The 51,007-nt window shown below is 36.4% G+C and overlaps 4 protein-coding genes across 4 annotated transcripts; 2 read left to right on the forward strand and 2 right to left on the reverse strand.

Moving 5' to 3' along the window:
- Positions 1-2,652: 2,652 nt before the first annotated feature.
- On the reverse strand, positions 2,653-7,433 carry LOC104440514 (receptor like protein 21-like). Its single transcript, XM_039314990.1, has 3 exons — positions 7,053-7,433; positions 3,005-3,136; positions 2,653-2,934 (listed from the first exon to the last, which is right to left on the reverse strand). The coding sequence occupies exons 1-3, from the start codon at positions 7,399-7,401 to the stop codon at positions 2,747-2,749; spliced, it is 669 nt and encodes a 222-aa protein (XP_039170924.1). The 5' UTR covers positions 7,402-7,433; the 3' UTR covers positions 2,653-2,746.
- Positions 7,434-14,313: 6,880 nt separating this feature from the next.
- LOC120294898 lies at positions 14,314-15,159 on the forward strand. Its single transcript, XM_039315821.1, has 3 exons — positions 14,314-14,381; positions 14,623-14,797; positions 14,954-15,159. The coding sequence occupies exons 1-3, from the start codon at positions 14,314-14,316 to the stop codon at positions 15,089-15,091; spliced, it is 381 nt and encodes a 126-aa protein (XP_039171755.1). The 3' UTR covers positions 15,092-15,159.
- A 1,083-nt stretch (positions 15,160-16,242) lies between these two features.
- Positions 16,243-17,337, forward strand: LOC104451103 (heptahelical transmembrane protein 1). Its single transcript, XM_018875309.2, has 2 exons — positions 16,243-16,306; positions 16,399-17,337. The coding sequence occupies exon 2, from the start codon at positions 16,444-16,446 to the stop codon at positions 17,080-17,082; it is 639 nt and encodes a 212-aa protein (XP_018730854.1). The 5' UTR covers positions 16,243-16,306; positions 16,399-16,443; the 3' UTR covers positions 17,083-17,337.
- Positions 17,338-24,287: 6,950 nt separating this feature from the next.
- Positions 24,288-47,567, reverse strand: LOC104451104 (receptor-like protein 15). Its single transcript, XM_039315822.1, has 5 exons — positions 47,135-47,567; positions 44,184-44,315; positions 44,036-44,113; positions 37,727-39,620; positions 24,288-24,837 (listed from the first exon to the last, which is right to left on the reverse strand). Exons 1-5 carry the CDS (start codon positions 47,565-47,567, stop codon positions 24,288-24,290), a joined length of 3,087 nt encoding a protein of 1,028 aa, XP_039171756.1.
- Between the last annotated feature and the right edge of the window lie 3,440 nt (positions 47,568-51,007).

The raw sequence follows: 51,007 nt of genomic DNA on the forward strand, positions 1-51,007 counted from the left end.
AGCAAGCATGTCATTTGTTAAATGCAAGAACCTCATAATTGTAACATTGACACAGGGGGTATATTTGGCCCAAGGTTGTTATCTGATAGGTCTAAAAGCTTGAGACAATGTAAGTTGCAGAAACTCAACGGTAAAGGACCTCTAAATAAATTACTCGATAGCTTAAGCATTTCCAAGAATTCAATATCTCCAATCCAATGAGGAAGTGTTCCCGATAGGGAATTATTGCTTACATCCAAAACTTGCAAGGAGCTATTTAATATGCTAGATGATATGTCCCCTATGAAACGATTATTATCCAAATACAAATATCTCAAGCTTGTCAAGTTAGAACCCCTCGGTAGCATATTGCCTTGCAAATTGTTGCTTGATAGTTTCAATAGAACAAGTGACGTACAATTTTTAGCCAATGGCTCTGGTATTTCTCCTATGAAGCCATTATTCGACAAGTCCAATGTATGCAGGTGATTCATATTGCCCATGGAGTAAGGGATTCTACCTTTCAATAAGTTCTTTGACAAGTTCAAATAAATTAAATTTGGGAGGATGGAACCAATCTAGGATGGGAGCTCTCCTTCAATAATATTAGTAGACACATCTAACTGTAGCATGCTGTCAAGATTCAAATTGGAAGGCAACTGAAAAGTACCTGACAAGTTGTTGCCCATGAGTTCGAATCGTTCTAGATATACATTATTCTCCAATAGCCAATTTGGGAAATTTCCATTCATTCCATTATGGTTGAGTTGAAGAAGTATCAAATCATGTTGTTCTTTCAGAAAGCTAGGAATTATGACATTTGCGTCTTTGTTGAGCACACAATTTGATAAAGTAAACACCTTCAGTTGAAATGAAGGAAACCAAGTGGACTCTTCTGTATTTACTTCCAGATGGTTACGATTGTTGAGGAGGTGGAATACCTCAAGGTTGGAATTATTGGCTAGGGAAGCAAGCGAAAGTGAGCCTTCAAAGGCATTTCCAGAGAACACAATATATTCAAGTGACTTGAGATTATAGAGGAGAGATGAAGGAATGGCCCCACTGAAATTATTATTTGCCGCATCAAGCACACGGAGTGAGGTCATATTGCACAAGCATGAAGGAAGAGGACCCCATAATCCATTACTATTGATATCCAACTCTTCAAGGTACTTTAATCCACACAGGCCTGTTGAAGTGGACACTGCAACTATGAGTATAATCCCTATATTGTACTTCATATGATGGTTTGTGCCGAGAATGGAGGTTAGAAAGAGTAGTCTAGTATCCAAAAGTACAAACAGAAAAAATAGGTAAGATAGAGCTTTGGAAAGGAGTCGCATCACCACAATGCTTAATTTCCACTATTCTTTACATTACATTAATTACTTCAAAGTTCGACAAATTTTTAATTGGATTGTAAGCAAACTCTAAAGTTGATATTATTCCTAGATTTATGGGGTAATTGTATGGGCAAATTCTAAACCTTTGCTCGATTTTCATCATAGTTTCTGAATTTTTTTTTCCCAATTTAATCATGTACTTTTCAAAGACAGTGCCCGCCAAGTCAGCAGTGGAGGCCACCAAACATCATTTGGACTCGCGAGTCACTTGTTTCCCTCTTTCTTTTTTCATTTTTCCATTTTCGTTTCTTCTTCTTCTTCTTCCTTGCACTTCCGTGTCCTCCACAGCAACTCGCCACCGCAACCTGCGGTCCTCCACCACCATTCGCACCATCGTCCCAACTCGCTATCCATCACCGTCACCTTGGTGCCTATCCAACCCACTCCCCTCCTCCTCAAATCTAATGCATGGCGCCCTCTAATTTGAGGCCACACTTCAAATCTGAGGTCATTTGGGCTCAAACCGAAAGTCGTCTGGTGGTGGTAATGGTGACCGAGTTTCGTGATGTGATGACGGGTCTGAGCGCCGTGGAGGGCTGGGGTAGTAATGGACACCGGCGCTGAAGATGCCGAGTTTTTTTTTTTTTTTTAATAAGTCCGTATGAGTTTTTGATATTATAATTATTTATTCTACTCTATATATTGTTTACCTTAATGGTAAAAAAGAAAATTCTCAGATAAATTAATTTATCCATAATAAGATGTGCTTTCTTTGTTTGGTTTTTTGCATCTTAGTTTACTGATATAAATTTTCAGTTTCTCATATAATTTTCGCCGCCTAGTTGAATTTATTAACACTGGCAATCCCTGAAGTTTAACCACCATTGTGGTTTAATGTGTAAAATGTAAGTATTTTTTGGATTTTGATTCCCCATTAACTTTTGCGTTTAATTTTGTTATGATTCCTGTACAATATTTGAACTCCTCTGATATATTGTTATTTCGGACTCCTTTTTTTTTTTTTTTAAATCTTCAAAGCAATAACTCCTTGCATATGTTATGTTATCACAGTACTCTTTAGATTGGCCGGTAAAAAAGTTTCACAAAAATAAAAGCACGGGGCCCTAAACTTCAATCTTCAAAGGTCATGGATTTAATTGAGAAATGATCGACCTTTTAAGAATCACCGATATCGTGATCCCACAATTAAGACATTGAGCATGACCTACGTTTACTTATGGCTTCCAGGGACATTAAACTGAATCCTTCCAACTTCAAGCATGAGTCAAACAACTATATGATGTCAATTACCTAAATACAAGTCGTTGGCGCTAAGTTATTTGAAGCAAATGTGCGGTCAAAATATGATCTCTGGAGAACGCCTAATATATAATGCAGTCATGCCTTCTATGTTCAAGAAAATCTTATCTTATTTTTAACAAGGTGATAGATGAAAGCATTTTCGCAGGAGTACCTTCCAGAAACTTCGAAGATGCGTTCAATCCACATTGATTGATGTACAAGGCCTTGAGAGATGTTATCCTCATAATGTCCGTGAGGGCGTCATTGGCCAAATTGTTCTTTCCAAGATCCAATACCTCCAAATTCACACCTGTAATTGACAAAAGATTCTCAAAATCAAACTTTATGTATCATGGCATGGTCTTCTATTCTACATGTACCTTTAGGCTGATTGGAAGACAATTGTTGAGCCTCTGTTGAAGTTTTCTTGTACAATGAGGGGACTCGTTCCAGATTATTGAAAGATAGATCAAGTCGATTCAATTTCTTCAAGTGCAGCGTTCCATTTAAATCTGATCATAGAAAAATCCATGCATACCTGATAGTTAATAAATTATCTACCAATATCAAATGTCTATCTATCTTCCATTTATCTAGAATAACTATATGCTCATGGTGAAGAAAATTGATTTCTTTGCAGAAACCAGTTGATCCGACATATCTGAGCATCAACAAAGTCTCCGTCACATGCATTTGTAAACCAAGTTCATAAACGGGTAACTTATAGCTTCAACAATGTCTATCAGATGTAGTTAGCTTGCAAAGCTGAGAAAATGTTCCCTCGTTTGCTCCCATGTGACATATGACTTTACTTTTATGACTGCCTCATGGCAAGATACATGACATAATTTTGCCATCTGACCTGTATTAGACCAACGAGCATTAATTTATTGAGCTGTCATCTCTGAACTTCTATCTCTTATTAATTTTAAATTACAAAACATGAATAAAGAGAAAAGAATTTTCAGAATATATTCTTGAAGATATAGTTTATTTTGCAACGGGAATGTTCCATTACGTGCTCACCATATGACATGTGATTCTATCTCCATATGACCAGATACAATGCCTCGTTTTTTCTATGTGGCTCACGTCGATTAATAAGTATCATTTCAATCATTTGTCATTTCATATATATTCTTGAAGATATAGTTTATTTTGCCATTCCCAAAAAGTCAAAATCTTATTACATTAAAAGTCAAAAAATGCATGAAGAGAAATTATCATGTTCCTCAAATATAGAAACAATTCTTCCAACAAATAAATACATTGCATTTGAAACTGAACAAAATACAACAAACTAGTGATAAATTTTATTTGTGATGAGCCATCGAAGATAAAAAGTATAATTTTTTTATTTAAGCCAATGCAATTTTGTTAATTAGTTTCTTACTTTCAGTTAGAAGGAAATTAAACAAAATATAAAATCCTATCTTTTCAAAGATTACAATGAAACTTTTAAACTTGCAATGCGTCTTTTAAAATTATAAATCGTTAAAAATCATGACTTCTTTAGAATGTGGCAAATTTGCATTAAATTTAGAATTGAAAGCAATAACTCGAACGATATACTTATATATTCATTTAGTTTGACTAATTTGAAAGATGGAAGCTTTTGGTATATGTTGTACGGCCTAAATGGCCTGGATTTGTTTAAACTAACCAAAATGTCATTGTCTCGATAAGTCTCGGTCAAGCCACGAATGCCAAAATCAGTCGAAGTTTTCCTCTTGGACCTGACCTCTCTCTTTTCTCTCTCTCTCTCTCAACAAATGTTGTAACTGCTGGATTTGATAAGATACAAATTCAATCTCTCATAGGTGTAAGATGTAGTATTGCTTTGCCTTATTTCTGGTGGAGGAGATTGTAACCAAAATAATTAGTTCTTGGTCAATCCGTCAATGCCAAAATCAGACAAATTTTTCCTCTGAGACCACTCTCTGTCCCGCTTGTCGCTTTTCTTCTTCAGGCATTGCTTCTTGTTCCATCATTTGACTATCGAAATCATTAATGCTTCACTTAGTATTTTGGAGATAGAGGTTACAAAATTTGAGAAGAAAAGTTGATTAAAATTCACAGTTTGCCTTTTCTTCCATCTCACATAAATTTTATACTAAAATTTTCCGCTAAAATTTTATTTCATCCCATTTTCCTATTTCATCCCATTTTCCTCACTGTCCAATTAAAGCCTCAAGTAAAATGGGATTTTGGTTCATTAAAGGGTTCCCAGCTTTTTAGGCTGTGGAAATAGGCCTTTCCCTTCAGTATATATATTAATTTAGCTTTTTGAGTGTATAAAAGTAAAGATAGGCATTTTATCTGCACTCCTTTCTTCTACACAATTTTAACTTTCTGGCGTTAACAAAATCAGAGCTGAAATTAGCAAGATTCTTAGAGCAGAGAGTGAGGAGTTTTGAAACAATAGTTTGGAACTCTCAAGCCAAAGGATTGAGGAAATTACAAAGGATAGAGTTTGAAACGACTGAGCTGAGTCACCTAATGCACAGGGCAACGTCTTGTGGAACATTATGTGAGCATAGACTTAACAAGACTCACATATAAAAAGGAAAATATATATAGGATCCTTCGTTTACATATTAAAAAACGAAAAAAGTAAATAGAAGAAAAAAGATATGACAGAAAAGGAAAAAACAAAAAACAAATCAGAAAAATATGTAGAACGATATTGTTTCACGAGAGTTGTACATGTCAAATTACAGGTCTTGTCATACAAGAAGACTTGCGCAATTTCTAGCTGCAATTGGCAGAAAGGACTATTCAAATTCATGCAAAGGTTTAGAATTACTTTAGCAAAATTGGAAATTTTATAACTGAATTGGCATATGTAATTTAGGACTAAATGAATAATTTTCCAGACTCAAGAGAGGAGGAAAATAGAAAGAGGACACAAAAAAGAAACAGAAAAATAATGAAAAGCAAAAGGAAAAGAAAATGGGAAATCAATTTGGACTGTCAAATGGTTTTTGTGTTGAGGTATTAAACTTTCAAGACAGAAAACTTACAATTATCCTGAATATAGAGGATCTCAATAATATACTGAGAGCGTTTGAATGACTTGAATATCATCTTTATTTTTTATCATATCACTTAATCTGGAATCTCTTGCTAATCTTCTTGAAGGTGCACGTAGGTCTCATCGATTGAATCACGTATCGATGAGTCATCTAATTTCTTTTTCCATTTATGTCTGTTAGCCTTCCAATGCGTTATTTGCCCAACATTAAATGTGACTTTCCGAGTCTACATAAACGAAAGGTTGACCTGAGAAGCACTAAGTTTTCTGGTTTTCTTTCATGTCTGGATGCATAGGTGGAGTGGCTTGGGTTTTGGAACCATTTGCCTTCTCCTACTAAGAACAGGTCCATGCATCCAGAAAAATATAGATGATTGGAAGACGTAACCATAAAAGAAAATAAGAAATTCAAATAATTTCAAGAGAAAAGAAGAAAATAAGTCATAATATTGTTTGGATACTAGAAAAAGGAATGATCAAGAGAGAAAAGGAATGATGCATTATCACTTTATTGTACCTTTATGTATATATAATTTATGTAATTATATCAGAAATACATTAAAGGTAAATATGGGAAAGGAAAAAACTATTGTTTGATAAAAGTATTAGTCCCCTCAATCCCTCCAAATCCCTTTATATGAGGGATTTAAAAGACACATAGCTACACATAATTTTTCCTGATATGGTTTAATCTTTTCTTTTTCCGGTCCATTTCTTTCCTCTATCCAACCATTACACTACCTTTAAGACCTTTCTCTTCCCTCTAAAGTAATCCCATTTAACAATCTACTTTTCGTGATTTTTAATTTCAATCTTTTTTCATGTTTTGTAAACCTTATAGCTCTTGCAATTTGACTTTCATTTATCATAAAACACTCAAAACCTTTTCAAAAATGTGAATATTGATATGTAGAATGATAAACTTGATTTTCTTTTTCTCATTTTGAATCTTGAGAGGAAGCCACAAATAAAAACATTACGTAGATTTTGGTCCACTTCCAAACAAGTGCAAAATTGTTGGGGTGAAAATTAAAACAAGTCTACCTTTTATGATATAAACAAAAAGTTGGAATTTGGTAAATCATTGCTCATTAAGCCGGTTCTACTTTTGCTCTTTGTACTTATCATTGTCATGGAAATGAATCTTGTAATTAACTTATGATATGTGCAATTAACTACTTTAAGAATCACATCATTTGTGCAATCATGTGTTTGTCATTAATTCACTTTTACAGTTTATAGCATCATAGAATGACATTTTTTCATTGTTCAAAATTGTAAACGATAACTTAGAAACATAATTGAAAAAAAGAAAAAAGAAACAAAGAACACACAGAGAGAGAGAGAGAGAGAGAGAGAGAGAGAGAGAGAGAGAGAGAGAGAGAGAGAGACACCTGAGAGACAATTATTCCTCAAATCCAACACTTGAAGTTCCTCCAGAGGTAGGAATAGAGACGCATCAATAACCCAAGGGCCGTATTCTCGCAATTCAAAATCGCGTATATAGCTCAGAACTAGTTGAGTTACTCGTGAAGTGGTGTTATCGCACTCGATGCCTTCCCAGCTGCAATAGTCACCATCGTCGTCTCCCCAAGACGGAAGAGAAGACCCGTTTGGGTGGTTGAAGGTGGCCTTAATCTTGAGGAGTGCATTCCTCTCTTCTTCCAAGCACCCCATGCTCCTTCCATTCCCTATCAATACCAACAACACCCAAGTCCACAAGCACAATAAAAAATACTTCATGTTTGTGTGGGGTTTTGTGCATTATCAATTTCTTCTACCTCACAATGTGCAAACTTATGAGGGTCATCTACTTAATTTATATGAGCAGAGTCTTCCCTTTTAGTGATTATTACGGTAGGGCCAACTCCACGGAACAATCATGGGAAAACTCAGAGTCTATTGGGACCAATTCCACGGAACCCGTGATTTTCGCTACTAACTTGACCTAGAAGTTCTCCAAAAGAGAAAAGGTCAAGATTATAAAATGATAAAAAAAAAAATTACTATTAGCAAATCAACAAAAAAATGTGCCCAGGAATTACTTTGCAAAAAGAGAGGGAAATAAGTAAGGTTTGACATTGTTAATTTTTAAAGCAAGTGTTGTTTTGCCAAGAAATATCAAATAAAGTGATATTTGTTTGGACTCATTGACGGAAAAATAGGCTAATTTTGATCAAATCGATAAAGTGATCATGAAAATATAGTCAACATTTAGTATATCTTATAACAGTCTGTAAAAAAAATACAGGCTTAAGTTCGTGCAACACACGGATACTTTCCTAGCATTAAATAAAAATATTTTTAACCGTCTACCAAGGCATAAGCAAAACGATTGGGTTGTTTAAGGTGGATTAGTAGGGCATTCCTCTCTAGTCTCTCTTTCAGACCACCCTGTCAGCTTCCACTTCCTTCCAATAACGACATCATTGAAAGTCCCCACGCACATGGATAGTCCAATGAAGGACCCTTCAAATTCCGAACAGCTCACAAATTCCGTGGGTTTAGCAATTAGTCAATATGTAATTATATTAAATTGACTCTGGACCAATGAAGACAGGGGATCCAAGGAGATCTGATAGTCCAAATTTACTTTAGTATATATAATATGTTCATGGTATACTTGTTCGTGGCCCGTACGTTCTATGTTTCTGCTAGGGACCTTTTTGACTTAAACATTCGACAGATCTTATCATCTCTTATTGTCATTAAAGCTTGCCGTGGCCTAGAAGTATTCCACGGAAAAGCATGCGAACAATTTGAATTTTGTTGAGAATTAAGGACATGAAAAAAATGATAGAGAAGAAAGCAAGCACCACAGTTGATTCAATCCCCGTGAAACAAAACCAGTCAAGTTCTTAACGAAAATTGAATGTTGAATAATAACCGTGGACGTCGGAACGTGAGTGCAAATTTATTCAATTTATTGTGAGGTTATCGAATCACATGCGCTTAATAGATGTGACTTGTAATATGTAGACTCGTCATACCTATTGGTGGGTCATGTGGGTCTATTATTGAATTTAGGATTAATACACGAAAAAACCCTTCCAAATTGGTACACTAGTGACAAGTTTATCCAAAACTATTCTTTTGACCACCAAAATCCCCAAACTGGTACACTTGTGATAAATTTACCCCGACTGACCATAAAAAAAAATCATAAACTGGTACACTTATGACAAATTTATCCCAAACTAATTTATTTGATCGCAAAAAATCCTAAACTAGTAAATTTGTGACAAATATACTCTCCGATTAATACCACAAAAAATTACAAAAATTGTAAACTATGACAAATTGAGAGTAAAATCCCAAATTGGTACACCCGTTAATTTTCATGTGTCATTTAACATAATAATTTCACAGTAAAATTTAACAAAAGCTAATAGAGGGTAAATTTGTTACAAATATACCGGTTTGGGGTAAATTTGTCAAAGGTATATCAGTTTGGAGTTTTTGATGGTAAAAAAAATAGTTTATGGTGAATTTGTCACAGGTGTACCAGTTTGGAGTTTTTTAAGGTATTAATCCTTGAATTTATTGATATGTTTAACGAAACTAACCACAACCAAACTGAAAAGTGTTGCACCCCTTGAAATGGATGCTTGGGTCTGTTATTGCTAATTGTATGTGTTGAATAATACGAAACTACATAACCATATATGCTGACCAATAAAATCTAAAAAAGTGAAATCTTTTTATATTGAAGATATATAAACATGTTCTTATGTTGTTTAAAAAGTTTGCAATGTATATTTTATATATAAATTCCCTTATTCATCTGAAAAAAGGATTGCCATATATAAAGTCTGCTATATCTATAACTGATATGTATAATATTATCTAATATATCCATATTTTATGCAATATCTAATATATCCATATAAACAAGGGTTTTTGTGCATTATATGGTGAGGGAGATTTTGCAATAAGTGTGTGTCGCTAAAGTATTTTAAATTTATTATTTATTTTTTTTGTCATTATTGTTATTATTATCATTATAATTTTTACAGAAAATGTGAGTTTTTGAAATTAATGTAGGTTATCAAGTCTAATCATTTCTCACCTTATCAATTGCACCTTTCATTCTAATCACAATTCCTAGATCTAGGTGTGTCATGACGTTCGGTAGTCAAATAAAGATTCTTTCATCTTTAATAAGCATTAGGTTAACGACTGGCCATTAAATTGTTAAAGATGTCAAATTCCAGGCCGTCATTTTATGTTTGCCTATGACGTTTAATGTCCTCATGAGCTGCACGATATGGTGGCTTTCTCCCTAAGGACTTGATCATTTTGCATGGGCATTTCTCTGGACGTTCACATGGAGTCTCAATTAGTGTCAACTCTATAGCTCAAGGAGATAATTGGAGCAGGCTGCAAAATACAAGCAGATTCCTTGCGGTGATTTTTGTTAAATAATGATTCATAAGTAAAATCAACCTTCCGAATCATTACCACTTGAATAGTTATTTCGGGAGTTTGTCAACATTGCTTGGGCCACATCATTATAGTGTAACCCATTACATGTTAGTATAATTACTGGATATATAAAAATTACCAATTAAAGATTTTGCATAATTTTATCAATTTTTCTCAACCAAATATAATGAAATGGAACAAATAAATCAATAACGCAAAATATCCAAACCTGTGAGTCAATAAGTTGAACTTATTAGTTGGATTGAATATATAATGTTCTAATTTTTTTCACCAAACCTATATTCTGTCAAATGTTTAAATGCCTGCTTCATCATGTAGGGACTCATTTATAATTTGAGCAAGTCATATTGGTCACTTGTAATAAAAGCTGTGAATTGCTTTGCTTTTTGGATAGTGATGTCCAAATATAGCTTGAACCAGATTTTTCCCAAGTCGGCTTGATTGCCTGCGATAAAAGCTGGAAAATGCTTTATCTTTTTGACAGGGATGTCCACTAGAGAAAGTTTGTGGCAAGATCTTGAGTAAATTTAGTTTTTTATATGAGAATGATGGAAAGGAAAGTCGCACAGTAACTCAATTTCTCTTTCCATCTTAATCTAATCTTAGATGAGATTTTGCTAACCACCTACGAAATGCTGAACTAATTTCTTCTTTTTTTCTCATAAAGCACTTGGCCATTATTCCGAAAGGTGGTCAACGCAAGGGAGGCCGGACCCTTGTCCCTACGCAGAATTGAAAAACGGATTGGATTTTCTAAGAGGTGGAGTAACTTTATCTGGTAATGTTAACTACTAGATCAAAATGCTCTAGTCATTTGAGAAAATTCATTCAAAACACTATAAAATAACTAACACACACACACACACACACACATATATATATATATATTGAATTTTCATAATATAGTAATTCGTCCATTAAAGTCACTGAAGTGGAAAGATAGATATGATGGAAGTTCTTTTTCCTTCCACTTTTTGTAAATCCACATCTAATTTCCTTCAAAATCTAAATTTGTTTGTATATAAAGTGGTCGATGTTAATGACTTTTCATTGTGAAGAATATGTAACTTTCACATATCTTTATGTTAACTCTCCATTGACCCTTACTATCCTCTCAACTTCCTTCGTGATTCTGTTTGGATTTTGATCAGCCTCTTCTCTCAACTCATTCTCTCTCATTTGCGCAAACATGAAAATGATCCCAAGAATGAACGGAGCTTCTCCTCACAAAGACATCAGATGGGATAGGTGTAAATGCTGGTGTCATACTCTTGTGCGTGTCTCTAATACGAAGCTTCGAAACTTGACATCTTTCATTGTATTATTGCTATTTCATTTTTCACATTTGTGCCCTGCAGGACCTATATATATAGGTTGATCATACTATGGCCTTCACTAGAGCTGTAAATATTTAATATATTAACGTGCATCGTCTTGATATATAGGGCTCTGTTATTTCCCAAAAAATCACCAATTTAAAACATTAATCTAAAAAATAATAATTTGCATCACTTACAAAATAAATAAATAAGTAACATTTTTATGATAACAAAAATGATTAGGCAATAATTGTCATTAATAATGAAGATATCTTCCATTGCCAAAAGTTTAAACAATACAAGTAATTATTTCTAGATAAATATTTACAAGTCATTATTTTTCTGTGAAACAAACACACTAGTGAGATTTAAAATTCAACCTCTTTCATTTTTGTCGTCACTGGCCCTATTAGTTTCATATTCTCATTCTCATTATGGCCATTGAGGACCTTTAACCTTTACATGGGGTCAAACCCACTACCGGCTAGGTGCAGGTAAAATTAATGCTCTGTTAATATCATTGTATATTTGTTAATATCAATAGGTTAACTAATTCTCTAGAGATCAATAAGAATAGTATATTGTACGAACTGCGTATCCAGTTATATCATTTATTTGTCTTTTTACGCGCTAGAATTTCATCCGAGGCGTTTTGAGGGTATATTGGAAATTTTACTGACAATAGATTTAAAATTTATTATGTATAGACTTATGCACAAACTTTCTGTTCATGAATGATTTGACAACTAAATGAGTAGCTTAGGATTGTTTTATATAAGTGACTACTTGTAAAGAGAAAGATAGAAATCAAAGTGACTTTAGGATTATTTTATTCATAAAACCAACCATCACGTTGTTTTATTAGTACGAGATATATAATAGTCTAATAGAACTAGGGAATAATTAATAAAATTTCATAAGAAGTCATAACGAATCACCAAAATTTGGAAAAGAAACTATAAGAGAAGAGGACAAAGAAAGGCAGCACTCAAAGAAAATATAGAGGCATAGGTACATATTTGTTGAATGTATAAGTGCCTATGAATATATGATTCTATTAACCTCTAGAACAAGACAAGCGTGAGCTAAATCCTAATATAAGCATGTAATTACTCCAATCCAGGGATGGAAATTTCCTAACTAAAATGATAACAATGAGAAACTAATTAAGATGAAATACAAAAAATCATGAAACTAATGCATACATGTAAAAGGGTTCCGACTGCTCCCCGTCAAATCCGAACCAATCGTGACTCGGCGCCATCAAGCCCAAACCAACCGGGTTCCAATATCTGAGAAAACAAACCGAACGGTCTCCTCAAGGACTGATTCACCCATTATTAGATATTAAACAATGCAACCCCCATTAAACACTTAAGGCGTTTTGACAAGTACACACGAACAAGTGTGCATGCCCGTCAACTAATGGCAAAATCAAGCATAAATGAGACCAAAACTCATTGCGAATCACGCGATGCGCAGCCAACTAATTCTGGACAATAACTAGGTATGATCATTCTCGCACTAACAAGACGCAATAATTGACATCCAATGGCCTCAATTCACTTTTAGCGACAAATCTTCAGTTTATAGATTCATGAATAACATCAAATGGTAATCGCGCTGAAAATCGTAACGATCTTCCACTTGCCGACATGCACAAGTCTTTCTATCTCTCTCTGGATGCTTTATGTCAAAGTTAGTTGAACCATTTTCAAGATGTTCTAGATTGCTCTTTGCAAGATTGTCAAAATTTAAGGCGTACAAATGTCAAAGAACATAGGCTGGAAAAATCTCTTCAAATGTCAAAAAGCATAGGCTGACCAAACCCAATACAAGACACTTCACGTTTATTTGTGTTTCCACCAAAAAATGGCCAACTTTTAGTTATTATCAAGGTAGACTTAATCGATGAGAGCAGAATTTGGTCATTTATGAATAAAATCATTGGCAACTTGAAGAGAAACAGCAGCGCGTTAGTAAAGTTATTGACGACACAGAGCATTAAGTTATCGATTAGAATCTCAAAGTTGATCAACGAAGTCATCAATATCAATAGCAAGCAATTGATAAGAGGATAACCTTAGGTTGATTATTTTCCACTATTTTAGGATCGTTGTAACTTTTCATAAGCGGTATCAAGTTATTTCTTTTTCAAGTATCCATTTGTAACCTCCATTCGATAACAGTTTGCAACATCTGTTTGTGATTTCCCTTTGTAATCTTCGTCGATAACCATCTATTTGTAATCTTTGTCGATAACCGTCTATTGTGGGCTTTAAATAGCCATATCGTACTCTTCGGAGACCCTCCACACAAATCAAACAAATTTACTATCTTTCCGTATCTTTACTTTCTTGCATTGTAATTCTACTTTCTAGACTCACATTGTCAATTTAATTCCAACATATTTCTTAGCTGTAGCTTTCAGATTCACGTCATACGTATCTTTATTCTGAGTATTGTGTCATCGATTAAATTCTAGCATAGTATATATGTTTATGTTCTTAGGTTGTATCATCAATTAAATTTCGGCATAGTTTGTGTAGTCCTGTTCTAGTCAAAGTTAGAGTTGGTGCAAAACATTGTCTCCTTCAATTTGAAAATCTAAAAATGACTTTCAGTGAAAGATATTTTGTCGCAAGAAAAATTCCAACGAAACAATATGGTAACTTTCATAGGTAGTACTAGCTTTTTAGGTAATTCACATCCATTATAAATGTTTATAAGTCAAACATACCCAATAGAAGACACTTCATGTTTATATGGTGTTTTTTTTGTTAGTCTCTGCTTCACCTACTGCAAACTTTCGAGGTTTATATACTTCATTTATACATGCAGTCTTTCCTTTCGAGTGATTGTCTCGATTTGCCAATTCCATGACACAATCATGGGCAAACTCAAGTCTGTTGGGGCCAATTCAACGGAAGACGTGATTGCCACCGTCGACTTTGCTCAGTCTTCTCTAAAGAGAAATATGAAAATGATAAAATGAATACTATAAAATCATTAAAAAATGATTATTTGCAAATAAACAACAAAAAATCAGTGATTTCACCTAAATTGTAAAAGCAAATCTTTTCCCAGGTATCACTTTGTAAGATAAATAATTAAAACTCGATGTTGTTAATTTTTGGCCACCATCGATTCTCATCGACACTTCTACTTTTCATGCCACTCGCACTGCTTGAACATCAAGTTGCTGCGGAGGGACGACGTCGGCATCACGGTACGCGCTGGCATCGTTCCGGAAGCTGCCGGAGGACGTGAAGGACAGCGAGTTCATCCTCGGCCACTACCTGCGCCAGCTGGCCGCTTGCCAAGGCCGCCTTCAGCTTGTTCCGTTAGCACAACGAGACGCTCTACGTCTGGACGTATGGATGAATGATGCTTTTTAGTTGTAGTTGTTCTTTCATGCAAGGCCATCTTTGTTCATATTTTCTTCTTGAGTTCATTTTATCCTCTTTTTTTTTTTTTTTTTGGGTGATTTGTGGTGATCTCTTTTGCGTCCTGTGTGTGATGGTGAGCAGGCATTTGATTGGGTTTCTGGTGTTTCTGATATTGACGGTGGCCAATTTTGTGGACGTGCCTCAGGTGGCGGATCTTCTCGGCCTCTTCTCAAGGTGTGTTTTGTGTCATTCAATCCTATACTTGCGTGGACATTTTAGTGAGTCTCGGTAATATTGAATCAAACACATAACTTCTGTAGGAGTGGGATTCATAGCTATACATATATAATGAGGAATTTGCCAGTAGCAGCCCGATCTGTGTTGATTGTCATAGCTCAATTTCACTGTCTCGAGTGTAATCTGACATGAGGCTTGTTGGTGCAAGTTATAACTCACTAGAGAGCTTGCTCAATTGCTCCTTTGGCAAGGATGTTTTGAAATACCCTGTTTTCATCAAATCCTCCATAACCAGCTTAAAATTGTCGAATTTCAGTCACAATCAGCTAGATTTTAACTGCCGGTTTATTAGCAGAATGGCATCTTTAATCTGTACAAGTCAATTTAGTATGGTCATATTCGTGGCTTGCTACCATAATGAGCAACCCGGCCATTTTCATAAGCCGACCATTCTTGCAACTGGCAATTGAAATTGCCATTAACCTTCATTTTCTTCTGGTGCTGTATTGAAATTGCAGGTGCCATAGATAAATAACTCAAGTTTGTGAAATTAAGTGCAGGCACATTAAATTAAACTCAGAAAGTTGGTTTCATAGAAATATACAAGGGTCGTGCTCGCCATGTTCATTGCTGTTAAATTTCAGGAGTAGTCGCCTGACAGTCGAGACAGTCTTTGTTCAAACAGCAAGTGCCAAATTAAGATGGATGGCAATGGTCACCTGTGATTTGTTACCATGAAGGATCAAAGTATTAGTAGAAATTTCCGTTCCTTTCAAACAGAAATTAAAGATCCAATCCATTGGAAAATCTCTTCTCTGCTCCTGGTAATACAACTGGATTCAGTTCACTCTCAATGGATAATCATTTTCCACAGTGTGTGTCAAGAAAAAGTTCACACGTGGTGCAGCTCATAATACACTATTGCAGAATGCTTTGAAAGTTGATTGCTGCTAAGATTTTCTGAACCAAATCATAGTGGTACATAGCTTTTATAGTAAAGAGGAGTACACTGGTTGTCAAATTGAATTTGAAAGTATCGGCTTGAGCAAGCTAGGTAGTTATTCAGTTAGTGCTCTGCCCATTCACTTTCACCATTTTGGCCTGCTCTCCCTCCGGCAGACAGGATTGAACCATTTTCTATAAATTGTGATCTGAAGATTGGACTCCAACAAGTATTTCCATAGATTATGCAATGGCTTCATATGTAAATCCACTCGTGCAGGAACTAATATATCTTACTCAAAGGAATTGCTTTTGGTAAGTGGGGTGCCAATGGTGTTTCATTCTGAATTATGAAAAGAATACTCTCTTTTGAAGTATCAGATGCATCTAACACAAATAGTTTTCAGGGCACAAATTCTTTGGTGAACTTGAATCAGATAACAGAAGAAGAAATGAAGGTTGGTTCACTCCAAGCGGCGGTGACACAGTGGCCATTCTTCATCTTCTTAGGCGGATCCATGTTCTGCCTCCTCCCGAGCAGCATTTGCCACCTTTTCTCATGCCACTCACACTGCTTGAACATCCAGCTGCTGCGGATAGACTATGTGGGTATCACGGTCATGATCATCACCTCATTTTCCCCCCCAATCTACTACATTTTCCAGTGCGAGCCCCATTGGCAACTGATCTACCTTGGTGGAATAACGGCGATGGGGATGTTCACTGTCATGACACTGCTAACCCCTTCTCTTTCTTCTGGGAAATTCTGGGCATTTCGAGCAATGCTCTTCTCGTCCATGGCGTTTTTCGGTATCATACCTGCAATCCATGGCTGCATTGTGAATTGGAGCAATCCCCAACGCTCCATCACGCTTGCTTATGAGTTGGCCATGGCGCTATCTTACATTACAGGAACTTTGTTTTATGTTAGCAGGATTCCTGAGAGGCTAAAACCGGGTTGGTTCGACCTTGCTGGTCACAGCCATCAGATATTTCACGTCTTTGTGATCATGGGTGCCTTGGCTCATTATGGCGCTACTCTGTTGCTCTTACCGTGGCGAGATAGAGTTGGGTGCAATGGAACTGTGTAACGATACTAGAATTTGTCAAAATTCAATTCATTTCGATTGAAGAGAGTGTGAGCTATTATTTGCTGGGGGTTCGTGATATTACGTTGTTACTGTGTGTACACCCCAAAGCAAGAAGCCTCAAGGAGAGTTGGCGCTCCATGACAGAGGAGATGCCTCCATTTATAAAGAAGTGGAATGCTCATTGTATTTGTTATATACTTCTCATTATCCGTGGATAATTTGATTTTACAATGTGATCATATGCGGGTAATAATCTTTTCTAGTTTCATGTTATTTTGAGTTGTTTGCAAGATTGGTGCTCCATAATTTTATTTCTTCTACTATTACTTGTCCTTTTCGCTGAAGAGTACTGCTACACTGCTGCTGCCGCCACCACCATGATAATAGTTTTTAACCGGTGTATCATCCTCTGTACAAAAGAAAAAAAGCTAGAGCAGGAGGATGGTGAATTATTTTGTACTTTGTGTGGTGACTGTTAAGAAGATAAATTATGAACCAATACAACATATATAAGTACTAAGAGTCTGCCTAACAGGGTTCAGGAAAGAGCAACAAATGTACGTAGATAGAATCTGCAGGCTTGGAACTTTTTTTTTTTTTTTTTTTTTGGTAAAGATAAGTAATATATTGATTTTGCAAGAAAGAATACAAGAGGGAGGCCTGGCACTAACAAAAACAAACACTCAAGAAGACAAAAGTCTAGAACGAGTGTAAGGGTGCCATGGTTCCCAGAAAAAAAAAATGAGCAACAACAACAAAAGGAAACAAAAGACAATAAAAACTAGAAAACCTCCGTCAATAAAAAATAGAAGGATGGATGTTCCAGCTTTGTTGTAGGCTTTGAACTTGCTCCAGTCCATTTGCAATTTTTTCATCTATCAAAGCTCTGCGACAAATAAAAAAAAAAGTGTCTTCAAGAAGCATGAGCTGTGAAGAATTTCAAGTCCAAGAAGGAGCCGCTGTTAGTAAGAAAAGAAACTCAGACGATCTAATTTGCACTTTTAGTGAAGCTTCGTTCCGATAGTCATGCTGCTAAATCTCCAAAAAAAAATCAGCTACCTTTTGGAAAGGATAGTTAATAGCCGATCTGGCTCTGCAAAATCAGCCATACGACATTTCATCGAAGTTAAAGTCCAAAAACGTTGAAACACATTATCAAATTGTTTTACAAGCCATCATAACCAAGCTCAAAGGGTCATTAAACGGAGGTAGTAAGTTCTACTAGTGTATCGTAGAAATTCCCAAAGAAAATCAGAGAAGCACTTGTCAATATGAGATAACAAGTCACATCCATACTTTTTCTTTTTTAAGGTTGTTGTATCTGTCACCACAATAATCTTTCCCTTCAATTCACAACAAAAGAAAATCCAATGGTACTCATGTCCAAATTTACAGGAAAATATGGAAAATATGACGATCCGATGGTTCAACATGCATAGTGGAGAATCAAGATGTGTAAAATTTGCAATCACGAGCTATGCTCCGGAAATAATGGGATATGCTTTCAAACAAAACAAATGCTAAGTTGAGATAGTAGGAGTTTAAGTAGACAAAAACGGCAATGGAGAAAAATGATGACCCCAACGAATGTCACCATGTATGATCATGCGAAACTCAAGAAGGCATCTTTCAAGGACTCATCCTCACCACCTTTGTCAACAGTTGACGGTGTTCTAGGATCATGATTTAAGCTATTACAACTTATTAATGATGATCCACGGGGAGAGTTGTTGCCTTTGTAACTTGCTTTGTCAAAAATTCCAAATTGATTCTCTATCTCGTGTGTTGCCTATCGAAAGTGTGTATAGCTATGTTAATTGTGGAGGAACCGGACAAGGTAATTTGTTATTGAAAAGGTTCAAGCTCTCTATATTACTTTAATCCGAGAATGTTTTTAGAATCAATCCCGTCAAATGAATACACGATAGAATTAAGAGAGATAATTCGCCCAAATAATCGATATTTAGAATCAGAGAGCTGCTGTTAATTGAATTTTGATTAACAATTCAATTTTTTTCTTTAAAAAATACTGATATAAAAATAATAAAAGTAGATAATAATAAAAAATAATAAGACAGCCCAAAATCGGATAGCTATAATCGCGTGCACTAGAGAATCGGAGAGAATGAAGGAGAATCGATTCTTGCTCATAAATGTCACACCATTTCTTCTAGAACGCCGACGTGGAATGATTTGCACCAGACATTTGGCGTTACTGTATATACACATTTTCAAAAGAATTTGTGGAAAGGGGGCTCACACAGAAGGCAAAGTAAAGAGAGAGCAAGAGAAAAACGCCTCTGCTCTAGTTGATGTCCACGGTTGGATCAGAATTTTCTGCACGAATGGAGTCGAGTGTCCGAAATCGTAACGTGTTCGCTTTGATCTTTGCTTTGCTCTTCGTTTTTTCTTCTCCTCGCCTCTGTTCCCGTTGTTTTCATGTACTGCATCGGCATAAAAATCCCTTTCTCATGGGAATTTTCTATGAGGAAAATGAGCGAGAGTCACTGATGTGCACATTATCGTGTCTCTAGTAATGTACTTAATGCATGGTTTGCGATATTGAGATTCTGTCCTCAGTGATGGCCGAAGGTGGCAGTTGATTGGTGAACGTCAGAAGTGGTCTCAGATGGAGTCTCGTTTGAATCCTTAACGTGATAATTTAGATGAATCCGGGGTGACGGACATTAAGTGAGAAAGTGCGGATGTTCAGGCAAAGAAATAGAAATAAAAAGATAATGGAAACGGGTATAAAAAGAAGAAGAAGAAGGGCATTAAAAGATGGGCTTAAATGCTGTCGTGCTCAAAATGGGTTTAATGGGGATTGGGCTGAACCTGTTTCATATAGATTTGGATTCGATTGATCTCTAGGGAAAATTGCGCTAAATTCTATGAGCTGAGCCAAAATTTTCTTTGAAGCATCTCAATACAATAAGCCCAATAATCTGTCCATGGCCTGGACCCATGGGATTGCAATCCGCTGCCCATACTCGGATCGGGTCCAAGGGCCCAACCCGAGTTCCTGTTTTCAGAAAATAAATACAAATTCAAAAAAAAATGAAATTTTTATTAGAGAAATAGGCCTTGACTAGGTTGTTAGATTTCGTTATTAGAATTAGTTTAGTTTCATTTAGACATTACACGCATGGTTTAGGATAATTCATGATTTTCTCTAGTATAGGTGAGGGAAATTTGTTTTCCTAGGAAATCAAATTTGATTTGAAACAAGCCCATGGGGTTGCTGCTGTGGCTTAATAACAAAGCCGTTTATATTATTTTCATATGTTGTGATTTGCATGCTTTAGCTGAATGGTTAGGTTACCTCTTTTTAAGGATTATAATAAACACTAATAAAAACATCATATGGACATTTAGGACACAAATGATAATCATTATATTATTGGAAACAATTTTTGGTTACAAATAGATTTTTTATTTATTTATATTCCCTAGAAGAGTTTCCGAGTAAAAATACGAATTTGATAATGACACAATTTTTTTGTTCTCCTAATAAAATTCATTTGATAGACCTCCTTAAATATCTCCCTTGCGGGTAGTGGTAGTGAATAGCCAATGGCGGACAGTGGTAGGAGGCAGTAGGCAGGCGAACAAGGAGAAGAATTTTTATTTCTCATTTTTGTTCCAAAAATAGAAAAATAGAAAACTTCTACTTGCCATTTATGTTCCAAACCTATTTTTGGGCTAAAAATTTGTTCTGGAATTAGAAAAATGAAATCGTTTTACCAAATGGATTTTTGTTTTAAAACCTATTCCCAAGAAAAAAAAATAGAAATACAGAGAAATAAAATTGTTATCATCCGCCCTCCAAGTAGGTGAGAATCTTAGAATTCATAATTTTGTAAAAAGATTGCATTGACACCTTATATGACAAATAATCAAGTTTAGATACCGAAATAATACATAGCTATAGTATAAATAACACATAGCTATAGTATTTGTTATATGCTTCTCATTATCCATGGATAATTTGATTTTACAATGTGATCATATGCAGGTAATAATCTTTTCTGCTATCAAGTTATTTTGAGTTGTTTGCAAGATTGTCGCTCCATAATTTTATTTCTTCTACTATTACTTTTCCTTTTTCGTTGAAGAGTACTGCCGCCACCGGCATGAGAATTGTTTGTTAACCACTATATCGTCCTCTGTACAAAAGAAAAAAAAGCTAGAGCAGGAGGATGGTAAATTATTTTGTATTTTGTGTGGTGAATTTTAAGAAGATAAATTATGAACCGACACAACATATATAACTACAAAGAATTACCTAATAGGGTTCGAGAAAAAGCAACGGATGTAAGCAAATAGAATCTGCAGACTTGGAACTTGCTTTAGCGCATTCACAATCTCTGCATCTATCAAAACTCTGTGATAAAGATAAAAATAAGTCTCAAAGAAGCGCAAGCTGTGAAGAATTTGGAAATCCAAGAAGGAGTCGTGGTTAGTAAGAAAAGAGACTCAGATGATCTAATTTGCACTTTCAGTCAAGCTTCATTTCGGTAGTCATGCTGCTAAATCTCTAAGAAGAATCTAAGCTTTAGCGAAGACAAGTAAGTAAGGGTGCGTTTGGTAACGATTCTAATCTAGAGAGTAACTTTTATCGAAATGTTTTTTTCTTATTATTGTTCTCGGAACAATTTCTAAGTAAAAGAACACGTTTTGTAACTTTACAAACTTTTTATTATCGGGATAGAAATGCATTTGATAGGATTCTTAATTTTTTTTATTTCTTTTAATTTAACACTTTTATTATATTTTATTATTTTCTCATTTTTCTTTGGCCAGCCACTGTGAGGCAAGTTCCAGGGAGTTGGCTCACCTCGTGGCCAGGTGAGCCTCAACATTGCCTAGGTGGCATGAGGCCGACCTCACCCTAGCCTAGCAAGGCCTAGCCTCGAGTCAGCTAGGGAGGCTGAGCCTCACCGTGGCTCGACGTCATTGAGGACTGGCAATGTTCTGACGAGATCGTCGCCCTCATCTGGCCGGTCGCCGACGCCGGCCATAGCTAAGGCTGGCGACTAGCCAAAAGGAAGAAAAAGAAAAGGAAAGAGAAGAAAAGAGAGAAGATGTCGCGTCCAAATTTTCGGGTAAATCACCTAAGTGTTTAGCTAATAGATTATTAAGTCTAAACTTAACTCGGGCTCTCTCGAACCCATATCAATTCACTTAAGTTCAAGTTTTTAACATGCAATTATTTTTAAACTAGGAGTCACCACTAATCTATTTTTTTGGTGGGTCGATTGGAAAGCCAAGTAAAGTAATGGGAGATTTACTTTACTCCTACGAACAAGAAATTATGGATACGGGGACTTGATTACATTAGATTTCTCTAATGCCATTTCGGTACCATTCTTTTATTTAAAAAAAAAATGTTTGGCAAGCAATTTAAATTGATTTTGATTTATCTCCTAACATATGAGGTGATCATGCGGGTGCGAAAATCACAAATTTAACACCTAGATAAAACAGTAAATAAATTGTAAAAACTTACTTTAAATCAACAAAAGCATCTGCGTTGTTAGATTAGAATTCACTCATCAACCCTAGATATGATTTCTAATTAACGCGTAATTTTTTGTTTGTTTTCACTTTATTTAATGAGAACTTAATCTATATGCAATGCATGCTAGTAATCTTACATGACATGGCAATATGATCTAAATTATATGGCATGAATAGAGTAAATCCTAAAGAAATGTAATAATTAAATGCAATTTAAATGACCTAATTCTATTAATAGGTGATTTCTAATTAAATGGGCCTAAAAACTAAATGATGTGTATTTCAATGAATCTAATCCTAATGACGTGCATGTGATTTTTTCCTAAAAGAATGCATTTTATTCTTAAATAATAGGATTAATTTAACCTATGACATTTTTTTTTGTATTTTTCATGAAATTCGAAATTAGAAAAAATGTGAAAATTACCTAATTAAATTAAGATTCTATTTAATTTGCATTAGGAATTAGGTTAAGCTAAATACTAATTTAAACTAAAATATTATCTTAACTTAATAATTTCTAACCCTAGATGCAGTCTATTTAAAAAATGAGATCAATTATTCTAAGGCTTTTTGGTGTTTTTTTTTTTAAATTCAGAAATTATAAAAATGCGAAAATTATCTACCTAAATTAGAATGCCATCTAACTTATATTAAGAATGAAGTCAGATCCTAAGTTACCTAACTTAAAAATCCCTAACTAAAATGCGATCTATCTAAGAAAATACCTAAACTTATATTATGAAAATATTATCTAAAATTAAACTAAATGCAACTTTACACTAATATGCAATGACGTGCAAAGTATGTCATAATACTACATGGCATATGCATGGTGGCTTTTTTTTTGTTATTTTTTTTATTAATTTCATGCAATTCCAAACAGTAATAAAACTAACATCCTAAATGAATTTTTTTATTCCTTTTTCATGATTTAAAATAAAATCCCTATTCTAAATATGCACGACAATAAAAAAAACAAACCTAATTCTATCTTTTTATTTCCTCTTTTTAATTTCGAAATTAACAATTCCTAATAATTAAACATGCTATTTCAAGTTTTGAAGAAAACTAACAACCTAAATCAATTGATTTATTTTTATTTTTTGACCTTTTTATTATTTTAAAAAAAAATTGAGAATGAAATTTCTATCCTGAGCTTGCAAACCCTAAAATTACATTTTTTGTTTTTTTTTTAAAATTAATTTAAATAACACCACAACAAATCAAGCAAAATTATTACCTAAATTGACGAATTATATCTCGCGCATGAGATCGGGTTGTGATTTTTCACATAAATCACGAATCGGATTTCGGGTGGGATCGGATTGGCAATTTTTTAAATAAATGCGAGTCGGATTTGGGCCCATTCAAAATCGGACTGACAATCACTAATTTCAAGCAATTTCATATTATGGAATTTCAATTTCACATTAAAGGGATAATTACACTAAAATGATAAAATAAAATAGCAAAAATAATAAAACAAAAATAAGATAAAAAAATACCTAAATTTTCTTTTTGCTTTTCTTTTTTTCTCAAAAAAGAAAAGAAATGTCTGGCCGGTCCGGCGAGGAGGAGTGTTGCCGGCGAGGATTCCGGCGGGGGCTTCGGCGAGGGGGTTGTCGCGGGTCGGCACGAGCCTGTGTCGCGGGGGCGGCGTCAGGGCGCTCGGATCACGGGCTTCAGCCGGCGGGGCGCTGCAGGGACGGCGGGAGGCCTCGGGTGGCTACGATGAGGAGCTCCGGCGTTTGGATCGGGCTGTTGGGCGCGGCGTCCTGCGAGAGAATCGGATCGGGGCGCGAGCGTCGCGGCACGGCACCGGCGAAAGGGAAGCGTCGAGCTGGGTCCGGGCCTTCTGTCGTCGGGGACCTCGGATTTGCAGGCGGAGGGACTCCGGCGGCTGGATCTCGGCTCAGCTGCGGCTCCGGGTCACCGGTGGCTTGGGATCTGACGGCGGAGACAGATCTGCAGAGGTGGGTCGCAACGGCAGGGATTGGCGCGGCGTCCGGGGGGTTCCTGTTGCAGGCGCGGGCAGAGATGAGGCGGAGGCGGCGGGTCGCGGGCCAAAGCAGGCGGCGGCGTGTCGTCGAGGCTCCGGGGGCTAGGCGTCGGGGCGGCGCGGGTCGTCGGGGCTCGCGGGTAGAGACCGGCGGCTCGAGCTCTCGCGGAAGGAGATCGGCGACGGCGACGGCGACGGCGGGGTTCGACGGCGACAGGGCCGGCGAAGGCCCCCTGCGGGAAGATGAACAGTCGTGCAAGGGGGCTTTTCTTTTCTTTTTTCTCTTTTTTTTTTCTACTTTTCCTCTCTCCACTCACTTTTTCACCTTTTGCTCTTTTTTTTTTTTTTACCGACAGAAAGGACCCGCTTTCCCCCCACCGTACGCGACTCTTTTTTATACACCAAAAGAATGTATCCTCGTGGTATATTTCATTGCCAATTTTACTCGTGTAAAATTTCATTGAATATATCATTTCACCGCACACAATATTTTTTACATATTCGATAAAAAAAATTCCTTTGTTGAGCAAAAATGCATCTCTCAGTGTATATTACCTAAATCTATGAAAAATCTCAACAAAATATAACAAAAAATAAAATTTGCCTAAACTATATGCCATGTGGTTATTATTATTATTTTTATTTAGCAAAAATTAACCTAAAAATTTAGGTGTCAACAGAAGAGAAGAAAAAAAAATTAGATTTTAGAAATTGTAGAGAAGAAAATAAATTAGATTTTAGAAATTGTTTCCAAGATTAAAAAGTTACTTTTTTCTACTTCTTGATTGTGTTCCAAATGAGAATAAAAAATTTACCAAATGGATTTACATTCTTTTTTATTCCCGGGAACAAAAGAACAGAATAAGTTGTTCCCGGGAGTGAAAACAAATAGGCTCTAAGCGTTTGATAACGATTTTGTTTTCGGGAACAATTTTTAATCAAAAATGATTTTTTTTCTGATTCTGTCTCTATGAATAATATCTGAGTAAAAGAACGTGTTTAGTAACTACACAAAATTTATATTCCTGGATAAAATTGCATTTGGTAGATTTCTTAAATTTTTTAGTACTTTTATTATATTTTTCTTTTGTTTCCTCTTTTTTTTTTTTTTTTTCCTTTTCTCTTCTTCCTCCTTTGTGGCCGCCACCGTCACCATCATGGCCGACGATTGGTTGGGCGAGGTCCGGCAAGCCTAGCCACCGTGAGGCTCGGCCTTGCCCGGACGCGTGAGGTTAGCCTCGCCATAGCCAGGCGAGCTTAAGATCACCTAGATCTAATGAAGTCGAGCTCACCCGACCATCGATGAGGCTCGGCCTCGGCGAGCCACCGCTAGGTAGCTTAGTAGTGGCCCGGTGAGGCCGAGCCTCGATGGTTGGGGAAGCTCAGCTCTAGCTCACTCAACCAAGGTGAGGTCAAGCCTCGCCCAGCCATGGGGAGGCTCGAGTCGATGAGCCTCGCCATGGCTTGGCATCACCGGCCATGGCCAAGGCCGATGATAGGCCAAAAGGAGGAAGAAGAAAAGGAAAGAGAAGAAGAGAAAAGAAAAAAAATTGGACTTGATTTTAGGAATTATTCTCAGGAACAAGAATGAACTTTTTTTCTACTTCTTAATTTTGTTCCAAATCTATTACTAGGAACAAAAAAAAAAAAAATGGATTTTTGTTTCCGAAACAAAAATTTTACCAAATAAGTTTATGTTCTTTTTGGTTTCCTAGAACAAAAGAATAGAATCGGTTGTTCCGGGAATGGTTATCAAACATGGCTTAAACAACTAATTTGGCTTCTCAAAATCAGCCACTTTTACGGATGTGGTTGAACCATATGACATTTTATTGAAGTTAAGTCCAAAAACGTCGGAGGACATTATCAAATTGTTATACAAGTCATTGTAACCAAGTTCAAAGGGTCATGAAAAGAGATGCAATGAGTTCCACTAGTGTACTGTAGAAATTCCCAAAGAAAATTAGAGAAGCATTTTTCAATCTGATATAACAAGTTAGAGTCATAGTTTTTCTTTTTTATGGTTATTGTATCTGAGACCTCAATGATCTTTCCCTCAGTTCACAACCAAAAGAAAATTTGATAATACTCATATCCAAGTTTATAGGAAAAGATGGAAAATATGATGATCCAAAAGTTAAACAAGCATAGTGAACTCTACTCAGAAACAAATGGATACGCTTACATACAAAACCAAAAGCTAAGTTGAGATGGTATTTAACTAGAGAAAAACAACGATAGAGAAAAACAAGGATCCCAATGAATGTTATCACGCATGATCCTGTGAAACTAAAGAAGGCATCTTTTCGGGACTCATCCTCTCTACCTTTGTCAACATTTGATAGTGTCGTTGGATAGTGATTTGACCTATCACAACTGATTAACTAAAAGCCACTGAGAAGAGGGTTACGTTCGTAACTTGCTTCATTGAAAATTCCAAATAGATTGCCATGATCCATCAATCGTCCAAAATTCGGAATCGTTATCTGAGCGTATCCTAAATTAGGTAAGAATCTCAATTAATTCGATTTCATATATCTTATGCCTAATTCGTTAAATTGCAATAATATTTGAATATTCAATCGATATTATCATGTCCAAAAAGAAATCTTTTGAAGCCCCATGAATTAGGAAATTTTCCTAACATCACAACGTATATACAATTGACAATTCGGTTGCATGCCTAAGAAATGATTCGCGATTGCATAGACAATTGTCAATCCAATCTCACGCTTGAGATACAATTCACGATTGCATAATAAGGTGGCCAGTTTGATCTCATACTCAAGATACGACTCGTCAATTTATTTCCAAAATTAGTTGGATATCTATAATATCTCATGTGATTTGATGTTGGCGTCAATGTGAATCTAATTTATTTCTATTTTTGTTTGATTTTAATTGATTTTATTTCTCAAAAATCCCACAAAGATTAGATACAATTAAAGTATATTTTTTAGGATAGCTTGCATGTTTAAATATTAGGCATTTTTAATTTCTAATTTTAATTAAAAAGAAAACGTAAGAAATATCATGTGTGTGTTATGTAAAACTAGGTCATCCCTTGCATGACATCTAGTCATTACAGGTTTGGGATCATTTAAATGTGTAACATATTAGGATAGTCGCATTTAATATTTTGCTATCATAGATTAAGTCATGTTATTAATATCACATGACATATAATTTATATGTTAGGTTGCACATTGCATGTCACTTTAGCTAGACATTTTTGTATGTCATACATGAATTGCACGTAGTTTTTAAGCTTCATTAAATAAATGAAGACCCTAAACAAAATATTTGAGTGAATTGCTTATTAATTAGAAATCATATTAAGTTGTTGATGTGATTTTTTAACTAACCTGCGGATACTTTTGTTGTTTTCAAGTAAGTATTTCCATGAAGTGCTTGGAATTTATTTATTGTTTTGCTTTATTGAGTGTTAAAAAATTATTGTGCATTTGCTTGATCACCTCATATGTTCAGAGTAATTTAAAATTGATGTAAGCTACTTGAATTTTTTTTTGAAATAAAAGAAAAATGTACTGAAATGGGTATTAGAGAAATCTAGCACAATCAAGTCTCCAAACTCATTTAATCTCTGATTCATGAAAGTGAAGTAATTCTCTCGTTACTTTTCTTGGATTTCGAATCGACCCACCAAAAATAAATTAGTGGCGACTTCTAATTGAGAAAAATCATTTATATATTAAGAACTTGAACCTAAGTCGCGAATTGATATGAGCTTGGGAGAATCCGAGTTAAGTTTAAGCTTAGTAATCCATTAGCCAAACCCTAGGTGGCTCTAACGCGCTCTCGGGGAGGTCGCAACAAAGCTATATAAAATGCCTGGTGATATATCCTGGTGAATTGATTGTCTTCAGATACAAATATTTCAACCTTGTCTAGTTAGTAGTTCTGGCATCATTGGGCCATGCAAGTTGTTGTCTGAGAGTCACGTACATATAGTGGGACACAACCTATGGCCAATGGCTTTGGCATCTCCCTTGTGAAGCCATTATTCAACAAATGTAAGGTTGTCAACAATTTCATATGGCCTACTGATGGAGGGATTCTACCTTCTATTGAGTTCCTTAACAGGTTTAGGTCCAACAAATTCAAAAGGATGAAATCAATTTGAGATGGAAGAGCCATCGAGCTTATTGGTAGATGCATCTAACCAACACATGAACAAGATTTGACTTGGATGGCAAATGAAAAGCACTCAACAAGTTGTTGCTAGTGAGTTTTAACTCGACGAGATTCTCATTATTTTGCAATAACCAATATCAACACCATTGAGCTCCCCATGCACATCACTAGCAAAGAACACTTCTTGTTTTTATGATGGACTGTTGCGTTAAGTCATTTCCTGATTCAGTAATTGTAATATCCGTAGCTCAACATCATGTGCTCTGTTTCTTTCCAGATGGCTATCAATTTAGCTCGACTCAGATTTCTTCTGGATTGAAGGTGTGGCTGGGCGATCGTTGACAAATGTTTCATGTTGGTTTAGTTTGAAACGACATTAAGATGATGGGAAAAGAAACGCCGGCCCAATCATTGATCCTAATACATATGCAGAAGATAGTCGCTCTTAAAGTTCTGTCAGTACAGTCGAACTTATCCTGCAAGCAATTTTGCATTAAGCACTGGATAAGTTTATTCTATTGCTATAATTCTTCATCAAGCAATGAGCACAAAAGTTGGCTGAGGCTGCTGAGCAGTGGTCCTGCAATGCATGCCTCTATTGTCAAATTGGAGCAATTTCCCCACGCCCAATCTGATCATTAGCTCCCGACCATGGGGTGAATTGAATCCCTTTATGTTAGTGGGGTCTTGATGTGGATATCGAGCCATATTGAGGAGGAGGTGCTAGGGATCCATTGTCTATTCCTACTGATTCGATTACTCAAGCGCGGGCCAAGCAATTTAGGTAAGCTATTGGCGTCATGGTTCGTGATCTTTGGCGTGGAGATGACGTTGGATCAAATCTTGAAGAATCTTGGAAATCTTGGCGCAATTTGATTATCTGGTTATCAAATATTTGACCAAGTCAAAAACATTATCTTCTTATTTAGATATATTATAGAATATGCCATATTAGATTTCTAGGGTTGGTTTTAGGGTTTGTGTGGCAACTGAAGACCTATATTAAGGATTGGCCTACTTTCTTTGGGGGATAGATATTTTACTTTGAAAAAAATTGAGAGATTCTCTTCTACTATTTTTTTGAGGACTTGACCTTATCAAGGTTTTCTTGTGATGGTCGATTCGACTTATCGAGTGAGATAGCGAATTTTTTCGCTCGTGACGTCTATAACGTTGGTTCGTTGACACACTTTCGTCAACAGGTCACATTCATACTAAAGTTGCCAATCACAGGTTCGATTGGAGGTCGAGGTTCGCAATTCACACCATCCGGGCCTTCATAGAGCGATCTTTCCGCAACGATTCACATCATTTGGTATCAGAGCTTGCTTCTACAAGGTCTATTTATCTTTAATTTATCTTTTATATTTAGCAATTTGAGATATTGAGCTAGGGTTTCGATTCTAGCCAATTTAGGGATTCGATTGCTTTTGTGCTTCCATACATGGTTGTTTGCTGTTAGTTTTTTTTTTCCCTAGCATCTTAAATTGTATCTAAGTTTGTCAAAAAAGAAAAGAAAAAAAGTTCGTAAAAAAAAAAAGAAAGAAAACGTACACAAAAAAAAAAAAAGCGAGAGAAAAAAATAGATTCAGCAGAAAAAAATAGCCTAACAAAAAAAAAAAAAAATCAAGAAGGCGACTTGTTTATTAGTGGACTGAATTGAAACAAAATCAGTAGTGATTTGAGTTTCAATTGGAATTTCGAAAGTTGTACTTGTTGATTTGAAATTGTTACTTACTGAAACAAAATCAGTAGTGATATAATCTTGTTTGATTAGTTTGATTGATTGTTGTGAGGGGGTTGAGAGACAAGTTTGAGTCTGATAAAGAGCTTGCAAAAAGAGAATACGAAAGGGAAAATGCAAGAGTGTGTGAGCTTAATTGAGCGTGGAAAAAGCCTAGACTTGAGTTAAACATGAGGGGAGTGACAAACAGCTTGAGTAGAGGTGTTAAATGAGTCGGTTGGGTCAAGTTTGGGTCGGGTCATTAAGGCTGTGCATGATAAAATTTCTGTTTCTTGATTTCTCTATTTCTCTGTTTCCCGGAACATGTTTGGAACAGAAATCCGTTTGGTAACGCAATTTGATTTCTCTATTTCTGAAACAGATTTCTATTTCAAAAATAGATTTGAAGAAGAAATCGAAGCTAAAATTTTTAACTTCCCAAATTTTAAATAGAAATTGAGAAATCAATTTCTGGCTAGAAATCAATTTCTGTTCCAGAAATTTTGTCATGCGCACCCTAATGGTCTGACCCAAATTAACCTAATAACCCATTTATGACCTATTTATGCCTAATGTAAATTTTCTGACCCATACCTGACCCAACCCATACCCGACCCATTTAACTAAACTTAAAAAAGCTTATTTCTTATATATATATTTAAAAGAATGGTATTACTAAAATAGTTTTATACAACACAAATTTAATGGACCATTTTTATAATTTTTAAAATAATTATTTTTAAAAAAGGAATTTGAATTATTTTTTAAAATTAAAATTTTAATTAATTTTTAATTTTTAATTTTTAATTTTCTTTTTTCTTTTTTGTTCTTCTTCTTTGGCCGGTTGCCGACCATGACGGTCGGCGACCGACCACGCGAGCCTCGAGCTCGCCAAATCCGGCGAGCTTGAGCCTCACCTTTGTTGGCCTCCGCCTTGCCAAATCGGGTGAGCTCGAGCCTCGCAAGAGTCGGGCAAGCTCGTGCTCGCCCTCGTTGGATCCGGCGAGCTCGAGCCTCGCCGGACGTCGGTGAGGCCTCCGCCTTGCCAGATCCGGCGAGCTCGAGCCTCGCCGACATCGGGTGAGGCTCAAACTCGCAAGATCTAGCTAGCTTGAGGCTCACCGGTGTTGGGAGAGCTCGAGCACGCCGGATCGGGCGAGGCTCCAGCCTCGCCGGATCTCGGCAAGCTCGAGCCTTGTCGGCGTCGGGTGAGGCCTTCGCCTCGCTAGATTTGGCGAGGTCGAGGCTTGCCAACGTCGGGTGAGCTCGAGTTCGCCTCGCCCGACGCCGGCGAGCTCGAGGCTCGCCTAGCGGTCGCCGGCCATTGACGTGCCGGCGACCGGAGGAAGAAGAAAGAAAAAAAAAGAAAAGAAAGAGAAAAAGAAAAGAAAATTAAAATAATTATAATTATAATTATAATTTCGATTTTTATAAAAAAAATATTTTTATAAAGTTAAATAGATAAGAGAGAATCTCTCTCTATGGGTTGATAAATGGGTCTTAAATGAGTTTGAGAGCAAACCCATTTAACACCCATATATCTCAACCTCTTTATTTTCAAAACCCATTATAATTATTTTGGGAAATAAAGTTTGACCCATTAACAACCCATTTAAGTAGAAATGGGTCCATAAATGGGTCAATGACCCATTTAACACCTCTAACCTTGAGAGAAACATGTGAGGGAGTGATTGGTGAGGATTTTGTGACTAACGTTTACTTGCATGTCTAAAAATGTGTGGCATGAAGAAAGCGTGAATCAAAGGGAGGATGACTCCATGCAAAGGGATGAAGCGCTCATGGAAAGCATCTAGCAATTGAGAGTCGTAGTGGAGGAACTTAGTGGCCGAATGATGGGGAATGGCATGGGGGTTGATGGTGATCGAGAGCTACCCCGAGGAATGCCACAACATCAACGAGACACCTCTAGAACACGACCTAGAAGGTAGTGGCATTATGATGATTATGAGGTTGATATGGAGGATGATCGAGACGCTCGATTTGAAAGGTGGAATGGAGCCCGAGGGTTTAGACACCAAGAAGATAATGAACTTGGCAATATCAAGATGATGATTCCTTCTTTCCAATGGAATAATGATCTTGATGCGTATCTAGAATGGGAGAAACGAATGGAGATGGTAAAAATTGTAGCTACTGAATTTACTGATTATGCTATAATTTGGTGGGATCAACTTGTGACTAGTAGGAGGCGCAATGGTGAAAGACCAATAGAGACGTGGGATGAGATGAAAGCGGTGATGAGGAGGCATTTTGTACCAAGTCATTACCATTGAGATTTGTTTCAAAAGTTACAAAATTTCACACAAGGCAATAAGAGCGTGGAAGAGTATCACAAGGAGATGGAGATTGCCATGATCTGTGCTAGCGTGGTGTAGGATCGTGAGGCCACAATGTTAAGATTTTTGAGTATTTTGAGCCGAGATATAGTAAGGGTGGTGGAGTTGCAACACTATGTTGAATTGGAGGAATTGGTGGACAAAGCCATCAAAGTTGAGCGGCAATTGAAGTTGGACTGAAATCACAAGAGCGGAGGAGGTTCAAATTAGAATTTGAGATCCAATTGGAAGAGAGATGAGAAGCTAAATTGGAGAGGAAATAACATCAAAACGGAAACCTCAAAGGAGAAGGAGAGGGACAGTAAAGTTGGAACAAATTCAGTTTCAAGTAAAATTGAAAACCTTAACACTAGAACTTGTGAAATTAAATATTTTAAGTGATTGGGCAAGGATCCTATGGCGAATCAATGCCTTAATAGAAGGGTGATGATCATGACTGGACATGGTGTTATTGAGTTCGAAAGTGAAAGGGAAGAAGAGGATGATGAAATGCCACTGTTGGAGGATTATAGTGATGGAAAAATAGCTATCAAAGGAGACTTATTGGTGGTTAGGTGTTCTCTTAGTGTGCAAGTAAATGAGGAGGAGCATCATCAATAAAGAGATAACTTGTTTCATACAAGATGTGTGGTGAATGCCAAGATCTGTAGTTTGATAATTGATGGAGGTAGTTGTGCAAATGTGGCAAGTTGTATTATAGTGGATAAGTTGGGTTTGAAGATGACAAAGCACCCTAGGCCTTATAGACTTCAATGGTTAAATGATAGTGGTGAGGTGAAAGTGTTGAAGCAAGTTCGAATCCCATTTGAGATAGGGAGATATAAGGACTAGGTAGAGTGTGATGTTGTACCTATGCAAGCGGGTCATATCTTACTTGGAAGACCATGGCAATATGATCGAAAGGTATATCATGATGGGTATACTAATCGTTATTCATTGGTGATGAATCAAAAGACTTGCACCTTGGTACCAATTACACCTAGTGAGGTGTATCAAGATCAGTTAAAGTTATAACGAGAAACTGAGAAAAAGAGAAAATGTGAGAAATCTGAGGGCTTGCGTGGTGTGTTCGAGACACAAGGAAAATGAGAGGCCGATAGGAGGACTGTGGTAAGAACCGAGAGAAAAGAAGAGAGGAAAGAAAAGAAGCAAAATAAATTTTTATGCAAAATCAAGTGAAGTAAGGAGAGCTTTAGTTCTAGACCGACCAATGCTTGTACTTTTGTACAAAGATGGTTTGTTTTCTACTAATGATCTTGACCCAAATTTGCCTAGTCATTTTGTGTCTTTATTGCAGAAATTTGAAGATGTATTTCCTGATGAACTTTCGGGAGGGATGCCACTAATTTGAGGCATAGAACATCAAGTCGACTTGATTCCTGGTGCGCCATTACCTAACCGACCTACATATCAAAGCAATCTCGAGGAGACAAAGGAACTTCAGCGGCAAGTTAGCGAACTTTTGGAGTAAGGGTGTGTGAGAGAGAGTCTTAGCCCATGCGTAATCCCTGTTTTGTTGGTGCCAAAGAAGGATGGAACTTGGCGAATGTGTGTTGATTGCCGAGCAATCAATAATATTACGGTAAAGTATCGACATCCTATTCCTAGGTCATATGACATGTTTGATGAGTTGCATGGTTCTTGCATTTTCACTAAAATCGATTTGAAAAGTGGTTATCATCAAATTAGGATGAAAGAAGGCGATGAATGGAAAACTGCATTTAAGACCAAGTATGGATTGTATGAGTGGTTAGTCATGCAATTTGGATTAACTAATGCACCGAACACGTTTATTGGTCGATTTGTGGTTGTCTATTTCTATGACATCTTGATATATAGCCGAAGCCGAGATGACCATATTGAGCATATGCGAGCTGTCTTGCAGGTTTTAAGGGCCGAGCAATTATACGCAAATCTAAAGAAGTGCTCTTTTGTTACTAACAAATTAGTATTTCTAGGATTTGTTGTTAGTGCTAATGGTATACAGGTTGATGAAGAAAAGGTTAAAGCAATCCGTGAATGGCCAATACCTAAGACCATAGGAGAGGTGCGTAGCTTTCATGGATTGGCGAGTTTTTATCGGCGATTTGTGAGAAATTTTAGCACCATTGCCGCACCTTTGACTGAGGTTATCAAGAAGCATGTGGGTTTCATGTGGGGAGAAGAGCAAGAGAAAGCATTTAATTTACTAAAAGATAAGTTGACTAATGCTCCTTTGTTATCTCTGCCGAATTTCAATGCTACTTTTGAGATAGAGTTCAATGCTTATGGTACAGGAATTGGAGCCGTGTTGATGCTAGGAGGGTGTCCCATAGCTTATTTTAGCGAGAAATTGAGTAGAGCAACATTGAATTATCCTACTTATGATAAGGAGATGTATGCTTTAGTGCGAGCTTTGGAGACTTGGCAACATTATCTATGGTCGAAGGAATTTGTGATCCACACCGATCACGAGACCTTGAAGTACTTGAAAGGGCAACAAAAGTTGAATAAAAGACATGCTAAATGGATGGAGTTTATCAAGACTTTTTCATATGTGATCAAGTACAAGAAAGGTAAGGAGAATGTGGTAGCCGATGCACTTTCTCGAAGGTATGCGATTTTAACTACTTTAAAAGCAAAGTGTTTAGGTTTTAATCATATCAAGAGCTTATATACTGATGATGATGACTTTGGGAGAGTATTTGAAGCATGTGAACACGTTGCATTTGATAAATTCTATAGGCGTGAAGATTATTTTTTTCATGAAAACAAATTATGTTTGCCTAAGTATTCTTTGCGTGAATTGTTGGTGTGAGAAGCACATAGTGGTGGTTTAATGGGGCATTTTGGCGTTAATAAGAGTTATGAAGTGCTGCATGAACATTTTTATTGGCCACATATGAAGAGAGATGTCACACGTGTTTGTGAGAGATGCATTACCTGTAAGTAATCTAAGTCTACAACTAAACCGCATGGCTTGTATACGCCACTACCTATTCCAACGCATCATTGGACTAATATTTCTATGGATTTTGTGTTAGGATTGCTGAGGTCTAAGTATGGTAAAGATTCAATTTATGTGGTTGTTGATCGGTTTTCAAATATGGCTCATTTTATTTATTGGCATGAAACTGATGATGCATCTCATGTTACTGATTTGTTCTTTAGGGAGGTTGTACGTTTGCATGGCATTCCTAGATTGATTGTTTCGGATCGTGATTCTAAATTTCTTAGTTACTTTTGGAAAACATTATGGAAAAAACTAGGAACACGGTTGTTATTTTTTACTACTTGTCATCTACAAATTGATGGTCAAACCGAGGTACTTAATAGAACTTTAGGGGTATTATTGCGTGCTATTATTAAAAAGAACATAAAATCTTGGGAAGATTGTCTACCACATGTTAAGTTTGCATATAGTAGAAGCATGCATTCTGCTACTAAATTTACACCATTTGAGGTTGTCTATGGTTTTAATCCGTTAACTCCGTTAGATTTAACCCCTTTACCTGTTAATGAGCATGTGGATTTAGATGGAGCAAAGAAAGCCGAATTTGTCAAGGTGTTGCATGAGAAGATGTGCACAAATATTGAGCGCAAGACTGAGCAATATGCAAGGCAAGGCAAGGCAAGGCAAGGCAACAAAGGATGCAAAGAAGTGGTGTTTGAACTTGGCGATTGGGTTTGGATTCATATGTGCAAAGAGCGATTTCCTGAGAAGCGACATTCTAAGTTATTACCGTGAGGAGATGAACCATTCATGGTGTTAGAAAGAGTTAACAATAACGCCTACAAGCTTGATCTCCTAGGTAAGTATGATGTCAATGCTACATTTAATGTTTCTAACTTAACTCTTTTTGATGCCAGTGATGATTTGAGGGCAAATCCTTTGCACGGGGGAGGGAATGATGTGGATATCAAGCCATATCGAGAAGGAGGTGCTAGGGATCCATTGTCTATTCCTACTGGTTTGATTACTCGAGCGCGGGCTAAGCAATTTAGGCAAGCTATTGGCGTCATGGTTTGTGATCTTTGGAGTGGAGATGATGTTGAATCAAATCTTGAAGAACCTTGGAAATCTTGGTGCAATTTGATTATCTGGTCATCAAATATTTGACCAAGTCAAAAACATTATCTTCTTATTTAGATATATTCTAGAATATGCCGTATAAGATTTCTAGGGTTGGTTTTAGGGTTTGTGTGGCAACTAGAAGGCTTATATTAAGGATTGGCTGACTTTCTTTGGGGGACAGAGATTTTACTTTGAAAAAAATTGAGAGATTCTCTTCTACTGTTCTTTTGAGAACTTGACCTTATCAAGGTTTCCTTATGACGGTCGATTCAACTTATCGAGCGAGATAGCGAATTCTTTCACTCGTGGCGTCTATAACGTTGGTTGGTTGACATGCGTTCATCAACAGGTCACGTTTATACCGAGGTTGCCAATCACAAGTTCGATTGGAGGTCGAGGTTCGCAATTCGCACCATTCGGGCCTTCGTAGAATGATCTTTTCGCAACGATTCACCTTAGGTCTTGTCTTGAGACGCTAAAACCCAGTTAATTTGATGTTGCTGGTCACAATCATAACATATTTCACATCTTGGGTGACACTTACAAGAATTTGTTGATGCTAGATTCATTTCAGTTGTAAACTAAACTATTTTCTCTCAATTCACAACCCAATCAAATTCATATTAGCATGACAAGAAATACAATACAAACACTCTAGGAGTCGAGCATTCAAAAGGCATAATAAAGACTCAAATGACTCAAATGCAAACAATCCTATTAAATAAAGTTTCTTCACTGTGATTATTTCTTTTCCACCACAAAATGCTTAGAAAAACAGTCACTAATGGAGAAAAAATGGGATAAACTTACGAACAAGCTAGAATAGCACACACAGATAGTACGGGTTTAGGTAGAGAAAAAGAACCACACCAAGGAATGCCACAATATATGATCCTGCAAAACTCCACAAGAAGGCTTCTCTCCAAGAGTCATCCTCTGTGGTATGACTAAAAGATGGTGGTGTCCCATGTTCCTGATGTGAGTCATCACAGCTTGTTAATGGTGTTCCACAAAGAAGAGGGTTACCTTCATAACTTGCTTCACCAAAAGTTCCAAATTGATTTTTTCGATCTGGTGTCTTGCCTGACAAATTGTTGTAAGCCACTCTAAAATCTGACAAGGCATAGAGCTTTGTTAGTTGCGAAGGGATAGGACCGATTAAGTTGTTGTAGGACAGATCCAAGCTCTCTACATTCTTCAAATTGGAAAATGTTTCAGGGATCAATCCTATCAAATGATTGTGTGATAAGTTCAAGGCTCGAAGTTCACTCAAGTGGCCAATCTCTAGAGGAATAAAGCCCGTCAAATTATTCATCGAGAGATCCATTCCCGACATAAGTTGTAGAATGTAGCCCTTATATGATTCCAACCTTCTCTTTGTCACAAAGTTTACTTCTTCTAATTTAAATGTTGAAGCCAATGTGTATTCTCTGCGAAGCCCAGCCCAAGTGGTCAAATCCCATTTGCCCAAGGGAACAGAAAAGTCTGAAGATACCCCATCATTTCCAAATGTCAAATTTTTCAAGCAAGGAGGAATTTTTCCAGAAAGATTATTATTTGAGAGATCCAATATGGTCATGTTTTTCAACAGACATAAATCCAGAGGGATTGAACCTTCAAAATTGTTTCCTTGTAGTAGAAGAACCTTCAAGTTATGAAGTGAACCAATCCAGCTAGGGACCTCACCCGACAATGCATTTTGTCTTAGATCCAATGTGACAATCGATGAAGCTTCAGAAAGAAACTCCGGAAAATGCCCAGCAAGTGCGTCATTAGTTAAATGCAAGAACCTCATAACTGTAACATTGGCACAAGCGGGTATATAGGGCCCAAGGTTGTTACTTGAAAGGTCTAAAAGAACAAGATGATGTAAGTTGCAAAAGCTCAATGGTAAAGGACCTCCCAATAAATTACTTGACAACATAAGCCCTTCCAAGGATTGAATATCTCCAATCCAATTGGGAAGTGTTCCGGTTAGGAAATTATGACTTACATCCAAAACTAGCAAGGAGGAGCTATTTAGTATGTAAGGTGATATGTCCCCTGTGAAACAATTATTATCCAGATACAAAAATGTCAATATTGGGAAGTTACAATACCTCGGTAGCATTTGGCCTTGCAAATTGTTGCCTGATAGTTTCAATGCTTTAAGTGATGAACAATTTTTAGCTAGTATCTCTAGTATCTCTCCCGTAAAGCCATTGTTGGACAAGTCCAATATATACATTTCTGCCATATTGCCCATTGAGGAAGGGATTCTACCTTTCAATAAGTTGGTTGACAAGTTCAGAAAAAGCAAATCTGGGAGGATAGAACCAATCCAAGATGGAAGCTCCCCTCCAATAAAATTAGCAGACACATCAAAAAGCCTCATGCCATCAAGACTCAAATTGGAAGGCAAAGCAAAAGCACCTGATAAATTGTTGCCTCTGAGTTGGAATTCCCGTAGATATAAATTCTTCACCAATAGCCAATTAGGGAAATTTCCTGTCATTCCACTGTGGCTAATTTCAACAACTCTCAAGTCATGTTGTTCTTTCAGAAAGCTGGGAATTACGCCATTTGTGTCTTTATTGAGTGGACAGTTTGATAAACTAAACTCCTTTAGTTGAAATGAAGGAAACCAAGTGGGCTCTTCCGTATTTACTTCAAGATGATTGTCGTTGTCAAGGAGGCGGAATACCTCAAGGTTAGAGTTGTTAGCCATGGAAGCAAGGGAAAGTGAGCCTTCAAATGCATTTCTAGAAAAGTCAATAAATTCAAGTGACTTGAGATTAGAGAGGACAGACAAAGGAATGGCCCCGCTAAATGATTATCGTAAACATCAAGTTTCCGGAGTGAGGTCAGATTGAAGAAGCATGATGGAAGAGGGCCCGAAAATTCATTAAAACTAATATCCAACACTTCAAGGTTCCTTAATCCGCACAAGCCTGTTGAAGTGGACATGGCAACTATGAGTATTGTCAGTAAATTATACTTTGTATGATTAAAAACTCAAGATCATGGTTTGTGTCGACAATGGAGGATAGAAAGATTGTGCAGTCTAATATCCGAAAAGAAGAAGAAGAAAAGAAGAAGGTAAGATGGAGCTTTGTAGTTGAATCGCCTCACCACAATGTTTCATTTCCACTATTGTTTGCATTACATTAATTAGCACAAGAGAGGTGGAGAAGCTTAATCACTTCCCGAATTTGATAAACCTTGAATTGGATTGGAAACGAAGGCTTAAGTTGATATTATCCTAGAATTAAGGCGTAATCATATTTTCAGCCTCTCAAACGATTGTACTTTTCAAAAAACGATTCATTGTTAGCTATTTTTAATTTCCCTTTTAAGTTAACTTGTCATCAAACATGCGTTTAGCATGCAAGATATTTGAATCAGTGTGATCAACCGTATGTTGTTTCTTAACACTTTTAGTCTAAACGAGAAATTTAACGAAACGTTCTCCTCTATCTTCTATTCTTTTTCAACTCCAGTTATCCCAAAATTATGGGGTTGTAACCATAAACGGGCAAAACCAATACATATATAATTACATGTAATTCATTTATTATCCCATCAAAAATTGTTCTTTATATAAGCTATATTAAAAAAAAATTCTGTAATATGATTCATATCGTTTATTAACATATTTGAAAATTTTCTTTACCATTTTTTTTTTCAAATTTAAACTCAACAAGAAATAAAAATTTGAGAATGAGAAAGCAACTAGTTACGACGCCCGTGCTTTGCAGGGGCATATTTTGTCGTCAAAGATGTTTTCACTTGTGTTTAACATTTGGGGTTGTTACCCATTAGGTATGAAATACACGACTAAAAATTATTGTCAAATCGGACAAACAAAACGTGAGAGAAATGTTTAAACTAAAAACTTCAGCTAAATAGATCTACAATAGAGCCATCAGATAAGAGTACTACTGTTATCTTCTTCATAAATTCAATTTAATTTTTATAATTATGTGGATTTCTTTATTAATGCCGTAGACTTTAAATATGATTTTCATTCAATTAAGTCAAAACTAAAGATCATTTTCTCATAAGCTATGATTTAAATTTTATTTGAATTGCACCATTGAAACCAAAATTCTCTCTCTCTCTCTCTCTCTCTCTCTCTCTCTCTCTCTCTCTCTCGTAAATCAATTTCGAATAAGTGGACTTTGGATGATTTTTTTTTTCCATTTCTATTTCCTGTTAGATGGCTTTGCGTAAATGAGATAAGCTATTTCAGATGAGTGAATTTTAGAGGAAGCGAAACTAAATAAAGTGAATATTCGTGTGTGAAGTAAACTATTTTTTTATCTGATGTTTAAGATATTAATGTTACTGTAGTATTTAAACTTATAGAATATTTGCAAAATAAGAAATAAAATAAGCTGCCATTCAAATTATTTTAATTTAATTTTAAAAATAGATAAATTATGTATTTATAACTCCACTGAAATAGGTTATATTTCAAAATATGAATATTATTCATGTAATAAGATACATTTATCTTTTAATTTAAATTTTAGATTACATGAATAAATTACGTAGTTCAAGATATTTTATGCTTGTTCACTTTTTCAATCTTAAAATCAATGAAAGATAAATGTTGAACCAGATAATCTTGGAATAATAAAAGTCATACGAAGATATTTTATCTTTTTGTTCAATTTTTCAAACTTAAAATCAATAAGAGATAAATGTTGAACGAGATAATTTTGGAATAATGTAAGTCATTTGAAGATATTTTATCTATATTTGTGTTTTTCATATTAAGTCTAAAGACATTAAATTTCAAGAAAAACAAATCGACAGTTTAGAACGTATTGGCCGAATGCATTCCATGTGGCCAAATTTCCGTGGAATTCATGCACATGGCAATTACATGTACGAGTGAAGTGGCATCTGTGGAGTAAAATTACATCAAATGGTTAAATTTTATATTTTGAGATATATTGTCTTTATTTACTTTTTTCGAAATTTAAAATGAATGAGAGATAAAGTCAAAAAAGATCAATGTCGGAAAAGATTTTCAAGGTACTTTCTCTTTATACTTATTTTTTAAATTTAAACTCAGCAAAGATGAAAGCTTGTTGATGACAAACTACTAAGACAATGTTTATAAGGTGAAGTGAATTGCCACATGATGAGCATATGAACGAACATAACTCCAAGTTTAACTATATATGAAATTGGTAGATAAGTGAAAGCTTACTTTAAGTGAAAATTATTCAAATAAGAGATAAAATATTCAATGACAGACCGAAAAGGTAAAACTTATTTCCTAAGTAAATTTTAATCATATGAAGAAATAAGCTACCATTAGAAAACTTTTTCTTGATAAACTATTTATAAGTTGCTTTCAAAGTTAGTTATGTCCTGTAATAATATTCTCTCTCTTTATCCATTACTTGAAATTCAAATTAATTGGAGAGAGAATTTTGGGGGATAAATCAATAAGCTAATACATACTTTTTTGTCGCATTTAGGTCACGTGGCAAAAACTATGCAATATGCTTTGCCACGTTGTAATCATGAAGATAAAGTGAAGTGTCACGTGAAATGTACTTTCTCTTTGTTCATTATTTTAATAATTAAAATAATGAAATATTGAAGTATGAGATAAAGAACAATTAGCGAAAACCGTATCTGTCCAATGTAGGCCATTTTGCATATGAATGTTATGTATGTTGTCACGTGCCTATCATAAAGGCAAGGTGAGGTGCTACGTGCCAAGAACATGAGAGAACATTCTCTCAATTCTGGTTTTAACCGTGCATAAGGGATAAATAATAGATTAGTAGATGTATCTTTGTCCAAATGAACGTCATATAGATGAAATGTTTATTCGTTTTTAAGTGGTGCTTATTGGTAAAGGCTATCTATGGGCTTTTTAAAATGTGACGCCTGAACATATTGTTCGTTGACATGCCCACTCTTGAATGTCTTTTTTTTATTTATTTATTTTATTCAATCATATTATATTCAAATAAGAGAGATTATTAAAGAAAAAATGATCAGATCTTAGCATCAGGCCAATCAATATAGCTAATTAGGATTATGATAGAAAGATATTTTTTCAGTCAAGGGTACTTCGCTTTTTGATAGCGTAATCACTATTAATTAAATGCAACCGTTCCCCTTTGTCATCAGTATCAAGTTTTACTCGAGAATAAATTAGTAGATTTCGAAAACTTGACTCGCTTATTGTACTTGTTTTTTTTTTTGGTCAAAAAATACAAGTACATTAAGCGAGTACAGAAAGTATTACCATAAACAACATATGGTGTGTCCTTTTTTTTCCTTGTTTAAAAGTACAAAAATAATTTATCTTTTACTATACTTCAAAATCTCATATATAACTTAATTAAAAAATAATACAAGAAACCATGTCTCCACAGTTGTGCATATTGCAGGTGTTCCAGATTTAACAAGAGGCCAAAGTGAAAGATCTACGATATTTAGAATAATCTTAAAGAACAAAGTGAAAAACAATCTAAGGTTGCTTTGTTTCAGCTTCAGTGTCATTTAATTTCTTAGGCTTCATGGCTTCGTTGAATTTATTTACACATGCAATCCCTGAAGTTTGACCACCATTGTGGTTTAACATGTATACTTTAAATGTTGTTTGATTTTGATTCTTGATTAACTTTTGCATTTAATTTGATTAAGAATCCTGAACAATATTTGAACTCCTTTGGTATATTGTTATTGCGGACTATTTGTATCTTCTTAAGCAATAACTCTTGGTCTGTTATTTTAAAAACTATTCTTCAGGCATGCCGGTAAAAAAGTTGAACAAAAGTAAAAGCATATGACTAAACTTCAATCTTCAAAGATCAGGGATCAAACTAAAAAGATCAAATTTTTAAGGATCACCGATATCATGATCCCACAATGACGATATCGAGCATGACATACATTTACTAATGGCTTCCATAGACATTTAACTAAATCCTCCCCATGTCAAGCGCAAATCAAACAACTATATAGAGTCACTTTTCTAGACACAAGTCACTGGCGCCAAGTTATTAGAAGAAAATGTGAGGCCGAAATATGATCTGGAGGACGTCGAATACAATGCAGTCATGCCTTCTATGTTCAAGACAATCTTATCTCAAAAGGTTGATAAAACAAAAGCATTTCCAGAGAAGTACCTTCCAGTGACTTCGCACCATTCAATTCATCATTGACCAAACTGTTATGCGAAAGATCCAGCTCCTCGAGATGCACACCTGTGATTGACAAAAGGTGCTCAACATCGAACTTTACATAATAAGACATGATCTTCTATTTTACATGTACCTTCAAGCTGACTGGAAGACAAATTTTGAGCCTCCACTAAAGTTTGCTTGTACAATGAGGGGACCTGCTGTAGATCATTGTTATATAGATCTAGCCTCTTCAATTTCTTCAGGTGTAGTGTTCCATTTAAATCTGATTATGAACAATTCATGCATACAATATGGTTAATCAATTATCTATAGAAATCATATATCTTATATATTGAGAATAATTATATGCTTATGACGAGGACAATTGATTTATAGGCATAAACCAGTTGGTCCGACATATTCAAGCATTGAAAAAGTCTCCATCACGTGACTTTGTAAACCAATTTCATAAGCGAGTAACTTGCGCTTTTGACGGTATTCATTATATTTAGTTCACTAGCGAAGCTAAGATAGCCATGTGCTCCCCACCTGACATTTCTTTACTTTACACTTGTGATTATCACGTGGCAATATGCATGGCATAGTATTGTCATGTGGTTCGTGCGAGGTAACCGCCTCCTCGTGAAACGGTGGCTCAGCCGCAGCGCTACCTAGATCTTGGGTCGAAGCAAAGAGAAGGGTGGGGCTCAATCGAGCAATGGTGGCTCAAGGGTTGCAAGGCTCATATGAGGGTCCATGGTGTGCTTGTGCGTGAGAGAAGAAGTGGGAGGCTCAAGAGTTGCAGGGCTCATACGAGGGTCCATGGTGTGTTTGTGCGGGAGAGAAGAAGTGGGAGAGCCAACAGAAACTGAAGGGGGTAATTACCAAATTAACTTTGAACCTGTTGTATAGATGTCAATTAGTCCTAAACTCTTCAAATTTGCAAATAGTCCTAAATATTTGTATGGAATTCCAATATAATATTTCTAACAAATTGTTGAAGTGATATTCCATCATCAATAGTCATCTTACGTGACAGGACCGACGATCTGACATATATAATTCTTAATGAAACGATATCATTATGCATATTTTTTCTGATTTTCTGTTTTTTTTCCCTTTTCTTTTATTCCTTTTTTCTTTTCTGTACTTCTATGTGCTGATGTTCATCTTCTCTTTCTTAGGATCCGTTCGTTTCACAGAAAATAGACCATTTCCGGAAAATATTTTCCAATAAGTCATTTTCCAGGAAAATGACGATATTTTCTGGTATTCGGCTAAAACCTAAAAATGTTTCAGAAAATATTTTCCAGTGTTCAGTAAGGAAAATATTTTCTGCTCACCAAATTGACGAGTGTGAGCATCAAGCTTGAGACTCGCTAGATCAACGAGCGCGAGCTTGAGATCGATGAGCTTAAGGTTCACCTAATGATAGTTGATGACTAGCCAAGAAAGAAGAAAATGAGAAACAAAAAAAAAAAAAAAAAGAAAAAGAAAAAAAGAAAAGAAAAGAAAAGAAAAGAAAAAGGAAATTTAAATAATTCAAATTAAAAAGGAAAAAAAAATTAAAAAATAATTCAAATGAAAAAAAAAGAAAAGAAAAGAAAAAAAAGAAAATATGGGAAAAGGAAGTGAGGTTTGTAGAGATGTGAGATAATAGGGATCAAGTGAGGAAAATGTTTTCCACTTTTTAAAAGTGGAAAATATTTTCCCTACTTTAGAAGACTTTTTTTTCTTTGATAGAAAACATTTTCCCTAATGAATTCATTTTTCGTGAAACGAACGCTGGAAAATCCGAAAAACATTTTCCAGAAATTATTTTCTGCGAAACGAACGGAGCCTTAGAGAACTCCTATTCATCGTTCAAGGTAGCAGAATGTTTCGGCCGGGAAAAAATGGGCTTGGCTGGGGTTGCTGGGATCCAAGGGCTCTGAGTTTGGAGCTCCTTAAAATCAGCGACCTTCTTATCATTTTCGGCACTTCTTGTTCTCAACTCGTGGCAATGAGAAAAACGTTAAAAGCAATTGAAGATCCATCTAAAATTTAGAACGAGCAAAAGAAAAATAAGAAAACCAAAGCTCTCTGAGGGGTGCATTTGAGAGTCAAGAAAGACACGTACCAAACTTTCCCCACTCGCTAAACAGAGGAATTCAACAAAAGAAGAAACAATGAACAACAATGTTGAAGGACGACAAGGCGCTTGCATTAGCCGAAGGGGGAAAGGAAAAGATAAAATTTTCAGGCGCTAAAAAATTCGGAGATAAAAATTGCAAGAATTCTTCAAAAAAGAGAGTGAGGAGTTTCGCATTCTCAAGCTAAAGAAAACACAAAATTTGTGAGTGAAGAGAGAAATAGAATGTAGAAAAATTGGTCCCCGCTTTACTCATTCGAGTGTGGATATGGTCTGAAAGCAAGTGGAGCTATGCGAGGATAATATGATCCAAACACAATCATAGGGGTGCATGAAGAAAATGGGGAGTCGAAAAAGGTTTAATTTCATCTTTGTTATGTTACTTAATATAATCTCTTGCTGCTCTTTTTGAGTATATTTTGAATTACGTAAATCTGATCAATGGGTAATTTATTTTCTTCTTCTATTTATGTCTACTTATGTTCCATTGCCTTATTTACATAACATTAAATGTGACTTTCCCTATCTAAATAGACTAGAGGTTGACCTCGAAAGCCCCAATGTGTATCTGATTTTCGTGCATGTCTATATATATGGAAGGGTAGGGTGGCTTGTGATTCTGGAACCATTTGCTTTCTCCTATTAGGCACGAGTCCGTGCATCCAAATAAATATAGATGTCGGAAGATGTAACCAACATACAATATAAGAAATGCAAATAATTATAAGAGAAAAGAAGAAAAGGGAAATAAGGAAAATAAGTCATAATACTATTTGTGCAATCACGTGTTTGTCATGAATTCACTCAATTCATTTCTATAATTTATAGCACCATAGTATGACATTTTTTCCGTGTTCAAAAAGTAAACGATTACTTAGAAACATAATTGAAATGAATAAAATGAAACAAATAGGAGGAAGGTGGGAGGGGGAGGGGAGGGAGAGAGAGAGAATTACCTAAGAGAGAATTACCACTTAAATCCAACACTTGAAGTTCCTCCAGAGGAAGGAATAAAGAGGCATCAATAACCCAAGGCCGAGACTCTTCTCTTTCCCAGCCGAACTCTCCTAATTTCCAACCGTGTGTACCGCTCAGATATAATCGAGTCACCCGTAAAGTGGTGTTGTCGCACTCCACATAAGCCCAGTGACAACAGTCACCAAGACTGTTGTGCCGCCGCGACAGAAAAGAAGACCCATTGGGGGGGTAGAAGGCAGCCTCAATGTTGAGCAGTGCAATCCTCTCTTCTTCCAAGCACCCCATGCTTCTTCTACTTCCCATCAAAACGGCCAACGCCCAAGTCCATGTATACAGTAAAAGACACTTCATATTTATAAGGTTGTTTTGTGCATTCATCTGTTTCTTCTGCTTCACTATGTGCAAATTCACGAGGGCCACCTTCATTTATACGTGCAGAGTCCTTCATTTTGGAGTGATGATCACGGTTGGGCCAGCTCCGCGAAACAACTGTGGGCAAAGTCCAGTCTGCTGGGGCCAGCTCGCCGTGGACCTGAACCAAGACTTCTCCAAAAGACAGAGATGACAATTTTAAAATGACAAAAAACAAATTATTATTAAATCAGAGAAGGAAAAAGGTTGCCATTTGATTTCACCAAAGCTATACAAGAAAAACACGTGCCCTAATATTGCTTCACAAAAAAAAAAAAACAAAAATAAGATAGATGATGCTGTTAAATTTCAGTAAGTGTTATTTTTCTAAGAACTATCGAATAAACAAGTACTTACTTGGACTTTTTGAAGGAAAAAAAGAAGGCAATCTCCATTAATTTGATAAAGCGATTAAGATAATGTAGATCAACATTCAGTATATCTCATAATTAATTGTAGTATCAATAATTCCAAAATAAATTAATTATCATTGTATAGACTAATATAAAAGAGTATAGTCTTAAATTTGGGCAACGCTCGAATACTTGTTAGTATTTGATGAAAATCTTTTTTAACATGGTGCCACGACAGAAGGCGGATTTAGGGCCCGTTTGGTTCGGCTTTTGGGGAATGCGTTTGCCAAAATGCAAATACCTTTGGGTGAATGGGGTTTTTCCGAAATGCAAATATCCGTTTAGTAAAATTTGCATTGAGATACAATTTTGGCCAAAATATTGTTTGGTAAAATTTGCATTTGTAAAGGAATTTTATTAAATCAAAAAAAAAAAAAACCTTTGTATTTGTTTTTGAAGTCGCCACCGTACCGCCGGATCTGGCGCCCGGATGGCCGAGCATGACCCCGGCGACGGTCGCTCGAGGTCGCACGACCCCAGGTGACGGTCGCCGGAGGTCGCGCGACCCCGATGATGTTTGCCTGGGTCGCGCGACCCAGACGTCGCTTGAGGTCCGGCGATGGTCGCCGGGTCGCGACCCTCGGCGACGGTCGCCGGTGCCTCGCCGGCGCGCGCAACCCCTTGGCCAGTGGTCGTTGGCCTCCGGTCAGCTTCTTCGCGGTGGTGTGCGGTGATTTTTGGAGAAGATAAATAGTACCGAACTTGCATTCCAGAGATGCAACTTCCCAAAGTACTTCCGGAGCTGCATTGGGCTAAAGGCCTTTAGAGCCACTTGGAGATGCAATTGCATCTCGCCAAAGTCGCCCAAAAAACCGAACCAAACACGTTTGCATTTAGCCAAGGGACTTTAGAGCCCAAATGGGCTTTCCAAATGCCCAACCAAACAGGGCTGTAATCTTGAGCAAGGTGTCTTTCTTCCAAACACCCTGTCAATTTCCCATTTCCCTCCAATATGGATGCCTACCAAGTCCACTTTTTTATGGTATTTTGTCAATCATGAGAAACTATTATATATACATATATAAATAGATATTAAATCGACTATGAAATGCTAAAGATGACGGATTCCATAAGATCGGATGGCCCAGATATAGTTCGACATATGTATAGAGTTCGCAAAATTCTTGCTCATGACACGGGGGTAATACGTTTCTGTTAAAGACCTCTTCGACCCAAAAGATGCAACACATCTTGTCCTCCCTGTGGTCATTAAAGCTTTGCCGTGACCTGTTCGCCGGTTTGCTTTCCATCATCCTCGCTTTGCTTTCGCATTACGATTAAGTCAAGGTCTTACGACTTTTCTATAATGGACATCACAATGAAATTAAAAAAAGAGTAAAGCATTTCCCAGTTTTCATGGCAAGTGACCGAAACGACTTGGGAGAAATCTGGGTCAAGCTATAATGGACATCCCAGTCAAAAAGTGAAGTATTTCGCAGCTTTTATCCGAAGGGGACCCACTCATAATGCGAAAGCAATGCGAGGATGACGGAAAAGAAAGCCGGCACGGTAACTCAATTTCTCTTTCCATCTTGATTTAACCCCGCTAGACCATATTACTTTTTTTTTTTTTTTTTTTGTAAGAATCATTTATAATATGACGTATAGAAGCTTAGGGACATTCCCTAACATTACATATGTAACTAAGAATGAGAAAATATATGAAGTTAGGAAGTCTTCATACGGTAGCCAATATTACATTTGTCTTGGAATGTCTAAAATTTTCGAAGTGCGAAAGTTGCCCTCTTATACTTTTACAAACTTTAGCCAAGACACTGGGGACATCATTACACTTGTTTTGGAAAGATCCACGATTATGCTTCATCCAAATACAATATATGGTCGTTAGGAAAGATACATTGAGAATCCTCGCCGCCAAGTCCTTGCCTTTAGTAGCCTAGATCATCCATTGGACTATTGGAGTTCATTATTCCATCCTTCTAAGGAACATCGAATTCCATATTGTGTGAGGATATTACACCATATGCTTCTAGTCTAGGTCACATAAAGCGTAGATCTTCTCAGTTTCCCAGACCGGACACATAGAAATTACAACGCATGTCTACTTCAGCCATTCAGTATGAAACGATCTCCATTTGGTAGTCTATCTGTATAAACTAGCCATCTAGTAAAACTATATTTACTGAGACCGCTTGTCCAAATTAGTTGATAACATTACATAGTCGGTGCCACTCTGGTAAGTTCAGTGTATATCTCATTGCAACAATATCTTTAACCAAATAAGGCCGAAGCTAAAGGTGGTCTCATTTTAAGAATACTATGCCAACTCCACACCATACTACTTTCAAGCTGCATAATCAGGTTGCCTCAACTTTTTTGGTATCGTTAACCCATTTACTCTACATTGAAGAAGACAAACAATTTATGAGGTTCCAAAGCATTCAACCTAGCAAAACTTCGTTCCACAATTTTAGATCGAGTAGCCCTGGTCCTTTCTCCCTTTTTGGCTAGCAAAAAACTTCCCAAGCAACTTTGTATGGCCTTTTGCATTTCCAGCCCATAAGAATTGTCTAATCTTCTCCACTTCGTATATAGTTTGCTTTGGAAGTAGAAATGTTTGTATCTAACAAGAACATATGGAAATAAGTACCGCTTTTGCCAGCTGGAGATGACCAGCATAGCTAATATGTTACATGCCCTAGCCTTCTATTTCTTTTGAAGATTTTATCACTCAGACCCTTGCAATCTGTGTGTGAGTCTTCTAGTGACAAGAGGAACTCTAAGGTATCTAATTGGGAGGGTACTTGTGGGGAAAGGTGTGTGTCCAACATAATGCCCTTTTCTTCCTTGGTCAACCCAGAGAGAAAAATTTGGCATTTATCTGGGTTAAAGTGCAGTCCTCCGATAGCTACAAATTCATCAAGTGCATTGACAAGGTGAATGACAAAATCTGCATCCCCATGAGCAAAAAGAAACAAATCCACAAAGCATAGGTGAGTGATTTTATTTTTCTTAATAGTTTTGGGGCGCCAATGATATTTGAAAGAAGAAGTGGCAACTTTCTCCGTGATGATTCTATCA

The sequence above is a fragment of the Eucalyptus grandis genome, chromosome 6, assembly GCF_016545825.1.
Source record: "Eucalyptus grandis isolate ANBG69807.140 chromosome 6, ASM1654582v1, whole genome shotgun sequence".
Taxonomy (NCBI): domain Eukaryota; kingdom Viridiplantae; phylum Streptophyta; class Magnoliopsida; order Myrtales; family Myrtaceae; genus Eucalyptus; species Eucalyptus grandis.

Excerpts from the sequence above, each read along its gene's own strand:
- LOC104440514 (XM_039314990.1), bottom strand. The coding sequence starts at position 7,401 with ATGAAGTATTTTTTATTGTGCTTGTGGACTTGGGTGTTGTTGGTATTG. Across the intron at positions 3,137-7,052 it reads GAGGAATAATTGTCTCTCAG|ATTTAAATGGAACGCTGCAC; the intron begins GTGTCTCTCTCT and ends TTCTATGATCAG. Across the intron at positions 2,935-3,004 it reads GTCTTCCAATCAGCCTAAAG|GTGTGAATTTGGAGGTATTG; the intron begins GTACATGTAGAA and ends TGTCAATTACAG.
- LOC104451103 (XM_018875309.2), top strand. The coding sequence starts at position 16,444 with ATGAAGGTTGGTTCACTCCAAGCGGCGGTGACACAGTGGCCATTCTTC.
- LOC120294898 (XM_039315821.1), top strand. The coding sequence starts at position 14,314 with ATGGGCAAACTCAAGTCTGTTGGGGCCAATTCAACGGAAGACGTGATT. Across the intron at positions 14,382-14,622 it reads GCCACCGTCGACTTTGCTCA|TTGCTGCGGAGGGACGACGT; the intron begins GTCTTCTCTAAA and ends TTGAACATCAAG. Across the intron at positions 14,798-14,953 it reads GAGACGCTCTACGTCTGGAC|GCATTTGATTGGGTTTCTGG; the intron begins GTATGGATGAAT and ends GATGGTGAGCAG.
- LOC104451104 (XM_039315822.1), bottom strand. The coding sequence starts at position 47,567 with ATGAAGGTGGCCCTCGTGAATTTGCACATAGTGAAGCAGAAGAAACAG. Across the intron at positions 44,316-47,134 it reads TCAAGTGTTGGATTTAAGTG|ATTTAAATGGAACACTACAC; the intron begins GTAATTCTCTCT and ends GTTCATAATCAG. Across the intron at positions 39,621-44,035 it reads TGGTGCGAAGTCACTGGAAG|GCTCACTTTCCCTTGCTTCC; the intron begins GTACTTCTCTGG and ends ATGCATTTGAAG.